Source organism: Mustela nivalis, assembly GCF_964662115.1.
Source record: "Mustela nivalis genome assembly, chromosome: 7".
In the NCBI taxonomy this organism is placed as follows: domain Eukaryota; kingdom Metazoa; phylum Chordata; class Mammalia; order Carnivora; family Mustelidae; genus Mustela; species Mustela nivalis.
Window position 1 is genome coordinate 76,540,405 of NC_139026.1, and position 72,089 is coordinate 76,612,493.

The window sequence follows — 72,089 nt, forward strand, 5'->3', positions numbered from 1 at the left end:
GAGGACCACAGGAGAAGGGAGGGAAAACTGAATAGGAAGAAATCAGACAGGGAGACAAACCATGAGAGACTCTGGACTCCGGGAACCAAACTGAAGGTTATAGAAGGGAGAGGGTGAGGGGATGGAATAACTGGGTGATGGATATTAAGGAGGACATGTGTGATGTTGAGTACTGGGTGTTATACTCAACTAATGAATCATTGAACACTACATCAAAACTAGTGATGTTTTATTAAATTGAGCTGGCTACTTGTACATAGTAATAAAAAGGTAATAAAAAATAGGGAACCCTCCCAAAAAATAATTAAATCCTTCTAGTCGTCCTTAAATTTATTTAAATTTTGATTTTGACATATTTTTTCAAAATTTTTTATTTTTTAATTTGATATACATATTTTATAAATAAATATACTGTTGATAAAATTTTTGAGAAATTAGTCCTATGGATTTGAATTTATTGAAATTGGTTTTTTTGGATCTTTTTAAAAATTTACTTCCTTTACTTGAGGTTCACTCCCTGTTTTGTGGAAGCAGATTATTGGAGTGGTTAAGAGCACAGGCTTTTTGTCAATCTGCCTTGGTTTCAAGTCTGGTTCAGCAGTTAATGAGCTATGTGATGTTTGACAAGCTACTTAGACTCTCTGTAACTTTGTTTTTTCATGAAAAATAACTGAAAAAAAAAGGGGGAAGTAGTAACTGTACCTGGCTCAGAAAATTCTTATGAAGGTCAAGGAGGTAATACATGTAAATTACTCTTATTAATTTTGGGCACTCCATCCATTTTACTCTCTTTAAATTTATTTATTTAAATTCAGGTATAATTAACATATAGCTTTATATTAATTTTACTCTTATTAGTTCTTCTTTTTTTCATTTTATTATATTTTATTTATTTTCAGTTGTCCCAAATTCATTGTTTATGCACCACACCCAGTGCTCCATGCAGTATGTGCCCTCCATAATGCCCATCACCAGGCTCACCCAACCCCCACCCCTCTCCCCTCCAAAACCCTCAGTTTGTTTCTCAGAGTTCATTCTTCTTAATGCTAGAAGATGTGAAATGAACAATATTGCTTTCTTTCTCTTGTCTTTAGATAATTTTTGCTAACTAGCAAGTCTATTTTATCCCTTTTTTCCTTTTTTTTGTACATAGATTTTTAAAAAATTAATTATGTATGTGTATTATGGAGCATCAGTAGTCCTCAAGATAGCACAAGATGTTTTGCTACCAGTTAATTTACTCCCAGTTTATAGAAAACATATCCTAAAGAAAGGTATTGAATTGTTACTTTTAATTTTTCTTCTACCTTAAAATTCTTCAATATTGTAAACTTTTTCTGGGACTTCAATCTAAAGAAATAAGGATAAAGGAGGAAAATGAAGCATGCATGAAAATATTCATGGTCGCATTATTTATAATAAGAATAAAACAAATATTCAAAAATAGGAAAATGTCTAAGTGATATCTATTATATTATGTAGCCATTTAAATTAATACATTATTAATGAATTATTATAAATTATTAATTTATATTAAAAGTGAAGTTTATGTTAATGTGGATGAATGCCTCTATCATAAGAAGAGAGAGAAAATGGCTTCTAAATTCATTTTTACAGAATCAGTTATGCAAAGTAAATCAACTCAAAATTATGCATTTATTTTTTTTAAAGTTACTGTGAGATGTTAATACAGGTTTTCTTCAGTTAAAGGGACTAGTAACCATAATAGTGAGTATTGGTGGTAGTATACCAAATACATGCCAAAATAATTGTCATTAATAACTAATAACAACATATTTTGTTCTGAGAACACCCATTTGTGGTAATATGTATGCTACAATATAACAGTATTTTCTGCTAGCCAAGTTTTGTTTTGTTTTGTTTTGTTTTTTGGTATGTAGGATAGATTGAATGTAATCATACTCCATTTGTTCTGCAAAAATGCATCCTACCCCATAGGGAGTTCCATGGGTTCTAGGTGCTCTGCCCAATAAAAAAAATTGAGACATGTTTGTCTCATAAGGACTATAGGAATTTACTTTTTTTGGTTAGCCTGGTCATGTGGAAAAGGGGATCAGGGAGCTTTTATCTTCTCACAATGGGAAGAATGGAATTTCACCTCTGTATATTAAAGACCATCTGATGTATTAACATCATAATCACTTACACTTTATTGAGAACTTACAATGTTCCAGGCACAGTGCTTACAAAAGCTGTAACAACTTTAACCTTTACATAAAGCACTATTCTTTCCCATTTTACAGCTGAGGAAATGGAGGCATAGAGAAGTTGAATTAACCGTTGAAGTTTGCAAGTACAGAAGTGTTTGTGTTGGCTGAGAATCTAACCCTGGCACTAAGTTGAGTTTCCTATAATATCACATTGCCTAAAGTCAGAATAAGTTTCAAAATAACAACTCTTTATTGTTTGTTACCTTTATTGTTTATATTATGAAAACACTATCTATAATGGTCAAAATTTATTAAGTAAATTTTACCATTTTATCAAAAGAGAGTTCTCTATTTAAAAAAAAAAAGATGTTTCCATGTTTTGCCAGAAAACAACAAGAACAGAATATTTGCAAAAAGGAGTTTATATCAATATAAATTCAGCAATCTTTGGTATATTCTATATTTTCTTTCTGTATAGATACGTGAGTCTTTGTTAATCTACTATTGTAAGATGACAGGTTAAAGACCAGTACCTATCTTCTAAACTTTGTTCTTTCTTGATTGAAAGATAGTTCATTAAAACATTCTACTTAGAGCCAACTTGGAGTGGGCACTATGTTAGGTTTGTGGGTACTGTGACAAAGCACACATTGTTTTTAACCTCAACGAACTTATAGTCATACATATAGACATATAGATGTGGTCAACATTCACCCAGTGATGTAGTAGGGTCCTGACTTGGTGTCATGTATTGAAACTCACAATGACAAATAAGGCACAGTTTCTGGTCTCAAGAAGTTCTAAATAATTGGAATACAATATAATGATTATCAGTGGATTATATATAAAGTATCTGGTATTATTGGGAATGGATTAGGCAGGCTTTAGAGAAGAGATGATACTAAAATTGTCTTAAAGATAAGTAGGAAACTACCACGTAGACAAACTGGACATACCATATAAGAAAGACAAATTAGCAAGAGCAGACACATAGTTATATAGGAGAACTTGTGAATGCTAGAGGAATGTGAGTGGTTTAAATGTGTCTAGACTGTAAGAATTGAATATAATAAAAAATATATTTTTAATTGTTTTATTTTATTTTTATCATGATAAGTATATATTCCTTAATTCCTATACCTACTCCCCTACCTCCACTCTGGTAACCATCAGTTTGTCCCCTATCATTAAGCATCTGTTTTTCAGTTTCTTTCTCTCTCTCTCCTTTTTAGTTTGCATATTTGTTTTGTTTCTTAAATTCCACATATGAGTGAAGTCATATGGTATTTGTCTTTCTCTGATTTATTGCACTTTGCATTATACTCTCTAGCTCCATCCATGTTGTTTCAAGTGGTAAGAGTTCATTCTTTATTATTATTATTATTAGACTATAATATTTTGTGGGAGTAGTAGACAATGAGACTGAAGTAATAGGGAAGGTTCATATCATGCCTAACCCTCGTTTATTTTCTCATAATAGCATATTGTACCCTAACTATATGTCAAGTATATATGTCAAGTATATACATAAAGACACAGAACATCTTCTTCATGTTGTGGGGATAGTTTGACATTAAATTATTTTTCGAAATTTGTGCCCTTGGAAGAAGAGTCATCTTATGTGTAGGAGCATATAATTTAAATTTGGTCTTTCCAAGATTTGAGTGATTTGAGAAAAAAAAAAGAACATATAACCCATTCAGAGACTGTTATGATGTACTTACAAGAAAAAATAGGATTTGAGATTTATATTATTTTATGAAAGAAGCATAAAATTTGACATCCAGAGAACATTCTGATCAGCTAAAGAGATTTTATTGCAACTTTAAACAGCCACAATAATTAAATATTTTGCTCAGGTACCATTTGTTATTTTGGTTTTCTTTCCCACCATCTTTGACCTTGCTTTTTAGATTATTAAAATCACTTGAATTTGTTATGATCTTGAGCCGTGGTGCTTTTTATAGCTGACATTTTGAATTTATTTGTAATCTCATTTGCTGTTTCACTTGCATGTTGCTTTTCTTATTATCAAACAGCCTATTTCTTTTTCTTTTTTTTAAAGGATTTTATTTATTTATTTGACAGACAGAAATCACAAGTAGGCAGAGAGGCAGGCAGAGAGAGAGGGGGAAGCAGGTTTCCTGCTGAGCAGAGAGCCCATGCGGGGTTCAATCCCAGGACCCTGGATCATGACCTGAGCCGAAGGCAGAGGCTTTAACCCACTGAGCCACTCAGGCGCCCCGAAACAGCCCATTTCTTATTTGCAAGCCTACAGCCTCCTCTATACTAAGATCTAGTTTGCATTTTATATGTACCTAAAAGAAACAGAGAATCTGTTAAAAATTAAAAAAAAAAAAATTCAAAGTTGAATTGAGTTCAGCTGCTGAGTTCAGCTGCTCAGTGTTTTTTGAGTTACTACCTTTTCAACTCCAGGAAACTTTGAGTTTTGTGAACAAGTGAAGATGGTTTTGCAGATCTTGTATTCTCAAGAGAAACTGCTCCACAGTACAGTCACTTAGAATGAGGTTTTGAATACTGTAGATTGATCTTTTTTGAACATTCTTTCTGCATTTGAAATATTTTGAGGATGTCAATCGGCATTTAGTAAGTACTGAGTGATTAAATAATAAACACATGCAAATATTTTTCCATTATTTATCTAATAAGTTTCTTTGTGATATTTCAAACTCCCAACAGAATGAAGAAGCTTACCCTCAGATCTTTCTTCTACCTAGAGCATAACCAGACTCTTCCAGTTTGCTTCGTATTCACTATGGGAATATTGTTTGGTGAGTTTCTTCTTCCAGTCATATTTTTACCACTTTTCTCTAGGGTGATGGATAGAAAGTAATACTAAGAAAAACAAGACATGATTCCTTCCTCAAGGAACCTCAAATTGACTAGAAGCTATAAAAAAGATGGAACTCAATAATATAAATTATGTCAAAAAATACAGATTGGGATTGAAGTGAGACGAAGATCATTTTTTAATAAAGGGTATTTTTAGGTATAGATTGTGTGAGTGATGTATTCTTATGCAAAGGAAATGAAAAAATGAAGTTGAGAAAGTATAAGGATTCTGCAGAGTAACAGAGAATTTGGCTGGAACATTTAATTAAGAAATTGCAGATGACAAGGCTGGAAGGACAGTTTGGGGTCATATGAGGGATTTAGAAAGCAGGTTTAGAGGTTAAGATTTAATATGTTGAGACAAGAAAAGAATTTGAATAGAGGAGTAGCATAGACAAACAGATATATTGGGAAACTTTGGCAGCACATGTACTGAAATCAGAACAATACAGAGAAGATTAGCATGGCCTCTGCTCAAGGATGATACACATATTCATGAAATATTTTATACTTCCCAACAATAAGAAATATAGTCAATGATAATGTAATAATGTTGTACAGTGACAGATGGTAGCTAGGTTTGTGTTGAACGTAGCATAACATATAGAGATGCTGAATCACTATGTGGTACACCAGAAGTGAAAGAAACATTGTGAGTCAACTAAACGAAAATAACAAGATTTTAAAAAGAGAAAATTTGGCAGCGATGTGTCAGTAAACTGGGTGGTATAAGAGACTTTTGAATCAGAGGGTTAGCCAGAAGGTATTCATGTAGGTAGGAACTAATGAGGCTCTCAGAATAGTGGAAATGCATTCTGGAGACAGTGGGGTTATCTACAGGACTAGCCAGGTTTTGTCTGGGTGGCATAGTGAGAGGAAGAGCCAAGTATGAATTCAAGATTTTTTTTTTTTTTCATGTGTGAACAAGAGAACAGTGAGGCTGTTAAATAGGAGTCAGGAGGAGGAAGAGATTTTGAAAAAAATAGTGTGATAATTTTAGTTTTGTATATATCAAAGTAGAGAATTCCAGCGGGTTTTGAACATAGATTTAAAAGTTATATGTATAGATGGTGGAAAGCATAGGAAATTACAAGATCCTTCAGGGATAGAAAGTAAACATGAAAAAGAAATTTCAATATGGAAAAAAAAGGTGCATATTCTTGGAATTTAAATATATTGTGGTAAGAAGTACCGTAACAGTAAAAGAAGGTGCAATAGACATCTACCATAGTCCTTTTTAGAGTCAGGAAAAGCTTCCCAAGGAAGGGAAGGCAGCATGATTAGGAGTTGTCAGAAAGATCAGATGAGAGCTAGAATGGCCTGTGGATTCAGGACAGTAATCTCTTAGGCCAAACCTAGGAAGGCTCAGTGTCCTGTGAAGTTCCTCCCTTGGAATCTAATTTTAAAACTTCAAGATACTTCTGCCCCCGCCAAAGGCTCCCTGACTTATAATCATGTTTTAGAAGGTCTTATACAAATGATTTTTTCTTAATTCAAAACTGTATATCTAAATTGTCTTGCTAAGGCCTTTAAATTTATCTTGATTTTTCTGGGTAATAAGAAGAGGGTAATAAGCAGAGGGTTTAGTTAATAATTCCTACTATATTGGCCATAAGCCAAAATTTGGACCTATGTTTATTAGCCTTAATTCCTGCCTTCTAAAAACTTTTTTTTGAAATACATACTTTATCTGATAATTTTCCCTGTGTTCATATATTTCTTCCCATTTAATGTTTGTATGTTCTTTGACAATTTTCCTTGTAATTTTTCCTAATGTATTAAGGTACATATCTGCTTTCATTTTCATTAGCTTTTGTATCATCACTGGAGGCGCGTATATTCTGAAAATTAGCAAAGGATTTAAAATTATTTTATAATTCTATGAAGAGTTATAAGCACAGCTTAGGATGTTTTTAAAAGTAATAATAATACCAATACCAGTGATACCAAGGAGTAGTCAAATACTACTACAAACATTAATACTACCATATTAATGAATGTTAACTATATTCTAGGACTGCCCCTTGTTCAGTGTAGTAGTCACTAGTCACTGAGTACTTAAAGGTACTTAATGTAGTACTTAAAGCTCCTGAGTACTTAAAAGGGGACTTAAACTAAATTGAGATATACTCTTAAGTGTAAAATAAGCATCAGATTAAAAAGATGTTGTATTTCTACTGGACAGCACTGTTCTAGGGCATGCTAATGTCCTTTAACTGTCCTTTAAGCTCCACAAACTACCTATATGGGGGGGCAGACATTAGTATTACTACCGTGTTATAGAGGAGATAGCAGGTAGAGAAGTCATTTATTCACTCTGGCTCAAATGGAGGACTGATTTTCAAACAGAAGATAGAAGTTGTTGTTAGGCTTGAAGCACACATTTGAGAATTTACTTCTGTGTTTGCTTTGATAGTAACTTTTCCATTTCATATGACACCTGAAGTTGGCTTCATTATCACTGTCAATTTTAAAGGCACAGAACCTTTCACAGAGGTGTGTACTATCTAAGTGCATTATGTATACCAAACTATATAATATACACCACAATGTGTAATGTACATGAAACTGGATTCAAATACAAGGCTAAACAACTTGCCTAGACCTGGAAGCTGTTGCAGAGATTAAATGGAAGGGCCCCAGCTGTATGCTTTATAGGTTATAATCTAGCTCTTGTGTGTAGGCTAGGGTGTTGTTAATATCTTGGTGATCCACTGGGATAAAACTTGGTACCAATTGGATTCCTAGCCTCTTCTAGCTTCTGACTGGAACTTTGAGTTTTCATTGCCCAGTAGATCCCTAAGGGGTGCTTCTTTGTAATGAATTATAGAAAGCTCCTTTGGGTCGAACTTTGATAGTGGTTCTGCCCCTGAACAGAGATAAGCCTCAGAGAAATCACACTTCAATCTTTTATGAAGCCACTTCTTTAATTTCTTCTTTAGTCAAATGTTATCATGCCTGCAGCTATCCCTTAAGATGGAAGAATTTGAAGTATACTCTCTAAAGAATCCTGATTCTTTTTTTGTTCATTCACTCTCCAGCTCCTAATAATAGCCACTATTGTATCTGGAGCCCGAGAGACTGTGCCTTATTTTCATATATCCCACGATTACTTCTTCAAGTTTCAAGAATGCCCTGATATTTGGTGAATTGAGAATCTACTCATGTATTACTAACATCACTACATGCAATTGTACATTGTGTACTGACTCTGTACTATATCCTTGGTAGTCAGAATGAAACAGTTTTTTAATAATTCAGACTCAGTAGGAGGTGTTTTGTAGCTTCTCTTGGGGAGTGTTGTTCTGTTGATGTCAGTTCCATCCTAAGACACAATTGTTTTAAATGTTAACATTGTTACACAAAAGAGACAATGATGCTTTGTTAAAATTTTATTTGAAATATCTTAGGAAGTATTAAAAAATATTTGCCATTTTTTTTTCGTGGGATACTTGTATTTCCTCAGTTAACCATGCACTGTTACAGTTAACCCTCTTGATAATTCTCAAGATTTAAGAACTGTAACATTTTTAGAACAATTTATGAAATAAGCACTTAGAGTAGCATTTTCTCCATGCCAGGTACTATTTTACGTGCATTAGAAAATATTAAATCACTAATGCTATGACTAAAAGTGTAAATATGTATACCCTGTGACTTGAGCAATTTATGAAAAACTAAGTACATTCCTGGGTATAAAACATACTTTTAAAATTATAGTAACAGTATTTTTATTGATAAAACAAGCATGTAGAAATGCATGATGCAGAACCAATATTGACTATATTGACTATATAATATTGGAGATCTGTTTTTAAGAGAATGAAAGAGGGGCACCTGGGTGGCTCAGTGGGTTAAGAGAATGAAAGCTACCGCCACTTATCTATCCTTGAAATCATCTACCTGTCTGTTAATTTACTGATTGATTAATACTTTAGAATACTTTTTACTTCAAAAGGGTTTTTTAATGATTTGTGGTGTTTGAATATATATAAAAGAACAAATAACTTAAGCAAGTGACAAGCATGAACAGAAATAACTTAGAATCGGGGCGCCTGGGTGGCTCAGTGGGTTAAGCCGCTGCCTTCGGCTCAGGTCATGATCTCAGGGTCCTGGGATCGGGTCCCGCATCGGGCTCTCTGCTTGGCAGGGAGCCTGCTTCCCTCTCTCTCTCTCTGCCTGCCTCTCCATCTACTTGTGATTTCTCTCTGTCAAATAAATAAATAAAATCTTAAAAAAAATAACTTAGAATAAAAATATTTGTACTGGAATCCATGAGGAGATAGTCACAACAATTAAACCCTCTATTTTTTGATTCTCTTCCTTATCACAAAAGGGAAGGAACATGGGATGAATCATAATTTTTGTACGATAAAAATTCAAGTGAGTTTGTCTGGAAAGTCATTTTTTTTTTCTAGGTACTAAAGTCTAGGAGATCATTTTTGGAGGGTCTCTTACATAAGGGATGCCAAGTAAAAATGTATTTCCTCTGTGTGAATGAGGATCTTCTAATGACATTACATAGTAACTCCACAAACACCTTTCTGCTAGGAAGCATGCTAACATAATCCAGGTATACTGCTTCACTGCATGGAATTTAATAAATACAAAGCATACAGAACATCAAGAAATTAGGGCACAAATCTCACAGGTGCTCACATTTTCAAACTTCAAAGTTTTTAGCTGAGCTTCAGTACACCAGTGAGAGCAGTTAGTTTAAAGTAGTGCATTCAGGCTAGTGATTATACTTTCTTCCATTACTTGGGAGGAATCCTATATTTGGCAGATGGTTAATATGTATTCTGCAATACTGAGTGATATTATGATATTTATGCTATTAACGGCCCAGCAGGTGTTAGTACTTCCAAGATACTCTTCTCCTTGAATTCAAGATATGCCTCTCCATGTGTTCCACGGTACCATAAACAAATTTTATTTTAACCCTTATAATGGAGGTATGTTAATCTTAAATAAATTTTACTTCATATTTTGGTCTGTTTTCTCTGATGTCTGAGCTACTTGAGGAGAGGTGCTCTCTTATCATTGTAGTTCCAGCACCAGAACAGGTGTGACACATTAGAAAATCTTTGATATATATTTGGTAAATGAATGAATAAATGCATGAATTAACTTACCACTGATTGGTGTTTTTATTCAGTCAAAGAACCATGCTTAACAGAGATCCCCAAGGATACCAGTAGCAGTGTCCTATGACAAATTTTAAAGTTCTATGATGATTTTTTGAAGCTACTTTTCAGATTTTTCTGTAATTACAGGTAAAGTCATAGCCAGAAGTCTGTGAGCTGGGGTTATATTTTGACTGAGGCTCTGTTCCTCAGTTTTCTAGTACCAGAGAATTGATGTGTCATAATTTTATCCAGGAAGGTTCAGTTTCATGCTGGTCAGATTTATAGGAGATGGATTTGTAAATCAGAATTCCAATTTATTGATTTATAAGTGATCTTTAACCTAGAAATCAGAATCACTGGTGGCAGAGAAGAGAGTTTTGTATAAATTATAAATTAGAAGATTGCATGATGAAGTCATAAAATGATTTTGGATGCCTATGAAGGTATGTCTATCTGGGTTATGGTGACCAAATGGATTATTTTAAAGGCATATTTTAAAGGCATTTTGTCTGTTAGCCAAGTCATATTTCTAGTTAAGGGGTGATGGAGCCCAGATAGAGTAGACAGTAACAGGTGGTCCATGAAAAAGTAGTTTCATAGTGGAATAAGTGAAAAAAAAAAAAAAAAAAGAGTATAGACTCCTTTTGAAGGTTCTCGATTGTTTATAACAATCCTTCCATAAATAATTTTTTTTCATTCAGTTTATATCTATCTAATGAACTTAATCATTTAATGAATCTAACCTTGGAACAATTTTTATCGACCCACCCATGAACACTTATTTAAAAAGAAACCATAGAGCAATGAATGTGACAGATGCTTTTCAAGGTATTCAGGGGATACATTTATGTATCAGACCAACACATTCTATAGTTTCCTAGCATTAACCGTGTAATGTGATGGGAGTGGGGTGGGGTGGAAGTCAGTAGGGAAGGAAAAAAAGAAACAAAAAGAAATTATGTTTTGTGATATGTGTTATAATGCAACTAAATAAGATACTGAGGTTCTGAATCACAGGAAGGAACCTGTTAGATGGTGGCAGATCAATGACTATGTCTATGAGGAAGTGAGGTATAAGCTGAATGATGTATAAACTGTGAAGGCTGAGAAGGAGCCAGCCATACAAAGTAAAGAGGATCTGAGCAGAGAGAACATCATATGCTGCTAAAGGGTGTTCAGAAAATGCTCTTCTTTGTGTATTTAGAATCAATTGATAGATGTATAGGGCCATGATAAATTCCGGCTAAACAGAGACCCCCCAGAAATGTCCTGAAAAAGGTCATTCTTGGGGAAAACAGGTTTTCTGCTTCACAATTCTTATTTCTAAATAAGAATAAAAGGAGTTCCTTTCTAGATGCCTCTTGGAAGAATCTGTCCTGGCTTTTGTGCCTAGTTTTTGTCTACATGTGCATTTCTCCCAAATGCAGGAGTCGCCCCTGGATTGTGGTCAATGGTGAATATGCTCTAGTTTTGGTGTCTGAGTTTTCTTTCCTCTCTAATCCTCCTTACCTTAATGTGACTTTTCCCTTCTTGTATTGTGCAAGTTATTATCATTATTATTTATTTATTTTTGCCCAAATGTTAGTAACAGTACAAACTTCTTGCATGGGTGCAAGTGATGTGCTATTATTTGGTGACAGTGAATGACATTTCATTGGGTTGATCTGGCTTCATTACAAGTTCCCCCTGCCTTGCCAGTCCTATGCTGTGACTCTTGGGCCAAGTTTCCCTCTCATCCTGGAATAGAAGCCAAAGACCTGGATGGTTGAACAGAGTGTGGCCTGTTCTCCCCAAATGACTTCAAAAGCTAGAGTGCTCTAGTTTTACAATTCATGTGAAGCACCACACTGATACCCCAAAGAAAATAATCTTTACCTTTTATCTGGACTCTCAGCTTCTTTAGTCACTGCCAGTCAGGAGCTGATAGACTGCCTTTCTGCAGTTCCACATTCAAGCTATATCAGAAATTAGAAAGGCCATTTTGAGGACTTCAGAAAGGGGAAAGGGAGGGAGAACAGATGGTACAATGAAAATCTATAGGTGTGCCTTCAGGTGAAATTTAGTTCTCAGAGGAAAGAGAACCTAGCTGTGAAAGAAGGTTCTGGAGAAGCAAACCTAACCTTGTTGGGAGAGACAAACATTGCCCCCATTTCACACACCCCCCAAAAAAATTATGAATAATTTTTTTTGCATATAGGAAATACTCTTACTTTGGTAATATGGGCCCAAATAAATAAATTTAATTGTAATATGTTAAAAAAAAAACTCAATGCTAAAACTGGATTCAATTGTTGAAGAATGTGGGCATCTTGGGGTGCCTGGGGGGCTCAGCTGGCTAAGCATATGACTCTTGATTTTGGCTCAAATCATGATCTCATGATTGTGAGATTGAGCCCCACATTGGGCTTCTTGCTCAACAGAGAATCTGCTTCTCTCCCTCGGCCCTTTCCCCTGTTCTTTCTCTCTCTCAAATAAATCTTATAAAAAGAATGTGGGTATCTTTTCTTCCAACACTTATTTTTCATGAAGACTTGAGATGGAATTTCTGTTTGCAATTGTCATTAAAATAATGGCTATTATTTTTTAATTATACAAATAAAATTTAAAAATTTAACATAGGGGCACCTGAGTGGCTCAGTGGGTTAAGCCTCTGCCTTCGGCTCAGGTCATGGTCTCAGGGTCCTGGGATTGAGCCCCGCGTCGGGCTCTCTGCTCAGTGAGCTTGCTTCCCCCCTCTCTCTGCCTACTTGTGATCTCTCTCTGTCAAATAAATAAATAAAAATTTAAAAAAAATTTAACTTAGAATGCAGACATACATACACACACACGAAAATAAGACTCCCGTAATTTTAACTGCCAATGGTTCTGTTGCCACAACTTTAACTATTCTAACCATTTAATATATCTAAACATGTAATCTCATAGACCATTCATTCCACAGGGAATGAATATCACTAACTCAGTTTTTTAAAAATCCTTGTGGCAAATCACAGTTTCCAAGATTAAAGTGTTCCTTCCTTTTTAGATGAGAGCTTTATGATACATCAGGAGTTATCTTCAGAAAGGGAAGATCACTTCATAAAGTGACACTTAGATTCCCAAGTAGACTGACATCTTCATTTTATCTTGTTGGTTGTATGGTAATTTTGCTCATCTTCAGTTTGTGATTTCAAAATCAACTTCCCCGGGAGGCTAAGCAGGGAAAGAAAGAGAGAACGGGCTGCAGGGAGGTAGAGAGGGAGAGCAGGGCCAGGGTAGAGCAAGAGGAAGTGGTGAGGAATGCGGAGACCAGAAGTGGGCATGCCACAGCTGGAAAGGGCAGCCTCAGGTTAGCTCTAGCAATTGCTACTATGTGGGAACATGATTATTGAGTGCCAGATGTCCTACTTTCAAAGAGAAACTGAAAACTCAAAATTTTACAAGAAATATACTTATTTTTTAAATACTAGTAACTCCCTCATTTTTGTTGTTGTTGATTTTAACTGAGTGAAAAAATCCCAACCACATCATTGTTAGTTTATAGTCTTTTAACTAGAGAGTAGAGCTTGATGATCTTGCGTCTAGATTTAGGGATTTTTAATTTTTAATTTTTTTTTTTTTTTTGGGACTAGTCCACCACCATGGAATCTTTAATTATAAAGGCATTTCTAAATTTCTGTTAAATGAAGAGTCTAGAAGCTTTGATCAGGAAATGCAGAGAAACTCAAAATCAGATAATGGTCAAAATTAAACAAATTGCCATTTTTAAAAGACAAAACCCTTTCTATGAAATTTATGTTCAGATTGCATTGTTTTTTGATTCATTCATTGAGAATTTAGTATTGAGGAGCCTTGCAATGAAAATGAAAAACAGTGGTAACCTTCTCATCTGTAAATTATGCTAAGATGACTTTTATTCAGATCATAAAGACTGACTTTAAAATGGAACCTCTATATGTACTTTATTGAAATACTGATGTTCTGAAAATTATGGCCTGAACTATGTGAAAAGAATAGATACAGTAAAATTATAGAAGATTATTATCAAAGAGTAAAATAACAAATATGTATCAAGGGAATCATCAAACTATAGTATTTAAGTGTTTTAATATACACATTTCTTTATGTTCTTCTGAGGTATTAGAACTCTGATAAGGAAGGCAGAGTTTTTGCACCCTTGGAAACTTTTATATAGGTTTCTAATTAAGTCAGTGCATGGTGTTTGTCTTGTTTAGTTTATTATAGTACAGTTTCCTAGACATGTATGCTGTACCAAATTTTTTCATCTTTTTAAAATTGCTAAACTAAAATTGAGAACATTTTGATTACTTATAGTTGGCTAATTGCAGTTAATAAGCTATCATTTTTATCATTCATATTTGTCAGTAAAATATTAGCATGAAAATATCCCAGGTATTAAAGAAATAAATATTTCTTTTTTTTTTAAGATTTTATTTATTTATTTGACAGAGAGAGATCACAAGTAGTCAGAGAGGCAGGCAGAGAGAGACGGAGGAAGCAGGCTCCCTGCTGAACAGAGAGCCCGATGGAGGGCTCGATCCCAGGACCCTGAGATCATGACCTGAGCCAAAGGCAGGGGCTTTAAGCCACTGAGCCACCCAGGTGCCCCAGAAATAAATATTTCTGTTATGAAAGAAGAAACTCTTACATTTAAAAAAATTGTTCCAAATATTCTGCATTAGAATTATTTCAGCAACTGTGTTAATGCTGATAAAGAAATCCTTGGCTTCTATTAATACACATTGTTCTGAAAAAAAAAAAAAATACACATTGTTCTGAAGCTGGAAGAAATAATGTGTAAGTGAGTGAATTTCAATCTGTAGTTTCATCAAAGTGATGGATACTCTATTAATGGTCTTATTTTCCTCTAATAATTTTTCCACAGCAAGGTGTTGGATGACCTTGCATATACTTGGTAATAATAAGTTTAATTTACACATCTTTTTCTGAGAAGGTGAAATGGTTAGGTTGAAAAATATTTTTAAAAGGACTCATATCACATATTCTGATAAGTTTAAGTACAAAATTTATTATTAAGTTTTATTATTCTTATGATTAAGTACAAAGCTTATTATTCTGATAAGTTTAAGTACAAAAAGTTTAAGTACGGTACAAAATCTATCTTGTGATAGATTTCATGAGGATCTGCTATATGCCAATAGTTGTGTTTACAGTTCATATAAAATAATTGTTAGTTTCTATAATGTGAGGAGTTCTTTTCATGAGATGATTCAAAATTGAATTATCAATGCCATAAAGTTGTCTTTAACATTTTTCTATCTTAGGCAGTGAAAGTAGATTTGAGCACTTAAATTTCAAGTTCTAAACTGAGTAAATTTAGACTAAATTTAAGGAAATAAAAAATGGCAGGAATTTCAAGATTGAAGATTATGTGGCCTATTGAAAAACAAATGCTGAATTTGTGAAGATTAATGACAGGGAAGAATGAGAATCTCTGCACAACAGAAATCTTTACCATCTTGTGTATATGATTAAAACATTGTTTTCTTTATTTCATTAGAACTAGTAAAGGAGTGAGAAGTAATGGTTTATTTTTTAGGTGAGGAATTACCTTGTATCACTCAAAGTCACTCTGGGTTTGCCTGTATTTGTGTAATATTTTAAAGGCATAAAGAAAGCTCTTTCATATTTATGACATTTGGTTCTCATACCACCAATTTGAAATATGTGGAGACTCTATTTGTATTCTTATCTTACAAATGAGGAATTTGTTTTGCAATAAGGGCATATAGCTAATAATTAGGAGGCCAAGGCTTGAAACCATCATTTTGGATTCCTAGTTCAGTTGTCTTTCAGGGCATTTAAAGTCCTTGCTCAACATAGATGCAAGATCAGTCTATTATTAAATCAGATTGGGTTCCAACCGAGGTCTTTTGACAAAAATATAAATTCTAAATTTTTTTGCCCACTATCTTATGCTTATTTTCGCATCCTTATATAAGACTAAGGCCTTTGTTGTCTGACTTAGAGTAAATTAATATGCTTCTTTCCCTTTGGTAAAATCAAGACAATGGGACTTTTGATTTTTTGTTTCTTTCAGGGATCTAGTATAAAGTACAACTGAATAAAAGACAGTTAACACTTAATGGGGAGAATACATATTGGCAGTATCATATATGTATGATATATATGCATCAATAAGATACAGCTTATTGATATGATATATATGCATCAATAAGATATATAAGTTTTATTATTCTTATGATTAAGTACAAAGCTTATTATTCTGATAAGTTTAAGTACAAAAAGTTTAAGTACGGTACAAAATCTATCTTGTGATAGATTTCATGAGGATCTGCTATATGCCAATAGTTGTGTTTACAGTTCATATAAAATAAGATATATATCTTATTGATGCATATATACATACAATTAATTTATACATATAATAAGCTACATATGTATCATACATAATTATATATGATTAATATGCAAAGAAACAAAGAGCAACTTGCAAATAAATAAGAAAAAATATGCACAATAAAAGTATGCAAAGGATACAAATAAACAACAGAAGCATTATAAAAATGACGAATAAATATATGAAAAGACACACAGCCTGTGTGGCCATCAATAATAAGATTTTTTCCAATAGATTAGCAAATATTAAAAATTGTTAATATAAAGTATTGACAAAGATGTGGAAGAAACAGATTCTCCTTATATAGTTAGTAAAAACAAAATGGTGAATCAATTTAGAGGATAATTTGGCATGATTTATCAAAAAAGAATAATGTCATACCTTTCAGATTTTTTCATTCCTAGATCTCTATTAACATTTACATATACAACATGTGTATATGTAAATGAAAAGATATATGTGAGAAAGCTTATTACAGCATTCTGTGAAATACTAAAATGTTGGAAACAACCTGGGGTGCCTGGGTGGCTTTAGAGTCCAGTTGGTTAAGAGTCCAGTTCCTGGTTTTGGCTCAGGTCATAATCTCAGGGTTGTGAGATGGAGCCTGTGTCAGTCTCTGTACTCCGTGGGAGTCTGCTTGAGATTCTCTTCTCCCTCCCCTACCTACCCCTCTACCCCTCCCCTGGCTTGCACTCCCTCCCCTCACTTGTGCTTGCCTGCTCTCTCAAATAAATAAATAAATAAATAAAATTTAAAAATTTTAAAAAAGGAAAAGTTGGAAACAACCTAAATCTCCATCAATACAGGGAAAATGAAATAAATTATGCCTCATATATACAACAGCATATTAATCATCATATTAAAAAAATTGAAGTATCTGTGAGCTGTCATAAAAATACTCTAAAATATATTAAATGAATAAGTGAACTACAAGACAAATGTGCAGCATGATTATGTTTATATAATTTTACCCCCCAAAAAACCACACAACCTAAGTATGTATTTTATACATATATAAGATCACGGAAAGAGGTGTGACAAATATCCACTAAACCATTACAAGCATTTTCCTTTGAGAGGAGAAATAAACTTGGGGGTTGGGATGATTGTATGATAGGGAGTTCATGTTCACTATGTATACTTCTTTTTTTTTTTTTTTAAAGTATCACCAGGAATGTGTATTCTTTTTTATTAATTTTTTATTTTTTATAAACATATATTTTTTTCCCCAGGGGTACAGGAATGTGTATTTTATATCAGACATATTAAGATTTTAAAATTTGGGCTTATTATTCTCCATTCATTATATGAAAAGGAACATGATATCAACTTGTCCCATTACTAGTGATTTTAATTTGATCACTTGTTTAAGATGGTGTCTGTGCTATGGTGAGTGCTGTGAAGTGTGTAAACCTGGTGATTCACAGACCTGTACCCCTGGGGATAAAAATACATTATATGTTTATAAAAAATTAAAAAAAAATTTTTTTAAAAAGACGGTGTCTGTGGTATTCCTATCAAATACACATAACCTGAATATTATTTTTAGGAAATATCCCAATTGTTGGACAGGTTCATGTAGAGGACATGACCATTGGTTGACCCTCAAGCTCGACCTGGGCAACTGGAAGTTTCTCATCCCCTTCCCTGTCCTCAGAATGTACATTCTGCTCACCACTCCCACCCTAGGAGCTGTTTCAAGGATGTGGCCTTGAGAGAGTAAGGTGTATGGACGGTGCACATGACTGAACACAGTTAAGGCCTCTGTATAATTTTTAAGTTAAGGTATCTCGCTGCAGCCCAAGATAAGTCATGTATGTAAGTTCCCTTGCTTATTAAATCTGCTGCCTACTAATCTGAAGTGGCCTCTTTGTTCTTTCCTTGCCCTTCATGGTTGGGGGTCAGCTTTTAAACCATCAATTTATGAGATTTTTCCTTAAAAAATATCAATGTGAAAAATGAAAAAAACAGATAGGCGGAATTGTTCTAGATTAAAGAGACTGAACAGGCATGGCAATGAAGTACAAGTTATGATTTAGGATTTTCTTTTGCAATGAAAGAATGGTATTGGAACAACTAGAGATATCCAAATTTGGTTTATAGATTAAAACATACTAGTTAATAATGCTTGGTATATAAACACACTAGGTATAAAATTCTAGGGTCATCCTGTCTTCCTTTCAAAATTTAACTGTACTGTTTACACTACTAACAAGAGTACTTCTAGGGGTGCCTGGGTGGCTCTGTGGGTTAAGCGTCTGCTTTCGGCTCAGCTCGCGATCTCAGGGTCCTGGGATCACGTCCCACATGGGGCTCTCTGCTGAGCGGGGAGCCTGCTTCTCCTCTCTCTCTCTGCCTGCCTCTCTGCCTACTTGTAATCTCTCTCTGTCAAATAAATAAATAAAATCTTAAAAAAAAAAAAAAGAGTGCTTCTATAGATAGACTGAGGCCAGACTAGCATGTGAATTTTTGTTTTCCTACTTGGATGTCTGTATGATTCTTTCTTTGGTCCTTAATAGTTCAGTAACTCCAAGAGGTTATATCTCAGTGTGACCTTTACTGTATTAATTTTTCTTGGAATATGATATACTTCTTTGATCTGCAGGCTAAAGCCATCATTTCAGAATTATTTTCTTCTATTTTAGATTTGAGTATTTTTTTTCTCTTCTAGTTGTTTAGTTCTCCCCCCCAACCCTGCCCCAGGAAAACATGTCAATAATGCACTTGTTATATCTCTTTACTTATGTTCTATGTCTATTATCATTTATACTCAATTTGAAGTCATTGTTTTTTTTCTTGTTTTCTGTGAATTACAGAATTCTACTAATATATTCCTGACTCTGTGTGTGTGCGTGCATGCTTGGACACTAATCTAGCTTTTGTCTCTATTGTGTTGTTTTTCCTTTTACTCTTCTATTCTGAGCTCGTAAGCTCCCCTTTCACCTCTTTCATTAGTCTCTTCTTTGAACATTGAACCCGCTTCTTGATCTTTAAAGAAAATTTTTCTTTTAATTTTTTATTTTTTATAAACATATATTTTTATCCCCAGGGGTACAGGTCCGTGAATCGCCAGGTCCACACACCCCACAGCACTCACCAAAGCACCCCCCTACCAATGTCCATAATCCCATAAAGAAAATTTTTTTTAAAGAAAGAGTTCAGAGCTCCAGTTTCTTTGAGGGAGTAGAAACTCTGACTTTTCACATGTTTCAGTGGGTAAGTTTTCATTTGGTTTCTGTTCCTCATCTGCCTCTTTTCATTCCTCCCTCCAGTTTAATGCATGTTCCATATTGTTTTCTTTTTGATTATGTCTAATACTCCAATGATATTGCTTAATGTCTGGAAGAACAGAAAGAGAACAAGAGAGGAGATATGGGGAAGGAGGAGATCTATGACTGCATGCACTGGCCTTATAGAGTCTTTCATCAAATCTGTCATTTTATTGCCTTTTTCTAATCTGCATTTATTACTTTTTTTAATGATATGGCTCAGAACAAGGTCTCTTGGGCATAGGTTTGCTACATTTTAATCTGGTAATTGTTTCCAATTCTTCCTCCTAATTACTAATTCACATCTGATGATCTTTTGCTTTACTGAGAATTTAGGAAATAAATAATAAAAACAATGTGGCAGCATGATTCAGTCCCTCATTTTTAATGACCGTGCATGAATATTTAAAGGAATCAAATCTTTACAGGACTACCACCTCTTCTGCTGCCCATCCATCATTTAGATTTCAATGTTCCAAACCAGAGTCATAGATTAAACCTTTCCAGATTGAGGTGTTCTTTTGGGGCAGGGGTGGAATCCTATACTTGCTAGAGCTCCAGTAAGCACAAGTCAACTCTTAGCACTTCTCTTCTTGGTCCAGAATCCATGGTGTTTAGTAGGTGAACTTCATTGTATGAGCTTTGGAATTGAGAGAGTTATTTTATTGAATATGGATTATTTTCTCTGTTTTTCATGTTTTTTATTGTTTTTGGTTTGTGTTGTTTTGTGGGAAGGATATAGGAACAAATAAAAATGCTTTTACTCAGTATTGTAAACAAAGCTATTTGTGCGGTAAACTGTTATTTTCTGTCTTTATCTTCTTTAAATTTAATGGAGTCTATAGAAGCTGAATGTGTCTTCAAAAGAGTTAAATCTCCTATGTGAACTTTAGTGAAATTCAAAAGAGTTAAATCTCCTATGTGAACTTTACAATCTTACTTGGGTTTATAGGCAATATACTGTATGCTTATGAATATGTATTAACTACCACACAGATTGCTTGAAATTTTTAACTTAATTTTGTAGTATCAGACAGCCTGAAACTGCAATTATGCTACCATTTACTGTTGTGTAAAACTCCACTTGATGCTAATTATACTTAATGATTATAGTTCTTAGAAATAATTACAGTATAAAATCTGTAAAGCAGAATTATCTTTACTCATTTGGTAAGCTGGGTTTTTAGTAAGAACAAGAGATCTGAAACTTTAGCAGTATGAATGTCCCAGCCATAAATTATATTTAGCATCTGAATACTACCAAGACTAAATCATTTAGTGCTACATGAGAATTACAGTGGACTTCATGGTGAGTTCCATATGCCTTCCTTCATCAACATCATTTTATTTTTACAAGGTAATGATAAGAGGCAAGTAGTTTTTTATAACTATAAAAATGAAAAAAAAAAGACTGAATTTAAGTACTATCTTTGGTAATAGCAGCTGTCACAATGCATACCAGTCCTCTTACAACAAAAACACATAAATATGGAGAAAATAATATTTCAACACAATTTCAACTTAAACATAAGACTTGTTACTCTAAAACTCTGAGAAGAAAACAAGGAAGAAGCACCTTAACATTAACAGTGTGTTAGCAATGATTTTTTGGATATGGCACCAAATGCACAACATAAAAGCGAAAATCAATTAAGTAGGACTACATCAAACTTAAGCTAGCTTAGTGAAATAAGTCAAGCAGAGAAAGACAACTATCATATAATCTCCCTAATATGAGGAAGTGGTGATGCAACATGGGGGCTTAAGTGGGTAGGAGAAGAATAAATGAAACAAGATGGGATTGGGAGGGAGACAAACCATAAGTGACTCTTAATCTCACAAAACAAACTGAGGGTTGCTGCGGGGAGGGGGTTTGGGGGAAGGGGGTGGGATTATGGATATTGGGGAGGGTATGTGCTTTGGTGAGTGCTGTGAAGTGTGTAAACCTGGTAATTCACAGACCTGTACCCCTGGGGATAAAAATATATGTTTATAAAAAATAAAAAATTAAAAAAAAAAAGTTAAAAAAAAAAAGCTTTGGGACAGAAGAGAAAAACTATTGACAAAATTAAAGGCAACATACAGAATGAGAGAAAATATTTGCAAACTGTACATTGAATAGGGAGTTAATATCCAAAATATATAAAGAACTTATATAGCTCAATAACAATAACAAGAACAACAAACCCCAAAAATCTGACTTAAAAATGGGCAGAGGAACTACATAGACATTATATTTTTTTAGAGATTTTATTTATTTGACAGAGAGCATACAAGCAGAGGGAGTGGGAAGCAGAGAGAGAGAGAGAGAGAGAGAGAAGCAGACTCCCTGCTGAGCAGGAAGACCCACGGGGGCTCCATCCAAGCACCCTGGGATCATGATCTGAGCTGAAGGCAGATTCTTTTTTTTTTTTTTTTTAAAGATTTTATTTATTTATTTGTCATAGAGAGAGAAGTGAGAGCAAGCACAGACAGACAGAGTGGCAGGCAGAGGCAGGGGGAGAAGCAGGCTCCCTGCCAAGCAAGGAGCCTGATGTGGGACTCCATCCCAGGATGCTGGGATCATGACCTGAGCCAAAGGCAGCCGCTTAACCAACTGAGCCACCCAGGCATCCCTGAAGGCAGATTCTTAACTGACTGAGCCATCCAGGTGCCCCTTCATAGACATTTTTCTAAGGAAGACATACAGATGGCCAACAGGTACATGAAAAGTTGTTCAACATTACAAATCATCAGAGAAATGTGATCAAAACCACCATGAGATACCACCTCACACCTGTTAGAATGACTTGTCAAAAAAATAAGAAATAGGGGCGCCTGGGTGGCTCAGTGGGTTAAGCCGCTGCCTTCGGCTCAGGTCATGATCTCAGGGTCCTGGGATCGAGTCCCGCATCAGGCTCTCTGCTCGGCAGGGAGCCTGCTTCCCTCTCTCTCTCTCTGCCTGCCTCTCCATCTACTTGTGATTTCTCTCTGTCAAATAAATAAATAAAATCTTTAAAAAAAAAAACTTCTAAAAAAAAATAAGAAATATGTATTGGTGAGGATGTAGAGAAAGGGGAGCACTCATGCACCATTGGTAGGAATATAAATATGTGTAGCCCCTTTGGAAAATTATATGGAGTTTCCTCAAAACATTAAAAATAGAACTACCATACAGTCTAGCAATTCCACTTCCAGGTATTTATCCAAAGAAAATAAAAGCACCAGTTCAAAAGATACATGCACCTCCCCATTCATTGCAGCATTATTGGCAATAGCCAAGACATGGAAGCCACCTAAGTATCCATCATTAGAAAGAAGGTCACACACACACACACACACACACACACACACAAAATGGAATATTGCTCAACCATTAAAAGAATGAAAGTTTGCTATTTGGGACAACATAGATGGATCTTACAGGTATTGTGCTAAGTGAGATAAGCCAGAGAAAGGCAAATACCATATAATTTCACTTATATGTGAAATCTAAAAAACAAAACAAATGAGCAAACAAAACCAGACTCATAGTTACAGAGTGATTGATGGTTGCCAGAGAAGAGGGAGGGCAGCAAAATGGGTGAAAGGGATCAAGAGTAGAAACTTACAGTTATAAAATAATTAAGGCCTGGGGAGATAATGTACAGCATGGGGAATATAGACAATAACATTTTATTAGCATTATATGGTGACAAATAGTAATTAGACTTGCATTTATCATTTCATAGTATGTATAAATGTCAAATCACTATGCTGTACAACATAATTATATAATACATATATATAATATATGTAATATGTCATATATATATGACTGAAGCTAATATAATATTATATGTCAATTATACTACAATTTTAAAAAATGGAAGGAAATCCTACTGTTTGTAAAAACATGAATGGAATTTGGGGACATTATGCTAAGTGAGATAGATAAGGCAGATAAAGTCAAATGCCATATGTTATTATTTAAGTGTGGAATCTAAAAAGGCCAAACTTGTAAAAACAGAGAGTAAACTGCTGGTTATCAGAGGCTGACGTGTGGCTTGCAACTAGTAGATAAATACGTCCTGGAGATCTAATGTGGAACATAGTGATTATAGACAACAACATTGTATTAAAAACATCAAGCTTCCTGAAAGACTAGATCTTAATTGTTCCATCCACACACAAATAAACCCCACAAATAATTATGTGACATGATAGAGGTGATAGCTGATGGTACAGTGGCAATCATATTGCAATATAAATATGCCAAACCCATATGTTGTATTCCCTAAATTTATATAATGTCATACATCAAATACATTTCATTAAAAAAAAACCCAAGGGGCGCCTGGGTGGCTCAGCAGGTTAAAACCTCTGCCTTCGGCTCAGGTCATGATCTCAGGGTCCTGAGATCAAGCCCTGCATCGGGCTCTCTGCTCCTCAGGGAGTCTGCTTCCTCCTCTCTCTTTGCCTGCCTCTCTGCCCATTTGTGATCTCTGTCTGTCAAATAAATAAAATCTTAAAAAAAAAAAAAGAAAACTATTTAAAAGCATTATAGTACAAAGGGGATAGCACAAAGGGAATAGGTCAGAAACAGAAAAACAGAGGCCCAGAAAGTTGAGGTAGGCATTTATGGCCCTTTTCTTCTGGGTTCTTTGTTGGAGGACAGGGAATGGGGTTGGCGGGAGGTTGTGTGTGGGAGGAAGGTAAGTACCTATGGGGCCTCATTGAGCAGTTGGTGTCCAGAGTCCCCAGAAAGAGGAGCTGCAAAACTCCTTGCTCTGAATGACCCCAGGAGGACTGCATCATAGCAGTAAGGGTGACCAAGAAGCAACCATGGTTCTCTGAACCAACTTAGTTTAGATTCACCTTAATCCATAGAAACTGGATTGAGAAGATTCCAGGCTGCTAGTGGCTCCAGGTACCTATCTGAAGCAATGACAGATTATTTCTAGAGGAAAATAACATCATATTAGCCCTAAAGATATTATTTCCAAAATTTTACAAATAAAGGATGTGTTCACCATAAAGCATAATTTGGAAACTTGAGAAGGTAAGAGCACACAAGAAAATAAACAGAAATGGTAGACAATAGAAAAAGATGGGTAAGGACTTCTCTTTTTGGACCTATCAAAGAATAAAATATAGAATATTTAAAGGCACTGGTCAATTCAAGGGTATAAAGCCAATTAAAAAAGTTTAAATCATACTTAGTGTTAGTTCCCACTTGACATTATGATAGAAATTAAGAAAGATGATTAGGAAATCTCCATGCTTGGAAAGTAAGAAATATATATCAGATAATTGGTAGGACCAAAAAGGAATCACAAAAGAAACCAGATAACATTTGAAACTAAATGATAATAAAATAGTAGCTAATAAAACTTGTGAGAAGCAATGAAAGCATTACTTTGAGGGTAATTATAGCTTTAAAATAATATGTTAGAGAAGAAATAAGGCCAATAAATAATGAGTGAAAGAAGAAAAAGATAAATTCCACAAGGGCTATTAGAGGAGAAAACAGTAAAGATAAGAGTAGAAATTAGTGGGGCGCCTGGGTGGTTCAGTGGGTTAAAGCCTCTGCCTTCATCTCGGGTCATGATCCCAGGGTCCTGTGATCGAGCCCCGCATCAGGCTCTCTGCTTAGCAGGGAACCTGCTTCCCCCTCTCTCTCTGCCTGCCTCTCTGCCTACTTGTGATCTCTGTCTGTCAAATAAATAAATAAAATCTTTAAAAAAAATAGAAATTAGTTAAATAAAAAATGAGCATATAATAAAGAGTATTAGTAAACCCAGAAGTGACGTAATTGTTGAGAGAGAGAGAGATAAAGCATAAATAAATATCAGGGATGCAAAAAAGATACCATTGCAGATCCTGCTAACATTAAAAAGAGCAAAAGAGGATATTAGAAATAGAACAACTTTATAACTAAAAATTAAAAAAACTTAATGATATATATAAATTCCTAAAAATACGATCTAACAAAACTGTTAAAGAACAATCTAAATAATGCCATAATACTAAAGTAACAATCTATTATATACTCCATAATTATAAACACAATTCCTACAACTCATGTTGATAAAGCTTAAACAATGAAATCTACAAAATATTTAAAGCAGAAATATTCCTAAATGCATTTTATGAAAGCAGAATGATCTTGATATCAGAGCCTGATGAGAATATAAAAGAAGGAAAATTATAGGATTATCTCACACAAAAGAGTAAATGAAAACATCCTAAATAAAGAAACCACAACAAAAAACAAATTCAAGAGTAATGAGATGTGTATGTATGTATTTGTAGAGAGAGAACACATTATATATATATGTATGTAGTATGTTATGTGTAAGTATTTGGAATATGTACAGAAAAAAAGCAGGTATTCCAAAAACAGAAACTGGGTTTAACATTGAAAAAAAAATCCATTACTGAAATTTCCAAAGTCAGAGAATAAAGGAGAAATATTACATGATTATCTCAGTAGATAAAAAATAACATTTGTAAAATTCAACATCCATTCATATAAAACATTCACAAACAGCTAAGACTAGGGGTGCCTGGATGGCTCAGTTGTTAAATGTCTGCCTCCAGCTCAAGTCAGAGTCCTAGGACTGAGTCCCACATTGGGCCTCTGCTCAGGTCGGGGGGAGTCTACTTCTTCCTCTCCCTCTGCTACTCTCTGCTACTCTCTCTCTGTGTCAAATAAATAAATAAAATCTTTTTAAAAAAGGATAAGACTACAAGTGACCTTTTGAAAAGTGATAAGTATATCTACCTACAGGGAATATTATAGCTGGATAATTAGAATTAATAAGAAATCTTAGGAAGTTTGCCAGATATGATTTCATGATATGGAAATCAATTTATTTTTATACACTTGAAACAAGATGAGGTAATATCATTAAAAATTTGGATATATATAATATATAATTTTTGTGCATATATATATATATACCCCCCCACACACCCATCTTACTTACCCACTACTGATGAACACTTGGATTGCTTCCATATCTTAGCTATTATAAATAATTCTGCAATAAATAGTATCTTTCCAAAATAGTGTTTTTTCGGGGGCGTAAGTAGTCAGTAGTGGAAATACTGAATTATCTATTATTAAATTTTTGAGCAAACTCCATACTGTTTCCAAAGTGGCTTCACCAATTTACATTCCTACCAATAGGCCAGAGATTTCCTTTTGCTTCACATCATTGCCAACACTTTTTATTTAACTTTTTTATGATAGCCATTCTAATTAATGGGTGTGAGGTGACATCTCATTGTGGTTTTGATTTGCAATTTCCAGGTGATTTGTGATGTTGAACATTTTTTCATATGTCTATTGGCCATTTGTAGATCTTTCTTGGAAAAATATCTATTCAGGTCCTCTGTTTCAAATTGTAATATTTGAGGGTTATTTTTGGTGTTGAGTGGTAGGAGTTCTTTATATATTCTGGATATTAATCCTTTATCAGATATATCATTTACAAATATCTTCTCCCATTCAAATGGGTTACCTTTTTGTTTTGTTAATGGTTTCTTTCACTGTGAAAAAACTTTTTACTTTATTTTAAATTTTAAATTAATGATACTGCTGTTTTAGAGTGGCACTATTTATTTATGTTTATGACAAGATACTGTACCTTCTATGCTCATGCTCACCAAGGCTCTAATTTAGTCTCCGGAGAACATAACAGAGCCATCCACTTGAGGGTGATAGTTGTTTTAGAAGATGCTTAAACTTTATAAACTCAAGGATTTTTATAACTCAAAGCCATTTTCTAAGCCATACTTTCTTTTACTCTAAAGAAATGGTAGCTTGATTATAGGCTTTTTTCAGATATCTAAATTAATTTGAGAGGGGAAATAGAATCTAATTAATCTTTCATAATAGTTATTAATTATAATTTCTGTGTACATAAAAGAGAAAAGATATAAATAGGTATTTATGGAATCAATATATATGGTATGAATATATGGATATATAAAAATATATGTGATATGTATGTATGTGAATATACATTGATCATATATAATTGTGATTTTTTCCCCCATTGTAAATATGCATAAGAGTGATCATCAATTCTGGAGTTATTTGGCAAGTACTTTTAATTGTGTCTTTATATATTTAAAATGTTCCTAGCTATGATGGGTCACTGCTAACAGTTATCCTTGGATAGCTGGTATGCTATGCTATGTGGAGTTTGGAATGAATACCTGTTTATTCATGTCTAGTGAATCTAGACTACATATAATCAACATCAGAAATTGATTCAATTTTATAACAGACTAGTAGATATGAATTTGGTTTTAGGCATTAATTGTTCATAAGATCAATTATTATTTTGATTCTCACATTGGCTTTTTTAGAATTATTGTCTGGTTAATGCCAGTGTCTTTGCCCACATAATGCTTTTGTCTATAGATGTTTTCCTGTGTACGTTAGAGGATACTACTTGTCCCCAATTTATTTCATTTTTAAAAATTTTATTTCATTTTTTAAAAAGATTTTTAAAACAATCTTTCCATATTTACAATGTCTTTGCAAACTTTCATTTTTAATTTAAGCAATATTTTGAACAATTCTCAGAAAATGTGACTCACTATTATACAATTGTCAGAGATAACATGAATAATCTGTTGCTTTCACAGATCATATTCTTTCAATAGATGTTCCTCTTATAAAATTGCCAGAGAAGGTGAAAAATAATTTGAGTCCCAACTTGCAATATTTAAAATTTCTCAGTTGTTATATACTGCTATATACAAAATAGCTTAATTGTTATATACTGTTTAGCTATCCTTTTAAAAATAGAGTAAGGCATGAAAGAAAATCTATGCTCTTTTACGATGACAATAAAATAGTATATATTTATTTGATGCATAATCGTTTAAAGATATTTTTATATGTATGACATTAAAATGAGATTTTATGTCTTGCTATTTTTTAAAATTTTTTATTTACATTTTTTGTTTTTTTTAATAAACATATAATGTATTTTTAGCCCCAGGGGTACAGGTCTGTGAATCGCCAGGTTTACACACTTCACAGCACTCACCACAGCACACCCTCCCCAATGTCCATAACCCCACCACCCTCTCCCTACCCCCCACCCCCAAGCAACCCTCAGTTTGTTCTGCGAGATTAAGAGTCTCTTATGGTTTGTCTCCCTCCCATTCCCATCTTGTTTCATTGATTCTTCTCCTAACCCCCCAAACCGCCTATGTTGCATCTCCACTTCCTCATATCAGGGAGATCATTTGATAGTTGTCTTTCTCCAATTGACTTATTTTGCTAAGTATAATACCCTCTAGTTCAATCCATGTCATCACAAATGGCAAGATTTCATTTCTTTTGATGGCTGCATAGTATTCCATTGTATATATATATATATATATATATATATATACACCACTTCTTCTTTATCCATTCATCTGTTGATGGACATCTAGGATCTTTCCATAGTTTGGCTATTGTGGACATTGCTGCTCTAAACATTTGGGTGCACGTGCCCCTTTGGATCACTACATTTGTACCTTTAGGGTAAATACACAATAGTGCAATTGTTGGGTCATAGGGTAACTCTGTTTTCAACTTTTTGAGAAACCTCCATGTTGTTTTCCAGAGTGGTTGCACCAGTTTGCATTCCCACCAACAATGTAGGAGGGTTCCCCTTTCTCCACATCCTCACCAACATCTGTCATTTCCTGACTTGTTAATTTTAGCCATTCTGACTGGTGTAAGGTGTTATTATCTCACTGTGGTTTTGGTTTGTATTTCCCTGATGCTGAGTGATGTGGAGTACTTTTTCATGTGTCTGTTGGCCATCTGGATGTCTTCTTTGCAGAAATGTCTGTTCATGTCCTCTGCCCATTTCTTGATTGGATTATTTGTTCTTTGGGTGTGGAGTTTTGCTGCTGCCCCCTTTTGTTACTTAAACTGTAACCCATGGAGGATTTTACTAGTTGCCAAGCACATTTAGATATGGCCTTAAAAAATACTGATACTGACAACAGGAGTTTGGGGAGAAGGACGATGTACAACCGTGAAGCTGGGCAGCCGGGAATGCCTGGCCCGCCCAGGGCAGAACGCCGCCTGCTTCAGGGAAGCCGAGCACCGGGGAACTCCTGGTCAGCTCAGGGTGGAACGAAAACCGCCTGCTTCCCTTTTTCATTATCACTCCTTTCTCTTCCCAGGAGTGCTCATTGTTAGTTAGATGAGTCCTTTGAATGTGCTTGGTTAACTATAAACTTTATCCTCCTTTTTGCTTGTCTGCAAGATGGGATTAACATTTGACCTTCATCAGTCCTTCTGTTGGCTATTGTTTCTGTCTAATAAAAGTGAAACTGTGGAGTTGCTTGTGGCAGCAGTTCTTTTCGACTGTTGTCCCCCTGCTCCCAGTCTTTTGCAGCTGACTTGTTTGTGCCTAATTCTTCTCTCGTTGCTGACTGGAAGCAGCAGAGTTTGATAAGCTCTTTATAGATTTTGGATACTAGCCCTTTATCTGATAGATCGTTTGCAAATATCTTCTCCTATTCTGTCAGTTGTCTTTTGGTTTTGTTAACGGTTTTCTTTGCTGTGCAAAAGCTTTTGATCTTGATGAAATCCCAATAGTTCATTTTGCCCTTGCTTCCCTTGCCTTTGGCGATGTTCCTAGGAAGATGTTGCCCTGGCTGAGGTTGAAGAGGTTGCTGCCTGTGTTCTCTTCAAGGATTTTGATGGATTCCTTTCTCACATTGAGGTCCTTCATCCATTTTGAGTCTATTTTTGTGTGTGGTGTAAGGAAATGGTCCAATTTCATTTTTCTGCATGTGGCAGTCCAATTTTCCCAACACCATTTGTTGAAGAGACTGTCTTCCTTCCATTGGACATTCTTTCCTGCTTTGTCAAAGAATAGTTGACCATAGAGTGGAGGGTCTATTTCTGGGCTCTCTATTCTGTTCCATTGATCTGTGTGTCTGTTTTTGTGCCAGTACCATACTGTCTTGATGATGACAGCTTTGTAATAGAGCTTGAAATCTGGAATTGGGATGCCACCAACTTTGGCTTTCTTTTTCAATATTCCTCTGGCTATTCGAGGTCTTTTCTGGTTCCATATAAATTTTAGGATAATTTTTTCCATTTCTTTGAAAAAAAATGGATGGGATTTTGATAGGATTGCATTAAATGTGTAGATTGCTTTAGGTAGCATAGACAGTTTCACAATATTTATTCTTCCAATCCAGGAGCATGGAACATTTTTTCATTTCTTTGTGTCTTTCTCAATTTCTTTCATGAGTACTTTATAGTTTTCTGAGTATAGATTCTTTGTCTCTTTGGTTAGGTTTATTCCTAGGTATCTTATGGTTTTGGGAGCAATTGTAAATGGGATTGACAGCTTAATATCTCTTTCTTCTGTCTTATCATTGTTTTGTAAAGAAATGCAACTGATTTTATATCCTGACACTTTACTGAATTCCTGTACAAGTTCTAGCAGTTTTGGAGTGCAGTCTTTTGGGTTTTCCACCTATAGTATCATAACATCTGCAAAGAGTGATAGTTTGACTTATTCTTTGCCAATTTGGATGCCTTTAATTTCTTTTTGTCGTCTGATTGCTGAGGCTAGGACTTCTAGTACTATGTTGAATAGCAGTGGTGATAATGGACATCTCTGCCGTGTTCCTGACCTTAGCAGAAAAGTTTTCAGTTTTTCTCCATTGAGATATTTGCGATGGGTTTTTCATAGATGGCTTTGATAATATTGAGGTATGTGCCCTATATCCCTACACTTTGAAGAGTTTTGATCAGGAAAGGATGCTGTACTTTGTCAAATGCTTTTTCAATATCTATTGAGAGTTTCATATGGTTCTTGTTCTATCTTTTATTAATGTATTGTATCACATTGATTGATTTGTGGATGTTGAAACAACCTTGCAGCCCTGGAATAAATCCCACTTGGTCGTGGTGAATAGTCCTTTTAATGTACTGTTGGATCCTATTGGCTAGTATTTTGGTGAGAATTTTCACATCTGTGTTCATCAAGGATATTGGTCTATAATTCTCTTTTTTGATGGGATCCTTGTCTGGTTTTGGGATCAAGTAAGAAATACTGGCCTCATAAAATGAGTTTGGAAGTTTTCCTTCCATTTCTATTTTTTTGGAACAGTTTCAGGAGAGTAGGAATTAATTCTTCTTTAAATGTTTGGTAGAATTGCCCTGAGAAGCCGTCTGGCCCTGGCTTTTGTTTGTTTGCAGATTTTTGATGACTGTTTCAGTCTCCTTACTGGTTATGGGTTCAGGTTTTCTCTTTCTTCCTGTTTCAGTTATGGTACTTTATATGTCTCTAGGAATGTATCCATTTCTTCCAGATTGTCAAATTTGTTGGTGTAGAGTTTCTCATAGTATGTTCTTATAATTGTATTTCTTTGGTGTTGGTTGTGATCTCTCCTCTTTCATTCATGATTTTATTTATTTGGGTCCTTTCTCTTTTCTTTTTGATAAGTCTGGCCAGGGGGTTATCAATATTATTAATTCTTTCAAAGAACCAGCTCCTAATTTCATTTATTTGTTCTATTGGTTTTTTTGGTTTCTATTTCATTGATTTCTGCTCTTTATGATTTCTGTTCTCCTGCTGGGTTTAGGCTTTCTTTCTTGTTCTTTCTCCAGCTCCTTTAGGTGTAGGGTTAGGTTGTGTATTGGAGACCTTTCTTGTTTCTTATTTCTTGAAAAAGACTTGTATCGCTATATACTTTCCTCTCAGGACTGCCTTTGCTGTGTCCCACAGATTTTGAACCATTGTGCTTTCATTGTCATTTATTTCCATGAATTTTTTCAATTCTTCTTTAATTTAATTTCCTGGTTGACCATTCATTCTTTAGAAGGATGCTCTTTAGTCCCCATGTATTCAGGTTCTTTCCAAATTTCCTCTTGTGATTGAGTTCTAGCTTCAGAGCGTTGTGGTCTGAAAATATGCAGGGAATGATCCCAATCTTTTGATACCAATTGAGACCTGATTTATGTCCCAGGATGTAATCTATTCTGGAGAATGTTCATGTTCGCTAGAGAAGAATGTGTATTCTGTTGCTTTGGGATGGAATGTTCTGAAAATATCTCTGTTGTCCATCTGGTCCAGTGTGTCATTTAAGGCCTTTATTTCCTTGTTGATCTTTTGCTTGGATCATCTGTCCATTTCAGTGAGGGGGGTGGTAAAGTCTCCTAGTATTATTGTATTATTGTCAATGTGTTTCTTTGATTTCTTTATTAGTTGGTTTATATAGTTGGCTGTTCCCATGTTAGGGGCATAGATATTTAAAATTGTTAGGTCTTCTTGTTGGACAGACCGTTTGAGTATGATATAGTGTTCTTCCTCATCTCTCATTATAGTCTTTGCTTAAAATCTAATTTATCTGATATATGAATTGCCACACCAGCTTTCTTGTGATGTCCATTAGCATGGTAAATTTTTTCCCACCCCTTCTCTTTAAATCTGGAGGTGTCTTCGGGTCTAAAATGAGTTTCTTGTAGGCAGCATATTGATGGGTTTTGTTTTTTAATCCCTTCTGATACCCTGTGTCTTTTAAGTGGAGCATTTAGCCCATTTACATTCAAGGTAACTATTCAGAGATATGAATTTAGTGCCATTGTATTACCTGTAAGGTGACTGTCACTGTATATTGTCTCTGTTCCTTTCCGATCTACTACTTTTAGGGTCTCTCTTTGTTTAGAGGATCCCTTTCAATATTTCCTGTAGAGCTGGTTTGGTGTTTGCAAATTCTTTCAGTTTTTGTTTGTTCTGGAAGCTTTTTATCTCTCCTTCTATTTTCAATGATAGCCTAGCTGGATATAGTATTCTTGGCTGCATGTTTTTCTCGTTTAGTGCTCTGAATATATTATGCCAGTTCTTTCTGGCCTGCCAGGTCTCTGTGGATAAGTCTGCTACCAATCTAATATTTTTGCCATTGTATGTTACAGACTTCTTTTCCCAGGCTGCTTTCAGGATTTTCTCTTTGTCACAAAGACTTGTAAATTTTACTATTAGGTGATGGAGTGTGGACCTATTCTTATTGATTTTGAGGGGGGTTCTCTGCACCTCCTGGATTTTGAGGCTTGTTCTCTTTGCCATATTAGGAAAATTCTCTACAATAATTCTCTCCAAAATACCTTCTGCTCCCCTCTCTCATTCTTCTTCTTCTGGATCCCAGTTATTCTAATGTTGTTTTGTCTTATGGTGTCACTTATCTCTCGAATACTCCCCTCATTGTACAGTATTTGTTTCTCTCTCTTTTGCTCAGCTTCTTTATTCTCTGTTATTTGGTCTTCTATATCACTAATTCTTTCTTCTGCCTCATTTATCCTAGCAGTAAGAGCCTCCATTTTTTATTGTACCTCATTAATAGCTTTTTTGATTTAATCTTGGTTAGATTTTAGTTCTTTTATTTCTCCAGAAAGGGCTTTTATCTCTCCAGACAGGATTTCTCTAATATCTTCCATGCCTTTTTCAAGCCCAGCTAGAACCTTGAGAATCATCATTATGAACTCTAGATCTGACATATTACCAATGCCTGCATTGATCAGGTCCCTAGCCTTCGGTAATGCCTCTTGTTCTTTTTTTTGTGGTGAGTTTTTCCACCTTGTCATTTTGTCCAGATAAGAATATAGAAGAAGCAAATAAAATACTAAAAGGGTGGCAAAGACCCCAGGAAAATGTGCTTTAACCAAATCAGAAGAGACCCCAAATTGTGGGGGGTTTGGATAAAGAGGGTAAAAAGAAGTTCAGGAAAAAAAAATTTTAAAAAGAATACAAATAAAGAAAAAATATAAAAATGAAAAAAATATATATATACATTAGGCTGGTGACTAGAACCACGGTCACCCACTTAATTTTGGGAGTATTTTGGTCTCTTAGAAGAAACTACCTCCCAAAATTTTAAAGAATGAAAGACATGTATAAGGGTAAACACAATGAAGGGATGTAATATGCCTATAAAGATGAAAAAAAAAATTTTTTTTTATTTCTATAAAAGGGATGGGGAGTGGGAGGTGGGGGATCAAGGTGATGGGAATTATGGAGGACATATATGACATGGAGCACTGGGTGTGGTGCATAAACAATGAATTCTGTTATGCTGAAAAGAAATTAATAAAAAAAATTAGCCTAAAAAAAAGAGTTGATAAAGTAAGTTGGTTGGGAGAATAACAGGAAAGAAAGTAGAGAGAATTTGCTCAGGCTGGAGAACAAGCCCGGAGCTAGATTTAGGGTATATTTAGATCTATTAGAAGAAGTTGTACCCCAAATTTTTTAGAAGAAAAAACCCTAAGTGTATACAAAAAATAAAGTTAGATACAACGAAGGATAAAATATGACTCTAATAATGAAGTTTCAAAAAAGTTTATTTTTTTTATGAAAGGTATTGTTAAGATAGACTAGTTAAAAAATATTAAAAGAGGACAGAGTTGGGGCACCTGGGTGGCTCAGTGGTTTAAGCCGCTGCCTTGGGTTCAGGTCATGATCTCAGGGTCATGGGATCGAGTCCCACATCGGGCTCTCTGCTCGGCGGGGAGCCTGCTTCCCTCTCACTCTTTCTGCCTGCCTCTCTGCCTACTTGTGATCTCTGTCAAATAAATAAATAAGATCTTAAAAAAATTAAAAAGAAAAAAAAGAGGAAAGGGTAAAAGTTAAAAAAAATGTAGCAGAAGAAAAAAAAATTAAAAAAATTAATTAACTGCAAGACTAAAGAATCATGGGGAGAAAGCCATGAATTCCATGCTTTGCTTTCTCCTCCTCTGGAATTCCGCTGTTCTCCTTGGTAAGTCAACTTGGTCTTGCCTGGATTTCTTGTTGATCTTCTGGGGGAGGGGCCTGCTGTAGTGATTCTCAAGTGTCTTTGCCCGAGGAAGAATTGGACGGCCCTTACCAGGGACCAGGCTAAATAATCTGCTTGGGTTCACTTTTGGGAGCTTTTGTTCCCTGACGCTTTCTGTAGAGTTCTGGAGGACAGGAATGAAAATTTGGGCCTCCCAATCTTTGGTTTGGAAGAGCCAAGAGCTCAGGGTCCCACATCCTCAATGCGCCCTCAGAGAAAAGCACTCAATCACTCCCGTCTCCCTGGCCTCAGGCTGTGCTCCAAGCTCACCCAGCCTGTGACCAAGCGTTTCTGTCTCTAGCACACAGCTCCTCCTGGAGTCTCTGAACCCCATAGATTCCTGAGCTCCCCCAGGGTGTATTTCCCTGGATCTTGTGGGGACCTCACTTGGAGCAGTGGCCTGTGCCACGGATTATGGCTCAAGGTAACCCTTTGATGAGAGTTCACTCCTCAGCTCTGTCTCTGTAGCCGGCTTCCCTGCTCTAATATTTTTTAAAAAAATTACAAATAGTTTCAGTGTTACAACAGACCTGAAACTTAAAAGATGCTAATTTTCTTTATCATTTATTTGATATTTAGAGTGAATTTTTCCCATTTAGTATTTGACTTACTTTTCATTTTTTATTTTTAGAATTTATTAGACTTGACTTGTATAAATTATCAGTTAGAGATGTTGCAGATTACATATATCTCATATAAAATAATAAAATAAAATTTCTAGAGGACCACATAGGAGAATGTCTTCAGGGTTTGGGGTAGAGAAATAGTTCTTTTTGTTTTTTGGACACTTCTTAAAAAATTTATTTCCAGTATAGTTAACATGGAGTGTTATATGAGTTTCAGGCGCACAACATACTGTCTTAACAATTCATACAGTAGTGGCACCTTAGTGGCTCAGTCGTTAAGCGTCTGCTTTTGGCTCAGGTCATGATTCCAGGGTCCTGGGATCAAGCCCTGCGTTAGGCTCCCTGCTCGGTGGGAAGCCTGATTCTCCCTCTCCCATTCCCCCTGCATGTGTTCCCTTTCTCACTGTCTCTCTCTCTCTCAAAGAAATAAAATCTTAAAAAAAAAATTCCATACAGTGTTCAGTGCTCATGGCAAGTGCACTCCTTAATTCCTATCATCTGTTTTACCCATCCCCCTACCCACCTTACCTCTGATATCTATCAGTTTGTTCTCTACAGTTAAGAGTCTGTTTCTTGGTTTTCTTCTCTCTCTTTCTCTCTTTCCCCCTTTTCTTGTCTGTATTGTTTCTTAAATTCCACCTGTGAGTGAAATCATATCATATGGTACTTGATTTTCTTTTATTTTGCTTAGTGTTATACAATCTAGCTTCATCAATGTCTTTGTAAATGACAAGATTTTATTCTTTTTAATGGCTGAATAGTATTCTATTATATATATGTATCCTCTTTATCCGTTCATCTGTCAATGGACATTTGAGCTGCTTTCATAATTTGGCTACTGTAAATAACAATACTATAAACATAAGGTGCATGTATGCCTTTGAATTAGTGTTATTGTATTTTGGGGATAAATACCCAGTAGTATGGTTACTGGATCATAAGGTAATTCTGTTTTTAACTTTTTTTAAAAACTTTTTGAGGAAACTCTACACTTTTTCCCACAGTGTGTACCCCAGTTTGCATTCCCACTAACAGTGCACAATGATTCCTTTTTCTCCATGTCATCATCAATACCTATTTCTTGTATTTTGATTTAAGCCATTCTAACAGGTGTGAGGTGATATCTCATTGTGATTTTGTTTTGCATTTCTCTGATAATGAGTGATGTTCAGCATCTTTTCATGTGTTTATTGGCCATCTAGAAGTCTTCTTTGGAGAAATATCTGTTCATTTCTTCTGTCCACTTTTAATTGAATTATTTTGAATTTTTGAATTCTTTATGTATTTTGGATATTAACCCTTTATTGGATATGCCATTTACAAATATCTTCTCCCGTTCTGTAGGTTGCCTTTCAGTTTTGTTGACTGTTTTCTTCACTGTGTAGAAAGTTTTTATTTTGACGTTGTCCCAATAATTTATTTTTGCTTTTATTTCCCTTGCCTCAGGAGACAGATCTAGAAAAATGTTGCTACAGCCATGTCAGAGACCTTATTGCCTATACTCTCTTTTGTGATTTTTTTGGTTTTAGGTCTCACATTTAAGTCTTGGTCTCTTGAATTTACTTTTGTTTATGGTATAAGAAGGTGGTCCAGTTTCATTCTTTTGCATGTATCTGACCCATTTTCTCATTACCATTTGTTGAAGGGCAAATATTTCTTGACTGAAGGTAGAGGCTTAACCCACTGAGCCACCCAGGCGCCCCAGGGCAAATATTTCTTAAACAGAAAAAAAGTTACTAACAATAAAGGAAAAGATTTATGGAATGGATTTTATTAATTAAAAACTTCTGTTTGTTTCAGGTCACCATTAAGGGAGTAAACAGGTAAGCATGAGTGGAAGAAGATACTTTCAATACCCTGTCAAAAAATTTATTTTAAAATAAATATTTCCTATTAATATGAAAATAGGTAACACAAAGGGGGCAAAAATTTGAATTGGCACTTGACTGAAGAGGATATCTATTTGATTTTTTAAAAATATTTAATTTATTTATTTGACAGTCAGAAATCACAAGTAGGCAGAGAGGCAAGCAGAGAGAGAGAGAGAGAGAGAGAGAGGAGGAAGCAGGCTCCCTGCTGAGCAGATGTGGGACTCGATCCCAGGACCTTGAGATCATGACCTGAGCTGAAGGTAGAGGCTTAACCCACTGAGCCACCCAGGCGCCCCTCTAATTGATTTTTTAAAAAGATTTTATTTATTTATTTGAGAGAGAGAGACCATGTGCAAGCAAGATGAGAGGCAGAGGGGGAGGAAGAGAGAGAGTCCAAAGAGATTCCACACTAAGCGTGGAGCTGGATATGGGGCTCAGTCCAGCAACACACGGTCATGACCTAACCTGAAACAAAGAATTGGTCACTTAACTGACTGAGCCACCCAGGTGCCCCAACTTGATTTTTAAGGATATGAAAATGTGTGAACGATGATTAGTTATCATGGAAGTGCAAGCTGAAGGTATAATAAAATACCTATATACACCTGTTAGGATGACAAAATAAAACAAAGAAACAAAAACATTATTATCAAGAATTGGCAGAGGTGTGTGACAAATAGGGCTCTCATTTACAGCTGGAAGAAGTATAAATTAGTCCAACCACTTTAGGAAACTTTTGAATTCTTTACTAATACTAAATATTCATAAACTCTATGACACAGCAATTCTACCTTTAAGAAAAAAAGACATTCTATTCCTACCTGAAATATATACAATTTTTTTCTGAAAACACAATTACTACAATGGTCATAGCATCATTACTCATAATAATCTCAACCTAGACACAATCATTTATTTATCAATATTAATATATGTTTATACTTAAATATTTATATATATATATATAATTTTATATATAAATGTAAAACTACTTGGCAATGAAAAAAAATAAACTACTGCTACATGCAACATTGAAGAATCTCACCAACCTAACATATAATGCAAGAAGCCAGATACAAAGCAGTACATAGCCTGTAATTCCATTCATCTGAAGTTTAAAAAGGCAAAACTGATTTATGTTGTTAGAATTTTAAGTGGTTCTCTTTGAGGAAGTGACTGATATTTGGGAATGGGTGTGAGGAATGACTAACCTTGCTAAAAATGTTCTACCATACTTTAATGTAGATTGTGGCTACTTTGTGTATTTATATTTGAAATGCTTATGGAGCTATACACTTAAAATTTATGAACTGTATTTTATCTTATCAGGAAAAGATTTAAAAATGTATACTGCTAGTGCACTCACACACAAATAGAATTCCTGCCAACAGCACATAATTTACTGGTATCTAAAACTGGTTGTGAGCTTAAGAGAACACCAATAGTTTGCTCTCAAGATTATTATTTTTATGGAGTGCCTGGGTGGCTCAGTGGGTTAAGCCTCTGCCTTCAGCTCAGGTCCTGATCTCAGGGTCCTGGGATCAAGTCCTGAATTAGGCTCTCTCTCTCTCTGCCTGCCTCTATCCCTACTTGTGATCTCTCTCTCTCTGTCAAATGAATAAATAAAATCTTTTAAAGTAAATAAATAAATAAAAGATTATTATTTCTAAGGGATATCAAGGTTTCAAAATTCCTGTATACATTAATATGATTGTTATAATTCAAGGCTTCACATATTTAGTGAGCATCTGTGTTGTATCTAACATTTTTCTAGGTGCTATATTAAGTCATTTTGGGGTACAAAAATAATCAGTAATGTTTTAAACTTAGTTTTCAGAATAATAAAGCATGGTAATAGTTTACATACCCTTCTGTTTAGACAGAGTTGAGTGAAATTCTTGCATGTCAGTTCAGTATGCCTGCAGCTACTGCAGTTCTTTAGGCTAATAGGCAAATAGGGCAAATGACCCTGCCACGATGATCAACAAACTCTTTTAATCTAATGGCTTAGTGTCAGGCTAAGGATTGTTTTAATACATGGGTATGATTAATTTGGATTATGGTGTATGAAGCAGCTAGATGATAATCAAGTCTGAGTGAGAAAACAGACCTGTTTTTGAACTTTTGGCTTACTGAAGTAGGAACATTAGGTGGATAGGAGGTGAGTTACCTAGGGAATTTTACATTCTAGGGATAAATGGCTATGATATCATGGACAGATCTGATATTATGACTTGATAAGAAATATATATTGAGTCTTTGTTCATAGTTCCAGGCTATGCTCCCCGAAAGCTTGAACTTTCTCTAGTGTTGAGAATGATAAAGTGTCTTTTCTTATGTTAATGAGGTGATTTTGGAAAACCCCTAAAGATGGGGGCTAGTTATCAACAGAAATAATAATGTGTTTAGAGTATTGAAACTTTTCATTCCCAACCCATGGTTCATAGGAAGCACAGAGGGACTGGAGATTGAGTTATCTCCAGTGGTCAGTGAACTAATCAATCAGGACTAGGTAGAAGCCTCTATAAAATCCTGAAAGGACAGAGTTCAGGGAACTTCCAGGTTGGGGAATACATGAAAATGTGGAGAAAGTGGTGTGCCTGGAAAGAGCTCTGTGCCCTTTCCCCAACTTTTCCCAATATAACTCTTCCATTTAGCTGTAATAGTAATGTAGTAAATAAAAAGTTTCTCTGAAGTCTGTAAGCTTCTTGAGCACTTTGAACCCAAGAAGGATGCTGTGGGAAACTTTGACTTAAGCCAGTTGATCAGAAGTATGGGTAACCACCTGGACTAGCCATTGTATCCTTTGAATACAATACTGGGGTCCTTGGAACCTCCAGTCTGAATCTTGTGGTCAGTAGCATAGTTGACAACCTTGGCTTGTGACTGGCATCTGAAGTATGTTGGGAGAGGGGCAGTCTTACAGGATGGATTCCACAACTTGTGGAATCTGATGCTATCTCCAGGTAGATAGTATCAGAATCGAGTTGAATTCATGGACACCTTGCTGGTGTGTGAGAATTGCCTGGTGCTGTGTGGGAAGCTTCCCTAACCCCTCAAGGCTGTTTCCCATAAATTTAGTCTTCCTCATAAGTCTACTGTGAGGATTAAATGGGATAAAGTATGGAAAGCCATACTTAGTGAGTATACAATAAATGGCTGGCTATCTGGAATGATATCTTGGGTACACAACTTGCTCTATATATGACCTTGGATAAAAAACTACACTCCTCTAACTGTTCCCTTGGTTTTTCTTATCTATTAAGTGAAGAGTACTAACAGGACCTACTTCCAGGACTATTGGGAGCAATACATGAGGTGATGCACACTCATTCTCACCAGTCTACTTTGGCCATAGAAAAGACTTACCAAGTTTTAGCCACTATAACTATGTTGATTATACTTTTCTTGAAATAACTGAACATAAAGTATAGACTAGTCATCATTCCCTCTCATTCATCATCCTGTAACCCAAATTTCTGAGAATAACATTGGTAATTAAGATAAGGAAAGGTTATAGGTTAGAAAGAGGACCACTTCCTGGCTTTTTGACTTCAGGAAAACTACTTAATTTCCATTGCCTCTATTTTGTCATTTGTGAAAAACGAATAACAGTATTTATCTTCTTAGGCTATTGTAAAGCATAAATTCAGGTAAAGCTAATATAGAATAAAGTTTGATATCAGTAAGTACCTTAATAGTATTAACTTTAAAAACTGTTTTTACATATATAACTTCATTTTACAATGATAGTAGTTTTCCTAGGTGAAACTTATAAGTAGATACTGAGACATATTGGACCTTTTCTAAAACATATGCAAATAGACATTTTAATTGCATTGGTTTTGATTTGGCATGGCAGTGTAATTTTCAGTGGTTGAACTGTCCTCCTGCCCAAACATAATCCTTCTCCATCTGTCTGTTAGGCCTGAAAGTCAATAACTGCAGGCACTCCTGAAGTAGTTCCAATTTAAACATCAATCCTTTATACTTGAGTGTAGATGAATTTATTAAGACATTTCCTGAGAGTTTTGACAGGCTATGCAAGGGGATTGGATAAGACAAAGTGCCTGAAGAGAGAAACAAGGACACTAAAAAGGGGGAAAAAAAAAAGATCTAAATCAGGGAAGCAAAAAATACTAGATGGCACATGTCACCTGCTTAGGATATTTGCCTATGGCTGACCTCAAATGTCATCTCCTTCATGGTAGACGGACATCCTAACTTCATTGACAGCTCCCCTGAAGATGACTTGACTCCTTCACTGTATGTATGTATGTATATATTTAGAGAGAAGGCACAAGTAGGGAAGGGGTGGAGGAAAAGGGGGAGAGAGAATCTCAAGAAGACTTTGTGCTGAGCATGGAGCATGATGTAGGGGCTGATCTCATGACCCTGAGATCATGACCTGAGCCAAAACCAAGAGTCAGACATCTAACCCACTTAGTCACCCTCAGTACCCCCCCAAAACAAATTTAAAGTAAAATGAGGATGACTTTATTATGCCTGATGTACTTTGGATATATTGATTAAAATTCTTTATCTTTCAATTCTAAGAATTGAATGGCAAAAAAAGACGACTTCCAATAGTACTTTTATGTGACTTGGCTCAAGTGCTCCAGATTTTTCACTGGTAAGTATGTAGTGCTTTACTAGACTGTAGTGTGTATTCAACAGACAGCTGTAACCTGACAGTCTGTGTGGAGGATCCTTATGGAAATTTGCATCTGTTTTGTTTTTGCTATTATAGAAGAATCAAGAGAACCAGACGCGTTTTTTCCTTGCCCTGCATTTGCTACGCCTTTAGAAGATGATCCTTACTTAGATTTTGTTTGAAGAGAAGGACCACTCAGGAAAGGAGAGAGGAAAGAGTAAGGGGAAAAAGGCACAAAGGGAGAAAGTGTAAGTGTTTCCAGGTCAGGGAAGGGACCAGAGATTTGAGAGATTTTCATCTCAGATATAGTGTTCAGTATACTGGATGAAAGAGGGACAGAATTGCTTTGTTATCTGGGGTCAGTAGAGAAGACCACTTAATATAACCATAAGACCAGACATAACAAAGGCAGAAGGAGTCACCTAACAGTAGCATTGGTAGCAGAAAGAGTAATCATATTGACACCAAAGGCCAAGACTCAGTCCTTGTCTTCATTTTAGGTATGGTAAAATCTTCCCAAATTCTTTGGTGCCCCAAACATGACTGGAATTAGATTTTTCCACACTATGCTAAATGGACTCAATGGCATATTCAGTTTGATTTGGAAAACAATGATCATTCTTTCACCTGTGTTGTAGAACAGATGCTTACCCATGCTCCATGAGATATGTGTCTCTTTTTATCACTATATAATATTAATTGGTAGACTCTCAAGAAATACTAAGTATATTTGTTCAGGGTAGATTAGTGGAATAACTAAGTGGAAATACATTGAAATGTAAAAGACTCAGTTGAATTAAAAAATCTCATACAGAGTGAGGTTTTGGTAAGGGAAGAGTCTCTTAACCTTGGCACGATAGGCATTTTTAATCCAGATACTTTTTTTGTGTGGGTGGGGGCTTATCTTCCCTATTAGCAGAGTGTTCAGCAACATCCTGGCCTTTGTCCAGATTGTGTAAAAATAACCAAGCATCAGAATAATAGAGCTGAATTTTGTTTATGAAGTTGGTCTCCCACAAGTGGTTTTTTTGAAACTAAGGTTATTGTTATATGTGACTATTTGTTGGGTTTTTTTTTTTTAAGTTCATCTATCAAATAGCATTATAATTGAGTTTTATGTGTGTGGGATTTATTTATATGAGCTAATTATGTGTTAAAAAGAACACTGGACTCTGTAAGACAGAATTGAATTCAGGCTCTTGTCAGTATTTTTGTGACACTCTCAAATTTCTTTCTGTACTTGGGAAATAATTATAAATACCTCATGGATAGTTTAAAAATTAAACTATATGAGAATCCCTATTCCTTCTTTTTTAATTTTATGACTCAAATTCGTATTTCTCTTTTTTATCGAGGTATAATTAACATATAATGTTATATATTAGTTTCAGATGTATGACATAATGATTTGATATGGGAATATATTGAGAAATGATCATCACAATAAGTGTAGTTAACATCCATTACATCACATAGGTATAGATTCTTTTCTTGTGATGAGGACTTCTAAGACCTACTCTCTTTATAACTGTCAGATACACAATAAAGTATTATTAACTATAGTTGCCATGCTGTACATTATATTTGCAGACTTTTATTTTGTAACTGGAAGTTTGTACCTTTTGTGTACCCTTTCCCATTCATCTCCCACCTGACTTGAGCAACCAACAGCCATAAATCAGTTCTCCGTATCTATGAGCTTGTTTGCTTGTTTATTTATTTATTTATTTATTTATTTATGATTCCACATATAAGTGAGATCATACATAATTTATCTTCGACTGCCTGTTATGTACTGGATACTATTAAAATATAAATGTCCCAGGACACCTGGGTGGCTCAGTTGTTATGTATTTGCCTTCTGCTCAGGTCATGATCCTGGGATCCTGGCATCAAGCCCCATGTTGAGCTTGCTGCTTGGTGGGAAGCCTGCTTCTCTCTCTCTCCGACTCCCCCTGCTTGTTTTCCCTTCTCTGTCTCTCCCTGTCAAATAAATAAATAAAATCTTTAAAAAATTATATAAATGTCCCTGGGAGTGGTAACAGAAGAAGAAAAGGACATATGAAGACCATCTAAGGGAGAGGAGACCAAAACCAAATTTTTCCTTATTGCTCATAGTTCAACTATGATACAGATAAATACCACAGTATATAATATTTGCCACACAACCATAGAATTCACATGTAGACTTTTCAGGGAAGTTGGAAGGTTAAATAATCTAGAGTTGGGGGAGTCTAGGGACTCTAGAGTAGTCTACAAATCATGAAGAAGTGATATTTTCACGGAGGTGACATTTGGCGGAGGTGATATTTTCACGGAAGGGAAGATATCCTGATCAGCTTATAGCATATCTTGGGCCAAGCAAACACTTGTGGATAAGAAGAGCTCTAGCATTTTGAACCATGGCTCCATCACTGAAGTTGTGGGATGGTCCTGGAATAATACTCATTTCAATACTGAGTGAGTCCTGGCATTCTAACAAGGAAGAAGACATAGTTCTGTGTCATCAACTTTGGTGAAGTCTTGTTTAGTCTTATGGATAATCATATAACAAAGGCTTGATAGTAAATGAACAACTCCTAAAGTATAGATTTCTGGTTATATATCTTTAGTTTTACATATTGATTTAAGGTTCTGGTGAGCTTTCAAGAGACATATACTCCTATATAGTGATATACTGTATCATATTCTTCAGTCTTGCAGTTCAATTAAGTTGTTCTTATAAGTTAAAATTAAAAAATAAGTAGTATTCAAAACCTAAACCACAGCTCAAAAATTGTGGTCTGATAAATAAGAGTATTGTGCAACTACCATGTCATATCTAGAATGATCCAGTATATAAATGCCTCTGTCAGGATTTAAAAAAATACTTCTAAGGAATAAATCACTACACAAGCTCACACCAGCAAGGCCAGCTCATTAGAACTGTCTGAGAAAACTTTAAAACTATTATTGTACACATGACCCTGAAGAGATTCTGATTTAATAGATCTTGGGTGAGAGTTAGGATTGATCAATGGATTATTATTTATATCTATCTATCTATCTACCTATCTATCATCTGTCTATCTAAAACCTCCCAGGTGATTTTAATGAACACCATGTTTTTTTCAGAAGTATTATGGAAGAAAATTTTGGATGCCTAGAAAATTTCCTTTGAATGTATTAGATATTTCTTAAATGGCACAGTGACATTTTAAAAAAGTTTTCAGACCAGTGAGTTAGAACTTAAATTTCTACATGGCAGTTTTATTTTTCTTATGTACTTGAGAAATAAACCATAATCATTTGTCTCATTAATCTACAAATCTCAAAGCAGGAAGCTTGGTTCTGAGCTTCACATTGATGATCCTGCTTCACCTAAAATGCCTCTGATGTGATTATAATTCCTCCATCAATTGGCAGAGGACTAAGATTTTGGAGGTGGAATTTTCTGCTCCTATTTTGGGCACATTTTGTTCATGCTTATTATGGTGTTTTGACCATCTGTCTGCAACCATGGAGAAATACTAGGTACCACCTGCACTTTCAGTAGACAGTTTTTTCTTTTCTTCTGAAAAATGTGAAGAATCTGGTAAATTGGGGCTATAAACACTGTCATAACATCTCTGAATGTTTGTTTTGGGTCATCTACTCATACATAGGTGAATGATTATGATAAAGTGGAGGGATCATGAACTTTGGATTTATATTTGAATTCAAGCTTTGTTGTCTTGCTCATTCACTCAGCAAATATCTATTAAGTGTCTACTGTGCGCCAGAGCCTATTCTTAGATAGAGAGATAGACAACATGAGACTGTGTCTTCAAGCAACTCATAAGCTATGGGAAAGACAAATAATTGATAAAGGGAATGATGTGTTAGAAGAGATGGAAGCAAGAGTGGAAAGTCTGAAGAAGGAGTCATACATAACATAAATTTGGTGTTGGGATGGGCTTGGTTGGGAGGGTGTTAGAAATGTTGGAAGGTCTTGCTGGCAGGTTATTCTTAGATTAAGTTTTAAAGGAATTTTAAATTAGTGAGAGGGAGTGTGGGATAGTTTAAACAAATGAGTGTGGGGAGTATATTTGAGGAAATGCAAGTAGCTTAGAATCATTGAAGGAAAAGATGCAAAGAGAAAAAGGGTAACAGATAAGAATAGAGAAGTAGGCAAAAGCTAGGTTTTTAAAGCTGGTGGACTTTATTCTGAAGGCAATGAGGAGTGATTGAGTGGGAGTGACACTATCAGATTTGCATCTTAGATCTCCTTGAGGAAAACATGACTGTTAACAGTCTGTTGAAGCAACTCAGAGTGGTAGTAGTAATGTAATGGTAATGAGTAAACAGATTTTGGAGTTATTTAGGAAGTTCCCTTAATTGGGATTTTTTCCTTAATCACATACATATGTAAAGAAGAGGTGGTAATTTAGGATGCCTTGCAGCATAAATGGTGGTATCCTTCACCAATTTAGGGAGCACAGGAAAATAAGCACTTCTGGCAAGTTTGATGGTGGTGGTGGGGGGAGTACTCTGGTCTACTCCTCTTTGAGAGAACTTTTTCAAAGGTTTACCCTAAGCTACCAGTGGGTATGAGTTGAATTTCCCACTTTCTGTGCTTCTAAAGGCAAAAATAGCATTAACTCACAATCACAAAAGCCATAGATGTATTAAGATTATTCAGGTCGGTGTGCCTGGGGATTCAGTTGGTTAGGCAGCTGCCTTCAGTTCAGGTCATGATCTTGGGGTCCTGGGATGGAGCCCTGCATTGGGCTCCTTGCTCAGCAGGGAATCTGCCTTTCCCTCTCCTGCTTCTCCTCCATGCTCTTATGTGCTTTCTTTCTCTCTCTCTTTTTTCTCAAATAAATAAAATCTTTCTTAAAAAATTTTTTTTCAGGGCGCCTGGGTGGCTCAGTGGGTTAAGCGTCTGCCTTCAGCTCAGGTCATGATCTCAGGGTCCTGGGATCGAGTCCCACATTGGGCTGTCTGCTCAGCGGAGAGCCTGCTTCCCCTCTCTCTCTGCCTGCCTCTCTGCCTACTGTGATTTCTCTCTCTGTCAAATAAATAAATAAAATCTTTAAAAAAAATTTATTTTTTCAGATCAGATGTGATGCAGCAGAAATATAATATGTAGTAAATTGCACCTGATGTAATGCTTGAAGACTCCTTTTCTTATGTCACTACTACCCAGCTGTCTTCAGTCTGTATGTAACCTTAAGACATTAGCCATCAGAAAGAAGCAAAGAGGGGTCCCAGGGTGGCTCAGTCTGCCTTCAGCTCAGGTCATGAGCCTAGTGTCCCATGTCCTGCATGGGGCTCCCTGATCACAGGGGAGTCTGCTTTTCCCTCTCCCACTCCCCCTGCTTGTGCTCTCTCTCTCTCTCTGTCAAATAAATAAATAAAATCTTAAAAAAAAAAAGATTGTAATGTTTGGGCAGTACATGGATGCATCTTCTCAAAAATTATACTAGTGATGTGTGTGAATTTTCTTTTTTTTTTTTTTAAAGATTTTATTTATTCATTTGAGAGAGACAGTGAGAGAAAGCATGAGCAAGGAGAAGGTCAGAGGGAGAAGCTGACTCCCCACGGAACTGGGAGCCCGATGTGGGACTCCATCCCGGGACCCGGGATCATGACCTGAGCCGAAGGCAGTTGTCCAACCAACTGAGCCACCCAGGCGTCCCTGAATTTTCTTTTTAATGTTTTAAAATGTTTATGGAACTAAAGGATCCCACATGTCCATTGACAGATCTGAATGTGTATAAGGACGTGCCCAATTTCTCATGTACTGAGAGGGGGATTGTGAAGTCAGTTTTGGGCTGGGCATCATAGAGTCTGAAAAGTCTCATATTGTGACCCTGCTAAATGAGTTATGAGCCACATAAGGGTAGATAACTTTGCATATATGAGGTTGTACCTTTATCTTCATCAATCACCCTACCCTCACCTTGTTTCTGAGAGCCAGACTGATTCTCAAATATAACGGCCTGTTTTTTAGTATAAGCATTGTAAACAAGTTGGTTTATGGAGAGATCCAGAATGCAATTGTAGATACAGGTCTTCAAGATGTCTATCTGGTATAGATATTTAGGTGTACTTTTCTGTATGTCTTGTGAACTTTAAATCGACTATTTTGGAGATCTTGAACTTAATTTATTGTGTTTTAAATAATAGACATTCATCTATCCAGGACAGTGTTATAAAGTCCTTTGATGACCTTTAAAAAACAACTGAAGTTTTACAATTTCAGTTCAAGTACACTTAAGCTAGAACTACTAACCTTTGGATTTGTAAAAATATTTATAGATTTTTATGTTAATAGGCAGTAAAGAAAATTTCATGTGTTAAATGTGCTCTCTCTTTTTTTGAGAGAAACTTAATTATGTAGAAGATTAAACCTTTTCAAACTCTTATTTACCATGAAGTATTTGTAGGGTTTATATACTAGTTATTAAATTCTCCAAATGCAGGTACTATATTTTGTGCTATATATAAACAAGCAAAAATGCATGACCTAATCTTCTAGAACTTTATAGCCTAATATCAAGTAAAAGAAGATAAGACAATATAGAGATGTGTGTTCCAAATGAAAAAATATGAAGGGAATGTTAGATATACCAACATAGCTAGCAAATTGCTATGTGTTGGCCATTTGATAAATATTGCTAGTGTAATGTCATATATGTCAGGAATCTCAATCTTAATTATAGTAATAGATGGAAGATATATTATTACATAGTTACTCTGGTATTACTTCAGAATTTAAATAGCTCTATTGCAAATAGTCACAATAACAACAAAAACAAACAAAACTAAAACAAACAAAAAGCCCAACATCATGTTTTTCCAGTTTCATTTTATCTTCACCTTATTCTCATATCCACATGGGCAAGTGATAGCGTAACCTTTTAGATTAAGTTACCTTGAACTTTAATTAAATTTTAGCTGACAGTTGGCAAACTGCTTTCAAAAAGAAGAGGTCACCTTGCTTGAGAGTTCCCAATAGAAGATAGCCCTCCTCCACACCCAGGGCTATATATAGAAACCTTTAATGTTTAATTACATCCTGACAGCTTTGCTGGCAAACTGAAGATTATGATCTACCTTTTAGGATAGGCTTAATAATAGATTTGTAATGTAGCTTACGCAGATAAGGGTTTATCATTATGATTTCTTCAGTTCCTTCAGAGTTGTGCAAGGGGAGATCTTACTTCTAATTCATTTCTATTTGCATATGGTTTTCATTCTCATTTGTGATCAATAGATAAAAGAGTAAAAAATCTGTTTAACTATACTTTTTAAAGTGTCTGAATTAATGTGCCTGGGTGGCTCAGTTGGTTGAGTGTTCAACTCTTCCTTTAGGCTCAGGTCATGATGTCAGGCTTGTGAGATAGAGCCTACATCAGGCTCTGCGCTGGGCATGGAGCCTGCTTAAGATCCTCTCGCTCCCTCTGTTTTTGTAACCACCCCCCCAATAAACAAATAAATAAACAAATAAAATGGCTTAATCTACAAGTGAACTTGGGACTGTTGGTCAGGCAGAAGCATTCAGAGGTCTTTTGGACCAGAAAAAGGTTTTATGATATTCTCCGGGTACTCTTTGGCTTGATGACACTTACTGACAGCAGGGAGAGGTAAGATATGGAAGAGGAGCTCCACTGAGTACTACCTTCTCTGGGTATATAATGCTATTTGCTGGTGATATTTTTATTAGGAAAAATAATGTGACAAAACAATTTGCTTACTTATTCAGAGTTTTAGCCTACTTTTAGGGAAAAAAAGTAACTGGCTAACATGAATCAACCTTTTTTACTTTCCAGTTATAAGCATTCAACTAGTATTATTGAGATTCATTAATGCCAGGAAGTGGTTTAGATGCCAAGAATATAATGTTAAACAACATAGACAAATCCCTGTCATTATGAAGATTAGTTTCCCCAATAAAGTCTCTTTGACGTTGTAGGTTGTTCTTGTCATTTACTCACTTCTTTCCTTCCTTTCTTATTTTGTGAATGTTGTTGAGATTTGGTGAGGAAATGGGCATATGAATCATACTCTATATTTCTTCCCTACTCTTGGGAGGCTTCTGCCTGAAGAAAACACATTTTGTGCCACATTTTTAAAGGAGAGAGCCCCATGCTTGGGGTACTTGAGGTTGTTTAGTGTTGCTTGCAATGGGCAAAAGTCTAATTCTGAATTTTAGGACTAGGAAATCCATTTATGTTACATGTCTAAGCCACGTTCTATGACCAAAATTTTATTAATGATGTGTACATATCTTGACCTTCATCTATCTTTAAAAAATTTGGGGGAAGTCTTACTTCTCAAATGATTTAGAACTTGAAGCAGGAAAAATGGATGCTACTTATAGGCTCCCTTGAAACACCAACTGCTCATGAATATGTCAGGAATACTGAGAGATACGCAAGACCTGGGTTTTGGTGAGCAAAGTAACTTTGACTAGATTATTTCTAATTTGATGCTTCTTATTCAAATTGCGTTTGTGATGTTTGCCATGATTCATATTATTCTGTGTGACTAGATTTTGCAGTCAATGTTCCATTTTTTCTTAACTGTTATAACCTATACAGGCAGTTTTATTTTATTTTTATTGAAGTATAGTTGACAAATAGTATTATATTAGTTTCAGCTGTACAACATAGTGATTCAGCAACTATGTACATTATAAAATGTTCATCATGGTAAGTGTAGTTAACATTTCTCATCACACAAAGTTATTACAATATTATTGACTATATTCTGATACTGTACTTTTCATCCCCATGACTTATTTATTTTGTAACTGAAGTTTGTACCTTTTAATCTTCTTTACCTATTTTGCCCATCTCCCTAGCAATCACCACTTTGTTAACTATATTTATGAGACTATTTCTTTAAAAAAAATTTTTTTTATTCTACCTATAAGTAAAAGCAAATGGTATTTGTCTTTTCCTGACTTATTTCATTTAGAATAATACCCTCTGGTTCCATCCATGTTGTTGGAAATGGCAAGATCTCACTCTATTTTATGGCTGAATAATATTCCATTGTACTTTATACTATATCTTTATCCATTCATTTATGAGTGGACACTTGGGATGCTTCCGTATCTCGGCTATTGTAAATGATGCTGCAATTAATTATAAGGGTGCCTATCTTTTCAAATTAGTATTCTTATTTTCTTCAGTTAAATAATTCAAAAAATGAAATTACTGGTTTGTATATAGAGTTGTTCTATTTTTATTTTTTTGAGGAAGCTCCATACTGTTTTCTATAGTGGCTGCACCAATTTACATTCCCACAATCAGTGCACAAGGATTCTCTTTTCTTCATATGCTTGCCTATACTTATTATTTCTTATCTTTTTGATAACAGCTACCCTGAGTAGTCTCAAGTAATGTCTCATTGGGGCTTTGATTTTCTTTTTCATGATAATTAGTGTTGAACATCTTTTCATGTATCTCCTGACCATCTGTAGTTCTTCTTTGGAGAAATGTCCATTCAGGTTCTCTGTTCACTTTTTAATCAGATTACTATTATTATTTGGTATTATATGAGTTCTTTCTATCGTTTGGATATTTACCTCTTATTGGATATATCATTTGTAAATATCTTCTCTTATTCAGTGGATTGACTTTTTGTTTTGTTAACAGTTTGCTTTACTGTGCAGAAACTTTTTTTTTTTTTTTTTTTGGTGTTGTCCCAGTAGTTTATTTTTGCTTTTGTTTCCCTTGCCTAAGGTCATTTATCCAGAAAAATATTGCTAGCTTTGATGTCTAAGAGATTACTTTTTAACTTTTCTTTTAGGAGTTTTATATTTTCAGGTCTTACATTTAGGTTCTTAATCCAGTTTGAATTTATTTTTGTGTATGGTGTAAAAAAGTTGTCCAATTTCATTTTTCTGCATGTTGCTGTTCAGTTTTCCCAGCACTATTTATTGAAAAGACTGTCTTTTCCCATTGCATATTTTTGCCTCCTTTCTTGTCTAGGCAAGCAATTTTAGAATTAAGCACTCACCATCCTGGATTTTCACACTGACAGGTTATTTATTGCAGCTTAACATGCTTCCCCCCTCTCTCCAAGCAAAGAACATTTTTTAGCTGAGAAAAGGCTGTTATAGAATTGGATCAGTATTCATGAGACCTCGAGCAAATGATGCATGAGAAAACTCACTCTTTCAGTGGTGGTTTAGAGGGGGAAACACAGAACACTAAGACCCTCAAATGTGATGAGATTTATATTTGAAATTATTCTGAGGTGTGCATTTTCAGGTGTGCTGGTGCTGTTTGATCTTCATAGAAGTCATCAGGGGAAGGATTTCAAAAATTTGTGTCATGAATGTCATATGGTTAACAACGATTGAAATAAAGTTGATTACATAGAGTATTCTAAATTCAGAAAGGTAAAAATATGAAAAAATAGACCTTAGAATTGATAAAATATATAGATGCTTTGAAGATGATTGGAAGTGCAATAGGTGTTCATTTGGGCCTCCTGAAAGATTCACTGATGGCTGATTCACGGAAAAAGTTACTATCTCTAATATCGGACTCTTAAGGCAGGAAGTTACTACTACCACCACAAGTGCCTTTCTAGCTAAAGAAACTAGAAAAGGGACACTGAAATTATGCCTAAGGAAGCCTCCCATTTCCAAACTCATTTTGCCAAGAAATAACAGTTAAGAGCCATACATAGTAAGATAACCTCTGCCTCATGTTTATTTTCCTAGCATCACAAGAGTTCTTATAATTGGTGGAAACTCATTTGTGTCATGAATCGTAGCTTAAGGAGTTTGGTGGATTTAGGTCTTAGTTTTTCAACTTCTCCAATTAGCAGAAATATAGAATGGGGATGGGTAGTAAATCCTCGATATGAAGTACCTTAAGCGAAAAGTAGAAGTCTCAGGACGTGCTGAATAAGTGAGCGTTAGACTGTAGGTTGTCATTTTCAGCTTGAACTACTCATATGTGTATATGGGGCATCACGAGTACCTCAGTAGGGGTGCCTGGGTGGCTCAGTGGGTTAAAGCCTCTGCCTTCAGCTCAGGTCATGATCTCAGGGTCCTGGGATCAAGCCCCGCATTGGGCTCTCTGCTCAGCAAGGAGCCTACTTCCTCCTCTCTCTTTGCCTACTTGTGATCTCTGTCTGTCAAATAAATAAGTAAATAAAATCTAAAAAAAAAAAAAAAGAAAGAGTACCTCAGTAGATCTAAGTTAAGTGCTATAGTCTTAATAAATGAGTGAAGCAGGGGAGGGAGTAGATAATAGGGAAGAGATTGTCTTATGCGTGATATTATCCATCTTAAGAAAATAGAAACACACCAAGCTTTTGTGAACAATGGGTTCTTTTCACAGATGCAGGAGTGACCGATTTCATATTTCTCACTATGAAATATCTTAAAGACAAGTTAGATGACTACCACAGGCAAACAAATGCCAACTAGAATTGAAAAAGAAAGTAAGGGAAGGCAGGCTTTGAATTCCAGGAAGTAGTGCTGGCCTTTCATGTTGTAGAGAGGATCAATTTCAAAAGTAGTTTTAAATTATAGAAACTCATTCGAACCTCATTTGCCACAGGAGAAGAGCAGAGGGAAATGAAAGACTAGAAGAAGCTCATACATCCATGGAAAAAGAAGGAACAGAATGAAAAGCTCCTCAAAACTAGATATGTTACCAAGCATGGAAACCATGTGTATTGAAAAGCACATGGGGGAGGTATTAGACCCCTGTAGACTCGAAGAGCACACATTTCATAAGCATTAACAGCAGCTTCAGTTTGGCAGCCTCCTGGGGGTGATTCCAAGCCGAAAGAATAACAGGGATGAGGGACAGACCCTTCCCAGAAGGCCTACGCAATTCCAAAACAAGCAGTAATGACAGCAACCACTGTGGCATAGAGTGTTTGTACCCAATGTGACAATGTTGGCTTTAATAGTGTTAGATATCAAAACAGGTACCTAAAATAAGACTAAGCAAGTCAGAATGTCATTTCTGTAAACTTCTAAACTTTTTCGGAAGGCAAGCAAGTCACAGATGATACTATCAGAAAGTATACACAGGTTAGATGGCTCCTTAGACATGGTGAACACACATTAATTATTTCAATAGAAAAAATTTTTTAATTCAGTTTAAGTTTATAATGCAAAGACTCCAGATATTTGGAAGACTGGCTGTCAGCCTGACGGGATAAACTAATAAATCTTTTCTAACAATACAAATGCATAGATGTTATTTTTTAAATTTTTAAAATAAACTATTTTTTATAGCAGTTTCAGGTTTAGCCCAAAATTGACTAAAAGAAACAGATTTCCTCTATATCCTATGACTCCATCCATGTACAGCCTCTCCTTGTTATTAACATTTATAACCAAAGTGGTACATTTGTTACATTTGATTAATCTTCTTTGACATATCTTTATCACCAGAAGTCCATAGTTTACATTAGGGTTCATGCTTGGCTTTGTAACTTCTATAGGTTTGAACAAATGTAAAATGACATGTGTCCATCATTATAGTACCATGTAGAGTAGTTTTATTGCCCTAGAAATCTTCTGTGCTCTACACATTCATCCCTTCCTCCCTGTAAGCTGCTGGAACACACTGCCCCTCCCACCCACTGCCAAGCTCCTAGAAAGTACCAATTATCTTTTCTTTGTCTCTATATTCGTGCCTTTTCCAGAAGGTGATATAGTTGCAATCATATAGTATGTACCCTTTTTTAGATTGACTTATTTCAAGTAGTAATACGTATTTAAAATTCCTCATGTCTTTTTAGGGCTTGATAGCTCCTTTTTAAAGTGCTGAATGATATTCTATTGTTTGGATGTAGATAATTTATCCATTTACCTATGGAAGGACATCTTAGTTAATTCCAAGTTTTATCAAATACAAATAAAGCTGCTATAAACCTCTGTGTGTGGGTTTTTGGCTGGACATAAGTTTTCAGCTTACTTGGGTAAACACCAAAGAGCATGATTGCTGGGTCAGATGGTAAGAGTATGTTTACTTTTGTAAAAAACTGGTAAACCGGGGCGCCTGTGTGGCTCAGTGGGTTAAAGCCTCTGCCTTCGGCTCAGGTCATGATCTCGGTCCTGGGATCGAGTACCGCATCGGGCGCTCTTTTTAGCGGGGAGCCTGCTTCCCTCTGTCCCTCTCTGCCTGCTGCTCTGCCTACTTGTGATCTCTGTCTGTCAAATAAATGAATAAAATCTTAAAACACACACACACACACACACACACACACACACACAACAACTGGTAAACTATCTTACAAAGTGGCTGTGTCATTTTGCAACCCCACCAGCAGTGAATAAGAGTTTCTGTTGGGCCACATCCTTGCCAGTGTTTGTTTCGCATCCCTTTCTATGCATATTTTCCATCTGCATATCTTCTTTGGTGAGGTGTCTGGTCATATTTTTTGCCCATTTTTAAATTAGATTGTTCATTTTCTTATGGTTGAGTTTTGAGATTCATCTGTATATTCTGGATAACAGTTCTTTATCATATATGTTTTTGGCCCATGTTTTCTCCCAGGCTGTGGCTTGTCTTTTCATTCTCTTGACGCTGTCTTTCACAGGGCAGACATTTTTAATTTTAACAATGTCCACCTTATCAATTGTATCCTTTATGGATCATGGATTGATGGATCATTTTTAAAGTTCTGGTTTCTTACAAGATTTTTTTGTTATCTTCGGTTTCCAGCAGTTTTAATATGAAATGCCTCAGTGTAGATTTTTTTATATTTACCTTGCTAATTTTAAAATTATTATCTTTCCTTCCCAGTCATATTCAGGAGGGCTTTTTCTTTACTCTTCACTTGAGTACCTGGTGGGATTCCCAGTGGTAAAGCCCCCAGGAGTTTGTCACTATTATGCTGATCTACACTCTTCAGTCTCTAGCAGTTTTTTAGAATTGCCATCTAAGTGTTCCTAGTAGTTTGTAACTTTGGTGATTCTGTTCCTGGTAAGCCTGTCTTGTCTGTGAATCTTATATTCACCTATCCCTCCAGATATAACATTTGCAATTTTCCTTGCAACCCTCAGTCCTCTAATTGGTCCAGTAAAGTCATTAATTTTCAGTTTATTCAGCCTTTTCTTGTTAAATGGGTAGTTGTGATGACTTTCAAACTCTTTACTTGTTTGTGCTGAAACTGGAGTCCCTCCAATAGACTTTTATAGTTAACATGGACATAATATAAGATGGAAATAGAACAGGGAGCAGATTTTCAATCTTTTGTGTTCGTGACTTCAGAGTTATTTTGACTTAGGTATTATTTGGAAGTATTTTAGTACATTTTGGGGGCAAAATCAATATTGCCTAACAGTAGAAGTTTGCGTGGGCAGTAGCCTCATGAAGTTTTGTAAAAGCAGGATTGTTCAAAGAAACTTCTGATTTCCTCATGAAAAATGAAATAACCAGACCTCGCATGACCATCGTCTTAACTGTTGAGCTCAAATGGTTTAGAGATAAAAAATTGGGGAAATATTTATTCCCCCTCATTTCTATTCCCTTCCAGGCAGCCTCATTAGATTTACACTCTGGATTTATCTCTGCTTTCTCACTCTTCTCAAGGGCTGAAACAATGATGTACCCTTGAAGAGTTTGGGAGAGAAACCAGGCATACATAACTCAGCCCTTTTACTCCTCTTAGAAACAAGGTTTTTGTTTGTTTGTTTGTTTTGGTTAAAGATTTTTATTTTTATTTATTTGAGAGAGAATGAGAGCTACAGAGATCACAGAGGGAAAAACAAATTCCCTGCTAAGTGGAGAGCCTGATGCAGTGCTCAATCCCAGGATCCTGAGATCGTGACCTGAGCCGAAGGTAGACCCTTAACCAACTGAGCCACCCAGACACCCCAGAAGCCATTTATCTGTATAATGTATTTATTCTGTCTGCCCTACTTCCCAAGTTATTTAAAGGGTCAAGCCTTTACTTGAGTAGTCTACTGTGGTCCCATGTAACTCTGTATCTGTGACAAGTCTGCCTATTTCTGGTTGTGTAATTGAAAACTTGGTATCACTCCACACCTAAGCCACTGTATCCATTGTAGGCTATATCAGTAATAAAAGGAATATTTTGATTTTCATCTTATTGACTGTTATTTTTGATAAACTTTATTTTTGCATAGTTTCAGATTTTTGGAAGAGTTTGACAGATACTATAGAAAGTTCCTGCATATATCTGACACAATTTCCCTACATTAACGTCTTCCACGACTTTGGTAGTTTTGTCACAGCCAAGAAACAGACATTGGTACATACATGGTAACTACATTCCAGAATTTACTCAGATTTCACTAGTTTTTTTTTTAGTGCTCATTTATTATTACAGGATTGATTTAACCATCAATTGGTCTAGAACCATTTCTCAGACATTCCTTGTTTTTTATGGCCTTTACAGTTTTGAGATGGTCATGTATTTTAGAATGGTCAATTTGAGTGTGTCTAATATTTCTGTCATAATCAGAAGGAGATTATAGATTTGAGGAAGAATGCCATAGAGGGAAATATCTTTCTCGTCCCCTAATAACCAGGGCTGCTATCAACATGACTTAACACTGATGATACAAATCTCAGTCACCTGACCAAGGTAGTGTTTTCCAGGTTTAACCACTGTAAAGTTACTTTTCATGCTCCAACTCCTACCGCCTGCCCCCGGCTTCCCTCCTGTAATCACTGGAAACAAGACACTAATCACAGTTCATATTGAGGGGGGGTACCTAAATGTTTTTGGTCCAATTTTCAATTAATTTATAAATCAGACAGAGAATGGATATTGATCAGGCCACATGAAGTACCAGCATGAATAACTATCTACCTGCATGTTTAGTAAAGGGAACGGATCCATTAAGTGGATGGAGGGGCATCATGGTGAGAAGAAAGGAGTGGGTTTCCTCAGCAGAGGCATCTCTGTGGTTGGTAACTGGCCAGAGAGTGGCAAGTAGTACAAAACAGGGTCTGGAGGCTAGAACCAGGGGAGAGGCAGTATGTTCCACCTGGAGGATTTTAGTACACTGAGCATTAAAGAACACAACATTTACCTAAACATACACTAGACAATCAGTACCTCAGTGAGTTCTGCAATTGAAAAAAAAATAAATTTTCCTGTTTTGATTTATATGAAAACCCAATGTTCTTTTGCTTGTTTCATCACATGCACATGTGACTGATGGCCAGGGAAAACCAAATGAATTAACATTTAAGGACAACCTCAGCCCCTGGGTCATGTTTGCTAAAGAAAGACAAGTGGGTGGGTGAAAAGACAAATTAAAAACCTTCAACTGTCAACAGCGTTATCTCAGTTTAGATCAAATACCAAGGAAACTAATTTAATTTTATGCTGTTTCCATTCTAAAGCTCTTTCACTCAGTAGGTTATTGCTACTATAAAATTGACATTATTTATAGCCTCTTCAATCAATAAAGAAAATGGAGGTTTAAAGGTGGGTCACTGGCTTGTTTGTTGTAGAATTCTTACCATATTCCTTTCCAACTAAAATGACCTTAATTTTTATACTTTTTTTCCAAGTATCATACATTAGTTTTCTTTAAAAATTTTTATTTATCAAAATGTACATCTGAAAAGGACACCTTCCTAGACAAGAGAGAAAAATCATTCATGTATTTCAAGATAACAAATGAATAGTTTGAGGTGCTAAACTTTGAAACATTAAGTTCTCTAGACCAGGTAATATTTTCCTAGATTTTTCAACTTTATTTCTAATGCTGCTGAAGAAAATAATTATATGTACCTACATGAGTTTTCTTACAATGATTTTTACCGTTTTTTTGATTATTTAAGTAATTCATGTCCATTGTGCAAAAATTGAAAAATGCAGAATATTAGAATAAAGTCTATCCCGAAACCATTTTCAACACATATTTATGAAGCATCTATTGTTGGCACTCTCTTCAGTGCTGGAGTTACAGCAATTAACAAACCAGGGAAATGCATACCCCCATGTAGCTTTCGATCTAGCGGGAAGAGATAGATTTAAAAAAAAAAAAAAGTAATATGCATGTTTTAAAGGATGTAATAAATGCTATGGGGAAAAAAAAAAGGAGATTGCAAGAGGGGAAGTATAACATTTTTACGTAGGGCTTTAGGGGAAACCTTACCTAAAATCTAATATTTGAGCAAAGAATTGAAAAAGTTGAGGGAGTAAGGCAAATGTAAGCCTGGAACAAGAGCATTCTGAGCAGAGTAAACAGCAAGTAAAAGCCCTGTGGTGAGGCTTTTACTCTGATTGAGATGGGAAGCATTAGAGGGTTTTAACAGAGGAGAGACTTGATGAGTTAACTTTTTAAAGTGTCACTTTTTCTGTTCTGTGAGACCAGACTTAGGATACAGATGAAAACAAGGAGATCAATTTTATGGTTCTTGACTAGGGTTGTAGCTTGGAAGTGGTAAGAAGTACTCAGCTATTAAAGATGTTGATGGTGGAAACAAAAAGTTATTGGAGGATTGGACACAGAGCATGAGATTAAGAATCAGTAATGGTTCAGGGTTTGGTATAAAGAACCTCAAAAAATGATGTTGTAATTTAGGAAGACATAAAAGATTGCAGGAGGTAAAGGGTAAAGATCAAGTTTGATTTATCAACATGTATTCTTATTTTATTTTATTTAAATTCAGTTAATTAACATATAGTGTATTATTAGTTTCAGAGTTACAGTTTAATGATGTATCAATTGTATACAACAACCAGTGCTCATTACATTACATGCCCTCCTTAATGCTTATTTCGCTTAGCATAATTCCCACTTGTTCCATCCCCATCATTGCAGATGGCAAGATTTCACTATTTTTGATGACTGAGTAATATTCCATTGCATATGTTTCTGTGTGGGTGTATGTGTATATATAAATATATACTATATCATCTTTATCTATTCATCTGCCGTTGGATATCTGGACTTTCCATAGTTTGGTTATTATGGCTATTGGAGTGCATGTGCCCCCTTTTGATCACTACATTTGTATCTCTGGGGAAAATACCTAGTACTGCAATTGCTGGTAAATACTTAGTACTGTAATTGCTGAGCCATAGGGTAGACCATTTTTAACTTTTTGAGGAAACTTTATACTCTGTTTACAGAGTGGCAGTGGAACCATTTTGTGTTCCCACCAGCTCTATCCCTTTCTCTGCATCCTCACCAACATTTGTTGTTTCCTGACTTGTTAATTTTAGCTATTCTGAGTGGTGTGAAATGGTATCTCATTGTGGTTATGATTTTTTTCCCCTGATGCCAACTGATGTGGATTATTTTTTCACATGTCTGTCATTTGGATGTCTTCTTTGGAGAACTGTCTGTTCATACATTCTGCCCATTTCTTGACTGGATTATTTGTTATTTGGGTATTGAGTTTCATAAGCTTTTTATAGATCTTGGGTACTAGCCCTTTATCTGATAAAACATTTGCAAATATCTTCTTCCATTCTGTAGGTTATCTTTTTTTTTTTTTTTTAACTATTTCCTTTGCTGTGCAAAAGCTATTTATCTGGATGAAGTCCCAAATTTTCCTTTGTTTCTTTAGCCTTTGGATACCTGTCTAGCAAGAAGTTGCTGTGGCCAAGGTTGGAGCAGTTCATGCCTGTGTTCTCTTTTAGGATTTTGATGGAATCCTGTCTCACATTTAGGTCTTTCATCCATTTAGAGTTTATTTTTGTGTATGGCCTAAGAAAATGGTCGTTTCATCCTTCTGCACATGGTTGTCCAATTTTCCCAATACCATTTGTTGAAGAGACTGTCTTTTTTCCATTGAGTATTTTTTCCTGCTTTGTAAGTTAGTCATTCATAGAGTTGAGACTGCATTTCTGGGCTCTCTATTCTGTTCCATTGATCTATGTGTCTGTTTTTGTGCTAGTACCATACTGTCTTGATTATTACAGCCTTGTAATAGAGCTTGAAGTCTGGTATTGTGATGCTACCAGCTTTGGTTTTCTTTTTCAACATTCCTTTAGTTATTTGGGGTCTTTTCTGGTTCCATTCAGATTTTAGGATTGTATGTTCCAACTCTGTGAAAAATATTGATGGCATTATGATAGGGGTGTCACTGAATATATAGATTGCTCTAGATAGAATAGACATTTTCACAATATTATTCTTCCAATCCATGAGTATGGGACTTTTTCCTATTTCTTTATGTCTTCCTCAATTTCTTCCATGAGTGTTCTGTAGTTTTTCAGTTCATCTCTTTGGTTAGCTTTATCCCTAGGTATCTTAGAGTTTTTGGTACAAATGTAAATGGGATTGATTCCTTAATTTATATTTCTTCTGTCTCATTGTTGATGTGTAGAAATGCAACTGACTTCTGTGTATTGATTTTATATTCTGACATGTTGCTGAATTGCTGTATGAGTTGTAGCAATTTGGGGGTGGAGTGTTTGGATTTTCCACATAAAGTATCATGTCATTTGCTAAGAGTGAGAGTTTGACTTCTTTCCTGATTCAGATGGCTTTTATTTCTTTTTCTTGTCTGATTGCTGAGGGCAGGACTTCTAGTACTATGTTTCACAACAGTGGTGAGAGTGGACATCCCTGTTGTGTTCCTGACCTTACAGGAAAAGTTCTGTTGGGCTCCCCGCTGAGGGGAGGAGGCGCCCGGGCCAGCCGGAGGCCTCTCCTTGGGGCTGAGCGGGATGGCGAGTGTCGCGAACCCAGAACGCACCCACAGAAGACACCGGGCTCGGGGGATCTGTCGAAGCAGGATCTCACTTTATTGTGCGGGGGCACACCTTATATAGAGCAGCAGAAGGGAAGTGAGGACAGAGGGGGAAGAGCCAATAAGATTATGCCAAGTAGAAGTTGCTGGGTAAGGCGTGTTGGGCGAGAGGAGGAAGTGCCATAGGTTTCAGGAACCGAAACTGTGAAATTGGCGCCTTGTTGGCCGGAAGAGACGGCAAGCCGGCACCATCTTTATTCTGGGCCGCACCCTGTGGAGGCACCTCTAGTTATGTGCCTTACATTTCCCCCTTTTGTTTTTGTAGGCATGACTTCTGTCTTAGGTTGCCAGTGACAAGACAACAGGCTTACCCGTCATTGAGGGTCATACAGCATAGGTATGTCCTCTGTCTTAGGTTGCTCTGTGTCTTTCATTGGTCTTATCCATCACTGAATATCACGCTGCTACGAGGGGCATCTCTTTTAAGGCCTGTCTTTGGTCGCTCCAACCGGTATGGAGTCTTACCCATCATTGGCCAAAAGAGATTAGTGATATATCTCTTCATCGCAGGTGGCCAGCCTTTGGTAATGTACTTGAACGCTCATAAGCTGAATGGCTTCCATCCTCTTTTGTATAAATTGAGTTAGCTTATTGATAAAGCAGGGGCCAAAGGAAATTACAAGGAGCAGAATTAAGAGGGGGCCCAGAAGAGGAGCGAGGTATGGGAGGAGACCCCCGAATCCGGTCCAGAACGGACTGTTCCATATCTCTCGGCGTCTTTTTTCCAGGTCTTCTTGTAGTTTTCTAATCTTATCTTGAACTATGCCCGATTTGTTGGCATAGAAGCAGCACTCTTCCTGTAAAAACAAACAGATGCCTCCCTTTTCGGCAGTTAAAAGATCAAGACCTCTGCGGTTTTGGAGTACTACAGCGGCTAAGGAGTCTAATTGTTCCTGGAGGTTTAAGATGGTTCCCGCTATTGTTTGGAGATCATCAATCATTTGTTGGGAGAGTGTTTTATAAAAATGGAGAGAGGTGCCCAAACCGGCCGACCCAGTGGCTACCCCGGCAGTGATGCCGAGCCCCAATAAGAGAGGGATGGCGGGATTGGCTCGAGCATTTCTCTCTGCAATTTGTTGTCATTCCTCCTTGTATAGGGCTGTCCACTTTATATATAAGGCCCCTGGAAGAACGGCCCTAGCTAGCGACCGCCAGTCAGCTGCTGTACATGGGGCATGGGCCAGACCTCGGAGGATGGTTTCTGTCCATGGGGCATTGGGCCCATCCTCTAATACTGCCTTTTTGAGCTCCTTAAGGTCCCCAGGTTCCCATGGGTACCAAGGAGCCGGACGGTTGCCTCCTGGGTTAACGTTTACGGGGAAAAGAGAGCAGCTGGAAGGCTCAGGGGAGGTATGCTCCGGAGGGGGGGGCAATAAGGAGGCGGAGGAGTGGGTGCCAATGGTTGGAGGAAGGGGTTAGTAGAAGGGGGGAGCATAGGAGGGCCTTCAGCCCAAGATTTGGGTTGGAGATCCGGGGGCCAAGGAGCTGCATCAAAGGGATCTAGCGAGGGATAGAGCCTCTTTGGTTTAACAGGGGGGTCTCCAGTGGTGTTTGAGACGGTGGAGGCGGGCTCCTTTGAGGGCTGGTGGGATTCATTTGGGGCAGCTGCTTCAGGAGGGTCCTTAGTGGCCTCAGGTTGTGTGGGGAGAGGAGTTTGGGATCTAGGGGGGCAGGATGTCTCCTTTGATCCCTTGGGAGGTCGGGGAGGAAAGCAACTTTTTAATGCTGCAAGGGTAGGGTATGTACCCAGGGGGGGGACTTCACCCCTGTTGACATGGGCTTTGCGAACTAATTGTTTGATACAGTCCCAGGTGTCCCAGTCAAAGAGATTACTTTCAGGCAGCCAAGGGGCAGCTTTAATAAGGGTTTCCCATGTTTTGAGAGCCTGGGAGTCGGTGAGGGAAAGACCGTGGCTCTTCAGAAGGAAGCATAGGGATTCTAAGGAAGGGTCATTTTTAGAAGAGGACTGCCCCATAGCTTATGGGGGTACACTCACCCGTAGACCGATTGGCCCGTCAGCGAGAAGAGCGAGGTTCCTCACACGGGGCACCAGTTGTTGGGCTCCCCGCCGAGGGGAGGAGGCGCCCGGGCCAGCCGGAGGCCTCTCCTTGGGGCTGAGCGGGATGGCGAGTGTCGCGAACCCGGAACGCACCCACAGAAGACACCGGGCTCGGGGGATCTGTCGAAGCAGGATCTCACTTTATTGTGCGGGGGCACACCTTATATAGAGCAGCAGAAGGGAAGTGAGGACAGAGGGGGAAGAGCCAATAAGATTATGCCAAGTAGCAGTTGCTGGGTAAGGCGTGTTGGGCGAGAGGAGGAAGTGCCATAGGTTTCAGGAACCGAAACTGTGAAATTGGCGCCTTGTTGGCCGGAAGAGACGGCAAGCCGGCGCCATCTTTATTCTGGGCCGCACCCTGTGGAGGCACCTCTAGTTATATGCCTTACAAAGTTCTTAGTTTTTCATCATTGAGAAAAACTAATACTGTGGGCTGTGGGCTTTTCGTGTATGGCTTCTATGAGACTGAGGTATGCTCCCTCTATCTCTACATAGTGGAGAGGTTTTGTTTTGTTTTGTTTTGTTTTAAGATTTTATTTATTTGACAGAGAGAGCAAAATCACAAGTAGTCAGAGAGAGAGAAAGAGAGGAGGAAGCAGGCTCCCTGAGGAGCAGAGAACCCGAGGTGGGGCTCAATCCCAGGACGCTGGGATCATGACCCTAGCTGAAGACAGAGGCTTTAACCCACTGAGCCACCCAGGCGCCCCTATATAGTGGAGAGTTTTAATCAAGAAAGAATGCTGTACTTTGCGAAATGTTTTTTCTGCATCTATTGAGAGGATCATATGGTTCTTGTCCTTTCTTTTATTAATGTAGTGTATCATACCTGATTGATGTTGAACTACACTTACTGCCTAGGAATAAATCCCATTTGGTCGTGGTGAATAATCCTTTTAATATATTATTGGATCCTATTGACGGAGTATATTGGTGAGAATTTTGACATCCATGTTCATCAGAGATATTGGTCTATAATTCTCCTTTTCGGTGGGGCCTTTGTCTGTTTTTGGGATTGAAGTAATGCTGTCCTCATGGAAAGAGTTTGAGAGTTTTCCTTCCATTTCTATTTTTTCCTTCCATTTCTATTCAGAAGAATAGGCATTAATTCTTCTTTAATTGTTTGGTAGAATTCCTCTGGGAAGCCGCATTCAGACACCCCCATTATTTCTGTGACCCTGGGTATCCCGAGACCACACTGTCCCCCTCCCAGGTTTCTGCTTTGCTTCCCCACCTGAACTTCTTTCAGGCAGAGATGTCCTTCACTGGAGCAGACTTCTAAACTTCCAGTTTTGCACTCTGCTGCTATATCACTTTCCAGTAGCTGGCTTCCAGGTGTTCCCTTCTTCAGGGTTTATCTTCTGATATATCACTTTGGATTCACTTCTCCACATTTCCTGCCTCGCAAAAAGTGGTCACTTTTCTATTTGCAGAATTGCAGCAATTTTGTTTTTAGATCTCTGGTTGAGTTCATGGGTGTTTAGAATGATTTGATAGCTATCCAGCCAAATTTCAGGGACCAGATTAAATTAGCATCCCTGACTCTTCTGCCATCTTCCTCCTCTCTCCCTCAACATATATTTTTATTAGAGTTTTCTTTCTTTCTATTTTTAGTTTTCATAAGTAATATCTTTTTTCACAAAGGAATTAACACTCTATTTCAAATACACTTGTTTTTTTAGCTGTGAGGTGGGGAGAAACTCACTATGACTGTAGATGGTAAACACAATGTAGACCCTCCCCTCCAAAACTATATAGTCTCTTAATATGCATTTTATTTTTTCATGTCTAAAAACTTCAATGAAATAAAAGAAAACAAAGATCACATCCTATGGAAAATCTGCCTACAGATACTGATGGAATTCAGGTTTAATGCCAGTTCTCCTGACTCCTAGATTTTTTGCTTTTATAATAAATCATACTGCTCTTCCAACATTATGCTTTATGGTTTATAATATTGCTTAGACAAACATTTCTAGTGTAGTTTTAGGTAGTGATTTTTTGTTTTGTTTTTGGTTTTTTGTTGTTTTGTTAAATAGCCTTGAACTCATGACTGAGATCATGGCCTGAGCCAAGATCAAGAATTGGATGTTCAACTGACTAAGCCACCCAGGTGCCCCAGCTCATAACTTTTAATTTTAGAGCATTTATTCTTGGTTCTTTCTTTCTTTTTTTTTTTTTTTTTAGTTAACTGAATTTTTTAGTCAACTTTTTTCCCCATTTAGGGTTATATGGTATATTTTCTTTGTTCTTATATTATTGAGAATGTTTTTTAAGTATGAAGACAGTGCAAAGCTAATTTGGCTGGACATACTATTTTTTTTAAAGATTGTATTTATTTATTTGACAGAGACACAGCAAGAGAAGGAACACAAGCAGGGAGAGTGGGGGAGGGAGAAACAAGCTTCCCGCTGAGCAAAGAGTCCATCCCAGGGCTCCATCCCAGGACCCTGGAGTCATGACCTGAGCCTAAGGCAAACACTTAACAACAGAGTGACCTCCGCACCCCAGACATACTATTTTTTAATCACTGTCTTACCACTTAAAAATTCTATACAGATGTTGTTGTATTGACTTCTTGGCAAATGATAATTTTGATACAAACTGACTCTTTTGTTCCTGTGTGTGTGTGTGTGTGTGTGTGTGTGTGTGTGTGTTTGGCTTAAATATATATAGCATTTTCTTTTATTCAGAGATTTAAAATAAATTTCCAGTATACTTCTAAATTTAGTCTTCTAAAATTATATTTAATTGGAATTCAGTAATTCCTTTCAATCTGAATTTATTTATCTATTTATTTTTAATAATTTTTTTCCCTAAACAATCTGATGTATTACTTGGACCTGTGGTCTTGGATTGTCACAATTAAACCTCATTGTGTTCTCCTCTCTGTTAGTTTTACTATTTCTGGGAGAACTCACAAAATTTGCCCTCAAGGGAACCACTAGATTTTTAAATTTTTTTCAGTATCAGTTTTACTCTCTGTTTACTGAAGTTTTAAATGCCACTATAGCATTTATAGTTTCTTTACAATATGTTTTTGGGGCAGACTTTTTTTGGCTCATGAGCTATTAGTTTGGACCTAGAAGATCTTGGACAAAGACTCTCATGGACATTGCTTAAATTGGTAAATATTTACCCTTCTTTACTTTACCCATCTCCACATACAAAAATTTCAAGTCCCTAAGTAAAAAGGAAACAGAACAAACAAACAAACAAACAAACAAACAAAAAACCCAAACTGTTGTGTGATCAGTAGTGGTAAAGGCACATATCCACTAATAAGGTCCATTTATTTTGCTAATTTATACCTCCAAAAGACAACAGCAGAGGAATAAATGCAGGCCTGAATGGAGAAGCATATGGTTGGTGAGCCTTTCATAGCCCTGATCACTACCATTTCTCAAAGAGCTGCAGGGTGATTTTATAGTACTTTCAAAATTAGCAGAATGAGGACCTGGAAAATGACTTCATTTTCCTGTGGTTTTCCCTATGCAACATCTTTTATTAAAGAGAAATTTCTAAACATAGATATTTCCCTGAAATCAAGTGATAAAAAATGATAGAAATATCTGCACAGAAAATGTCCAGAATTACCTCAGAGCTGATTCAACTATTTCATGAGCTTGTGTCAGAAACAATATTTTATTTGTATTTCTTATTTATTTTACACATGTTAGAAAGAGGAAATGACAGTACAATTCAGTCAAAAGAAGTATTTCCATTATTTATAACCCTGCATCTCACCTGTCTCCTATTGATCTAATGCTTTATTATTTTCATCTTTCCTCTTGGTTTTCTGATTCTGTTTTAAGAAGGCCATGTATTTTATAATTGAATTGAAGATGTCAAATATTTTTCTAAAGTTTTCTATGTACATTTCCTCTTTTGGCTCTCTTTTCCCTGTCTGTAACATTAGGTATGTTTTTGTTTAACTCATCCAAAATAATAAATCTATTGAGCCTGAGAATTTGCCAATGGAAGATGTTTCTGCAGAGAGTGCCAATGAATTGCCTCGGGTGCCCCTCTGTCTACTTGGCTGAATCAATTCCCTACTCATTCCACAGCTGGAAGGCAGATAAATGGGCTAGCTCCTAGATCAGTATCTGGTGATCTTTTATTTGTTTTAACTTTTCTGGTCTAAAATGAGGTGATGATCTTCTCCCTCTATTATCTGAATGGATGGGATACACAAAATACCACAATTCTAGTATTCACATCTTTATCCTTATGTACCACTCTTTATTTATGGGTAATGCACATTTCAGGCTATCATGTACCACTATATGTTTCATACATAATCTTACATATTGCCATTTTTCCAGATACCAGCATCCCTGGATATATGTGGATAGGGGGTTCATGTGAGAGAAGCATAGGTCCTTGACTGTCTCCATGAACTAAAGGCACATAGGCTTTTTTCTACGTGTTTGGGTGCCTTCTAAAACAGTATGGCCCTCTTTTTCTGTGTTGCTCATGGCACCACACACTGGAGCACTTATTTTTGCACACACTTTTTACATAGCCACTGCTTGAAAAATGTTAAAATAGCCTTGTAAGTGTGGTAACTTTGGTGATTGCTTCAGTGACATGTTGCAGAGGCAAAATTGGTAGGAAGACCACAGTAGGCCATCTGGCTCTCTTGTCCTTAACAAAATGCTTTTCTAAACCAAATACCTATGTGGTATATACTCCTTAAGAATATAACATTTATGTATAACTTCCCCAATCTGTGTTTCCAATGGAGACAGTGAGGGCTTTAGATATTTTTCATTCTTCATTTCCCTCCCTAAAACTTACCAATAGAAGAATGCTATGAAAGAAATCATATAGTATTCATCTTTCTCTGACTTGTTTCACTTAGCAGAATGCCTTCAGGTTCCATCTGTGTTATCACAGATACCAGGATGCTCTTATTTTTTATGGCTGTATAGTCTTCTACTATCAATATAGTAGTATCAACATCACATTTTCTTTATTTACCTGTTGATGAACACTTAGGTTGTTTCCATGGCTATTGGCTTAGTTTGTTTACTTGGCTATTGTAAAATAATGTTGCTTTGAATATGAGGGTGCAGATATCTCTTCAATATAGTGACTTGATTTCCTTCAATGATATACCCAGAAGTGGGACTGCTGGATCACACAGTCATTTTATTTTTTAATTTGTTGAGGACCCTCCATACTATTTTTCACAGTGGCTGTAACAGTTTACATTCCCACCAGCAGGGTACAAAGGTTCTCTTTTTTTCCACATCCATACCAACCCTTGTTATTTCTTGTCTTTTGATTCTAGTTGTTCTGACAGGTATAAAGTGGTATCTCATTGTGGTTTTGATTTGCATTTTCCTGATGATTTAGTTATGCTGAGTGCCTTTTCATGGCCATTTGAGTATTTTCTTTGGAAAAATGTCTGTTCAGGTCCTTTGCCCATTTTTAAAATTGAATTCGTATACTTCTTTTCTTCCTTGCTTTCTCCCCCTTCCTCCTCTCTTTCTTTTCTTCTTTTCTTCCTGCCAAGTTTGCAGTTATTAAATTCTAATTAGATTTGAGTGGTGTTATGAGGTTTCATCTTTTCAGGTGTCTTCCTAGTTATACAAAACAAAAGACTCCTCAGTGGTTACCTTCATAGTTTTCATAAAGGAATTAAAATACACAGCAAGCAAGTTTTCATTGTCCCCTTTAAGGTTCATATCCAGATATGCTGGCTAACTTTCACTTCTGCCCAAGGGAATTTTTTATTTTTTATTTTTTAATTTTTAGATGTCTTCTTCAGGTCAGAACTATTTTGCTTAAATACAGAGGAATCCCACATCTTATGATTTCATTTGCCTCTGGCAGAAATCAGGTACCATTTTACTAAATTTTCTTTCCAGAAACACTTCTGCTTTGGGTGGGAACATTGACTTTTCTATAGCGAAAAGTGACTTTTCTATATTTTCAAAATTTTCTACTGGATTACCTCACAGCAGTTAGTTTATAGTTTTCTACCCTATATTGAGACTCCTTAATTTGGATGAATTCATTATTCCTTTGTATTCCTAGTTTATTTAAGCTAATGATTCTCAAAGTGTGGTCCTGGACCTGTGAATTTATAATACAGGCAAATTCTTGGGCCCTACCCCAAACTTACTGAAGAAGAAACTCTCAAGCAATTTGTGTTTTAACAAGTGCTTCAGGTGATTCTGGTATGCATGGAAGTTTGCAAATGCACACTCTTTCAGGGTATTTCAGTTTTGTTGGGAGGCAAGAAAAGGAAGAAAGTTGGTTGGAAAGGCAAACATTTAAAAAAAAAAAAGTGGCCTCAGGGTTTTGATACGCTAGTCTTGTTTAAGAACCATGACTCCAAACTGTTTCCCTTTTTTCAGCTTTAAGACTCTATCCCATATTACCAGCTGGCCTTGTTATTAGTAACCATCTGTCAAGTTACTGTGTCATTAGCATTTCCAATATGTATTTTTACTTTGGATAGGCTATCATCTACCAGGGGATACAGATTATCATAAAACAGGATGGGTGAAATTTGGTGAGAGGAAGTATTTGTGCTCATAGTTTTCTCCCTTTGTAAAATTTGGGAACATGGGCCACCAGAGGCATCAAACTAATTTATATCTGGTTGACATTTGCATTTTATAACCTGATGTCACAGAGTTAGTGAGAAATAGCTTTGCCTGCTACTTGGCCATTCTTTTTTTCTTGCAGTATTTATGTTTGCTTTTGCAATGAAGAAACAAGAAATTGTCTTAAATCTCTTAATCTTCCCAAAGACTTTTAATGATCAAGGTAAGTCTTTCAAATAAGAAGTCTAACAAGCATTCTTAATTAGAAATTTCAATTCTGTTAGCATGAATTTTTTTTTTTTTTTTTGACTGATGGAGAACAACCTTTCAGCTATTGGTTTTATGTTGATTATACAAAGTATACAATTGTTACCCAGCAACATACACACACAAAGCTAAAAAAAAAAAAACTGGACCAGTTGGTAAAAAAAAAAAAAAACAGCCATCAACCCAAGCTGAGTGCTCTGCATGCAGTCTTTACATGTCTTTTTCACCTTCTCTGTTTTCTTTTCCTTACTGATTTTCTACCACCTGCAACATAATGTTGTGGAACAAGAAAATAAAAGCACTTGCTCCGGAACGTACTGCCTTTTAAAAAAAAGATTGATTTATTTTTTATATAGAGTGCATAAGAGAGTGTGTGAACAGGGGGAGGGGCACAGAAAGAGGGAAAGGAGGAGACAATCCCACAACCCTGATCGAGATCATGACCTGAGCCAAAATCAAGAGTCTGATGCTTAACTGACTGAGCCGCTTAAGTGTCCTGAATATACTGCTTTTATATGTAAAAACAGTATGTGGAAACATTTCAAGGTCATCAGTGCCTAAACACAGTATTCTATAAACTGACAGAAAGGCTTATAGAAAATGTCTTTTAAGTTTCCTGTATCTGGAGTTATCAGTGTGATTGTTGGGTAACTTAGGGCCTCTCTCATACAAAGAGTTTATTCTCAGATGGTTCTGTTTTAGCTTTTAAGTCACTCAGAGCTGAAAACAATTCCATTT